This window comes from Nicotiana tomentosiformis, chromosome 6 (assembly GCF_000390325.3).
Source record: "Nicotiana tomentosiformis chromosome 6, ASM39032v3, whole genome shotgun sequence".
In the NCBI taxonomy this organism is placed as follows: domain Eukaryota; kingdom Viridiplantae; phylum Streptophyta; class Magnoliopsida; order Solanales; family Solanaceae; genus Nicotiana; species Nicotiana tomentosiformis.
This window is the reverse complement of record NC_090817.1, coordinates 102,464,258-102,535,658: the sequence shown is the minus strand read 5'-3', so window position 1 is coordinate 102,535,658 and position 71,401 is coordinate 102,464,258. Positions and strand designations below refer to the sequence as shown.

Genomic DNA, 71,401 nt, shown 5'->3' with positions numbered 1-71,401 from the left:
AGACTAGAGTAAGTTAGACAGGGTCGCATGTTTTTCATGTTAAGCAATATTGTCTATAGATATCAGCATGTGCTAGTTTATCTTCTACATTCAGTATGTTATGATATCACATGTTGATTCAACCAGCTAGTTGGTTCGCTTGGTCATATGTAGTCAGGCACCGCCGTGTTACGTCCAACCCAGGTTTGGGGCGTGACAAAGCTTGGTATCCGAGCACTAGGTTCAAGTGTCCTGGAGAGTCTATGAATCCGGGTCCAATGGACTTTCCTTTATATGTATGTGCCGACCATGCATATAAACGGTTAACTACCAAGACATTCAGGATTTTCTCATTTTTTTTCTATTCTAGAGCATGGCATGAAGCTTAGAGCAATAAGTAACCTTCTCTTCCTATCGAAATCCAGACGTATCAAATGCTTAAGCGACAGGCAGGAAAAACTCAAGGTCCTAGAGAGGATGATTGCCCATTGGGGTATAATTATGGAGTACAGGTTGGTAACAAAGGAGACTTAAAAGGATGTTAAAAGTGGGATGCAGTGGATAGTAGTACAGATTAGAGCATAACCTTATCAGAAAGTACAAAATTAGTTATCATGTTCTATGGTTATCAGTTTACCTCAGTTTCTAGTTATACAGTCTTCCAGTTAGCAGGTTTATTGTTATTCAGTATGCTAGTATTCAGTTATATGTTTACCAGATATTCAATTTTTAGTGTATCAAATATTCCGGTGACTTATGAGTACACAGTGATGCCTATGGGTGCTAATAGAAAATTCAAGTAACAGTGACTATATCGAAAGCTTTGCATGTTTTAGGTCTGTATTAAGACCCAAGACTCACCGGATGGTGAAGGAAGTGATTTATGAGATGATGGTACATTTTGAAGGAGAAGTTTGTGTATGGTAGTGTATCCTTATGTATTTTACCTCACAGAGCAATTTCATTTAATTCTAAGAAATGGAGCCACATGTTGGATGGTGATAGTGTAGATATCAGAGCCCACAGTATAACAAGTTAAGAATTTAATCGCAATGGGCATAGAATTGATCACTATAGTTTTGTACAGAAAAGAGCCTAAGGGAAAAATACGTAGGAGTCAGAAATATTTGTTATTACCAAGGACGTGTTTTTCAGACGACTCATGCATATGACTAAGAAGATATGATGTACGAAGTAAGAACCAAGAGCAGCCGATATTGAATTTCAGGGAATGATGTTAAGTTGTTCAAATTTATTCAAATCAGAAGTAGAAAGTACCACGTTAGTAAGTTACTAAAAGAAGCAACTATTGTGGTGAGATAAATGATACGACAGTTCCCCCTTAGGTTATGTGACTAAGTATTTACCCTGAATGTTCATAGTCTGATATGATTTTGAAGTGTATAGAAAGTTTGGGGTTAGATATTCCAATTTCGTTTAAGACATATGAACTTTCCCTAAGTGTAATACATGTACATAGTTAAAAAAAGATAGTATGCAACCGTAGAATAGGGTCGTATGATGAGGGAAGTTAGAAATAACATTATGCCTCACTTTAGTTATTCAAAGCAGAACAAGAAGGCAGATGGTTAGTAAAAGAATAGTAAGTAAGTTTTGAGTAAATGTAGTGAATTAGCAATTTCAGCAGAGCTAGTATAAGTACGATTTGATTTACTTAGCTAGGTTAACGCTAGTCAGTGGGAAACAATTTGAATTATTGAACGTGTGTTAGAACCCAAAGAGTTTAAGTTAAACATGAAGCATGGTGACAGTGAAAGGGAAAAAATCAGCTAGGCAGTAAAAGGGAAAACTACAGAAGAATAGCCTTTAAGAGTTACCCAAAAGGGGTTCCCCAAGATTGATAGTGTGAGCAGAGTTAAATCATTAAGATTGTGTTTGATAGTTGTGAATACATTAGCTTTCCATTTATGTAAGTAATTTATTTTTTCCCTAGTAAGGAAGCTTGCTCAGAAGTAACTCGGAAGATGAGTTGTCATTGACGTAAAGTGCAAAGAATTGCAGAAGATAAGGAAAGTTGTTCAGATAGCAATAAAAGAAAAGGATCCGCAAGTACAAGACCTTAACCTTTGGTCTAAGGGGAGATGTCAAAATCGTCAATAAGCCTAGTTGGAGACTTGAAACCCGCATAGTTATCATATGATATAAAAACTATAAAATCATGCCCAGATAATAACGAGGGTAATGTCATTGCACGAGACTCTAATTTCAGAGTACTGGTCAAAGAATTAGCTCACAACAATTACATAAGTGTTTTCAGGAAGTATCTTAAAACGATAATCAAGTATGGGAAGTACAACTCATGATTGAGGCAGACAATAGAACTATAGTGAAAGAAGTTTACCGCTTAGCCAATCTAGGAGTTCGACTTTAGGACACCGAAGATGGTGAAGTTATTGTCCAGAAAGGGACTTGGTCCTTCTTAGTAGCCAAAGTGAAGGAGAAACAGTTTGATGACCCTACTTGTTGAAGCTTAAATATGGGATACACAAGCATAAGATGATGGCTTTTGAACAAAGAGGAGATGATGGTACTTTGAGGTACCAAGACAGACTGTGTGTTTCAGACAAAGATGGACTTAGGGAGCAAGGTCATGTTAGAAGCCCATAATTCTAAGTATTCTATCCACCTAGGTTCCCCAAAGATGTATCATGCTCAAGGAGATTTATTGGTGGAGCGACATGAAATAGAACGTCGCAAATCTTTTGGCCAAGTGTCTGAATTGTCAGCAAGTGAAAGTCGAGCAGCAGAAAGGCCAGTGTTTTACCACAGAATACACATATTCTTTAGTGGAGATGATAAATATAGACTTTATAACAGGATTATCTAGCTCATTTTGAAAGCATGATTTGATAGGGTGTTTTTGCAAGTTTCACCTATGAAAAGCGTTATAAGATTTAGGAAGAAAGGAAAGCTCAGTCCTAGATACATCAGGCCATATAGGATCGTACGAAGGATCAGGCAAGTAGCTTATAAGTTAGAGTTGCCACCAATATTGGCGGTTGTACACCACTATTTCACGTGTCATGTTATAACATTCAAGTTTCCAGTATTCAGATATTCATATCAGTTCAGAACTCATATACTCATGTTCGTTCAGTAATTAGATACTCATGTTAGTACAGTACTCAAATATTCATGCCAACTTAGTACTAATATATTCATGTTAGTTCAGTACTCATAAATTCATGCCAATTTAGTATTTATATATCCATGTTAGTTTAGTATTCACGTATCCATGACAGACCATTATTAATGTATATGTTTCATGTTATGTGTATTATGATGCCCTGTGAGGCTTGTGCTATGCTCTGTTAGCTGGAAAGTGTTTTGGAGCAATGTTGAAGGTAACTAACCTTTTCATTTAGACCTTATATTATAATCACCATGTCTTTCAGTATTCAGTCAGCTCTGTAGTCATTCAGTTCAGTATCTCAGCAGTACATTAATCATGTATTTATTTAGTTTAGTATGTAAATGTTCATGAAAGTTCAGTGTTCACATGTTTCCACCAAACCCGTTTAAGGTCCAGAGTTAGTCCTAGTTACAGTCAGGACAATCATTCGAGGACAAATGATCCCAATGGGGAGATAATGTAACACTTCGTAAATTCGAATTAGGTGTGGACATGTTAAATGAGTATTAATGTGACATATTAGACATATGAAGTACTACCGGATGAGTGTGGGTGGAAATAGTTATTTTGGAATCAAGACGGAGAGTGAGGTGCATAAGATTCGAATAAAATTGACTAAGTTTATGGAAGGTCTGTCTTCTAGCAGGATTTTGTAAACCTATGTTGGGAATTTGGAAAGCATAAAACATCAAAGTTGTATCCCTTTAAAATACCTTTCCAACGATATATACTGGAGCCCAAACGGACCTCTGTGAAAAAGGTTATATATGTTTTACTGGACAATGCATAGTTTGCGCGCTTATGTGTGCACCCAACTGTTCTCGTGCGCGGCCGTGCACTTGTGGCAGTGCCACTACTTTTGATGTGCGTTCAAGTACACGGTTGGGCCTTCACATGTGTAGGGGCGCACTTGAGAAGTCGTTTTATAAGCCCTACTTCGTCCCCCATACCCCAAAATACAAAACTTTGCTCTAGAGGGAGTATTCATATCCTTACTTCCTTTGTTCAGTTCAGTTATCAGTTATCAATTCGATTTCAGTTTCAATATTTACAGTTCTTTCTTTCAATTGCTTTACATACCAGTGTAACTGACATCCCTTTTGCCCTAGGCCTACATCTCACGATGCAGGTAACGATTTACAAGTTGACGATTCAGAGCGCAAGGATTCTCGTACTAGCTATTTGGTGAGCCCCAGTTCTTTCGGGGGATTATCATTACTTTAGAATCTTTCAATATTTACAGACAGTAAGTGTTTTCAATACTTCATTAGATGCTTCATAGACTAGAGTCAGTTAGAAAGAGTCGCAGGCTTTACATGTTAAGTAATGTTGTCTATAGATATGTTTTAGACTCAAAGTAGTGTTTCCGCTTTTTGATTTATATTATTCAGACTTTTAGTATATAAGAATGTGCTAGTTTATCTTCCGCATTTAGTATGTTATGATATCACATGTTGATTTACCCATCCAGTGGGTTTGCTTGGTCATATGTAGTCAGGCACGGGGTGCCATGTTACGTCTAGGCCCTGGTTCGGGGCATGACACCTAAATTATGGAGAGATGTGGAAAAGTGTAATCTCCACATAAGTTGATCATCTTGTTAATTAGCAAGAGAATCCTCACATATTCTAATAAATAATAACTAATAAATGAAAATAATTGTTGCTTACCCGTAAAATACTACAGTTAAATTTGTAACGCGGTTTATGGACACATGAAATAATTTGACCCAGAAATATGAAATAAATAAGAATAGAAAGAAGATTATAAAATAAAATTAAAGAAAATACGAGCCTGGCTATGAATTTAGCTTTTCTGGTTGCAGAAACAAGAACAATAATTAAGAACAAAGTAAAAGAGCAGTATTATAGAATGAGAGCTGATTTTAGCGTTTGTATACAAAATGTTTCGTGTCCCACAATGGATACTAAGTCTCCTATTTATAGCTCTATTTAGGGAGACAAGATCCCCTAATCAAACTCCTCTTGAATGAGAATAAAACCACCGTTGATGGATGCATAACAATTGGTTATTAATACAGAGATTCTTTGTAAAGGTTGTTCATTGAATGTTGTCTTTTCCAACGGATGTCTTTATTTTAAATATTTATCTTTAGTTTCCATTCATTCGGAACTCACTCAAAATCGATCTCATGCTTGTATCCAGTGCCAACTATTTGCTGACTCTCATCCTATCTTTCTTTAGTTCCACGTGTCACCTTGTCATTCGTCCAACTGTCACTAACCAAGTTTACCTCATACAGATAGTCCCCCTACTTTCCGGTGACTCAACTTTGTATTATCGGGAAGTAGATAAGACCTCTTTTCTTGGCGGAAAAGTAAATAAAAACCTAGTAAGGTAAAAATTCTTTTGGTTTTAACTGATTATTTTACTAAATAGATTGAAGCATGTGCTTATCAAATGATCGGAGAACGAGAAGTGATTGATTTTATATGGGATCACATCGTCTATCGGTTTGGAATACTAAAAGAAATCGCTTGTGACAATGGGCCAAAGTTTCTGGAAGGATCGAAGATCAAACGAATCACATGTTCACCAAACCACCCAAGTTCTAACAGACAATCCGAATCACGAACAAGATAATAATTAAAAACCTTAAAAAGAAGTTAGAAGATGCTAAAAAAAATGGCCAGATGAGCTTCCGGGTATGTTGTGGGCATATCGAAGAACGGAAAAATTGAGCACGGGTGAAACACCCTTTCCACTTGTATATGGTGCGGAAACTTTGATCTTGGTGGAGGTTGGGGAACCGACCCTAAGGTATTTCCGAGCAAATGAGGAGACAAATAATAAAATATTATTGATTAAACTGGATTTGCTGGAAGAGCATCGAAATTTGGTATATGTGAGGATGGTGGCACAAAAGCAAATAATGAAAAGATATTACAACCGCAGAGCAAATCTTCCATATTTCAAAGTCGGGGATTTGGTTTTGAGAAAGGTAACTCAAAGTACTCGGGAGGTTAATATCGAGAAGTTGGGACCAACGTGGGAAGGACCTTACCGGATTTCAACTATAACCGGTAAAGGTTCATATCATTTGAAAGTATGTGCTGCATTATTTTTCTCTTTGTCCAATTTTTGTCCCAATTGGATTTTTCTGCCAAGGTTTTTAATGAGGCAGCAATGTAAAGCATGCTACGAAGAAAGGATCACCGGCAAAAACAAGACTTCATATGTTCGAATTCTCATACTTAGCATCTGAACACTTGGGGGGGGGGGGACTATTACATATTAAGGCACAATAAATGTCACGAAGATCAGGTACTGTTAGAACCAGGATCAATGTCTTATTAGGATCGAGGACTGCGTGATCAATCCCGTAGAAATAAGTTGTACAAGTTAGCCACATGTAGTAGCTTTATTTACTTAAGCAAATGAATGTTTATGTAAATGTACTATTAAAGATAGAAGGAATAAATCTAAATCCTTTTATTCTTATCTTATTTCTTGTCTGAATGATAAGTTAAGTTGTTTTTTCGTTTAAAAGTTAGTTAAAACTTCAAATGCTTGTGCCGGAATGAACAAGAGACGTCCACTTCAAGAGCACCATAAACATAAGGTCCCTATCATATGAAACCCTCATATTCAAAGGTAGATTCCGTAAGTGTGAATGCCCAGAATCAAAAGCTATTGGATGTGAAATGAATTCCCGAAGCTTTATCAGTTAAATGAAAAAGAGTATTTTTTACACAACACTTAAGCAAAAAATTTCTTTCATTAATTAAAATTCCAAACTAATAAAGAAGTTTTTGCATAGTTACAAAAGAAAATAAAAAAATATGCATCAGTTATTTTTGCTGCCAGTGCCCGAAGGGAGATAAGAGTCTTCGTTTTCCTTTTCAGGAAAAGGTTGTTACGCTTTCGGTTTGAGGCTTTCATCCTTGTTTTCTTCTTCTTCTTATTCTTCAGCTTTCTCTTAGGTTCGCGAATACGCGCATATAGATTTCGAAGAGTCAGAGGCAGCGCCGAGCAGGGAGGTTCTAGAGAGTAGTTGTGTCCAATTCATGAGCTTTGGTAATGCAGTCATCGATATTTGCAATGGCTTCTTTGGCCTCCCCAAGGTTTGCCTCTTTATGTGATAAATGACGTAGGTTTTCTCGAGGATGATAGAATCTTCCTGGTCTTGGAATTTAGCTCGGAGTTTCCCAGTTTTTGATTGGAGCTTATCATTTTCAGCTTTTACAATGTTGATCCTCGAATCAAGCTCAACATTGGTTGTTGCATGAAGTTGGTTTTTCTCCATGACCTTTTAGAGTATCTCTTCCATTTTGGATTTCTTCTCCTCGGCGGAATTAGCCTCTTATGTTTTCAAGCATAAGTTTGCTTCCAAGTTATTGATTTGCTCCATAAAAGCATACTCACGCTAGACCGCCGAAGTTACGGTATCATGCAGCTCAACGCATTTGCCCTTCTCCTCCTTAAGATCTTCATGTAATTGAATGGATTCTTGGTTGTAGGCCATTCTTTTTTTCTTGGATTTTTCTAATCAACCTTCGAGCTCACCCATTTGAGCATTTTTTTATTCCAGCACTGAGAGGTGCTCGGCAAACTGATTCTGTTTGGCCAAAAGTTGATCTCATTTGGAAGTAAATTCTTATTTGTCAAAAATCAACTTTTGCTGGCCCTCAGAAGCAAGAAGGTTGGCCTAAAAAAGTTAAAGATAAGGTTATTAATACAAATTATAATAAATTAAAAGATTATAGAAGAAAGTTAGATTGACACATGCGCCGAACGATGCATGCTATTGTTTAGTAGACACGCAACAGAAAGAGAGTCCATCTTTCTCCAATCTTTTTCCGTGGCTAGCGGCTTCAGATAGTTGGCAAGCTCTACCAACTTTGAAAGTATGTGAAACTCATTCGAGACCGTGAGGATGACACTTCGTTTTCCACTGAGGTTATCAGAAAAGTATTCCTTAGATTCTTATGATAAGATGACCATAGGGAGGGAACGTTTATTGTTTGTTCAGTTGGGGCTGATAGAGTGGTAGCAACTTATGTAAAAGGATATGCGGTTGTAGTTGGCTCAGAAGTTGATGGTGGAGGTACCACCGGGGTAGGATTCCTTTGAGTGGAAACGTCAACAGGATCCCGAAAGCAGGACTCAGTGTTTTCAGTGATTTCTATTTCCGTGAAGAGTTCTTGAACTTCTCCCGATTGTGGAGTTTGAAGCTCACCCGGCTGAGCATCTGGTTGAGTTGATAAAGATCATTTTCTTCTCTGAAGGGGAGCCGCTTCATCATCTGTTACTACATCATCAAGGACCACTGTGGCTGGTCCAGTTAGTGTTTCTTTCAAATTCTTCTCCTGAGTCCCAGCCGAAGAGGTACGTTTTCTCTTTGGTTTCTTATATTTGGGCTGGGGACTCCGGGAGGAGACGCCTTCACCGGAAGGAAGAGTAGATTCATGAGCTCTCCTCCGGTTCTAATGCCCGTTGAGCTTCCTCCTGGTCATCAAGAACTTCAAGGGCAGGGCAGACAACAAATCCTTTCAAAAGTCTTGTGTGTTGCAAAAAGAGAGTTAACAAATTGATTTTGAGTCATGCTAAAAGATGAAAGAAGGAAGAAAGAACCTTTACTTACCATGATTTTTGGCTTTCTACTTTAATCTGGGAGCCATTTATTTCCACCTTCGAGATTCCGGTGTAGAAATATCTAAAATTTTCTGTACCTATTGGGCCAAGTTCTGAACTCGTGGTGCTTACCAATAAGTTTGGAATAAGGAAAATGTAAAGTTAATGAAGAAGGAAGGACTATTTAAACATGGAAAGGAAAAGATATCACATGATATACGAAGAATATTCCACAATTCAAGAATAATAGGTGATGTTGTTGGGAGAATATCCCTAGTAGCGATGACAACGAACCGTTCTATGCAGTCACGATCATTGTCATCATCAACACTGGTAATAAGGGCATGATTTCCATGTTTGTTGAGCTTTATAACACCTCCATGGAAGATCTTCGGAGAGTAAAGGTTGATCATTTGTGCGAGAGTTAGGGTTTTCCCAGTCTCGGAGCACAATTTTCGGAGGCAGGCCACTGTACACCAAATTGATGGACCTAATTGGGCCAAGCATATTTGATACTGATGGAAGAATTCTAAAATTATAGGGTTGATTTCTTTAAAAAATCCTAGAGTGAAGGGGTATGTATAAACATACATGAACCCTAGTTTGGAAAAGGGTCAGTTTGGAAAAAGGTGACCCTTTTCCAATTCATTAGGGGAAATTATGGCGATGTCATTCCAATCACAATCCCTCTTCACAACACGAATGCTAGCAACACGTATGGAAGAAGGTTATATATGAACATGCCAGAATCTATCATTTTTAGGATTAATGGGTTCTTTTTGAACTTGAAGAACTAACTAGGAGTCAAATTGGAGAGGAATAGTGGTATTAGTAGTAGGAGGTTTGGATTCAACATCAACCTCCTTCATTTGTTTCTTCTTAGGGCCTCCACTGAAGAGAAGATCAGAGTTTTCGATGATAACGATGTTCGAAGATATGATGATGGTAATAAATTTGAGCAGTAAGATTATACTGAGAAAGAGGAATTTTGCAACAGGGTTCTAAGGAGATTCAAAGAAGAAGAAGGATTTGTAAAAATGAAGGGTAAAAGTGATGAGTAGTGAAGAGGTTTATAGACAGAAAAAATCATGGTCATGATTACCTAAAAACAAGCAAAAATATTTGCAGAATCATAGAATAACACGTGTTCAGGTCATTAAATGCGAGAAGATGTGTGTCCTTTCAAGTGTCAGAAACCGTTTGAGAACTTTTCCGCCAAGAAAAAAGGTCTTATCTACTTCCTGGTAACACGAAATTGAGTCACTCGAAAGTAGGGGGACTATCTGTATGTGGTAAAATTGATTAGTGACATTTGGACAAATAACAAGGTGACACGTGGAACTGAAGACAGGTAGGATGAGAGTTAGCAAATAGTTGGCACCGGATACAAGCATAAGATCGGTTCTGAGTGAGTTCCGAAGGCATGGGAACCAAAGACAAATATTTGAAATAAAGACATCGGTTGAAAAAGACAGCATTCAATGATCTATCGTTACAAAGAATCTTTGTATTAATAACCAACCATTATGCAGCCATCAACAACGATTTTATTCTCATTCAAGAGGAGCTTGATTTAGAGATCTTGTCTCTCTAAATAGAGCTATAAATAGGAAAATTAATATCCATTATGGGACACGAAATATTCTGTATACAAAAGCTAAAATCAACTCGTATTCTATAATACTACTTTTTTACTTTGTTCTTAATATTGTTCTTGTTTCTGCTACCAGAGAAACTAAATTCATAGCCATGCTCGTATTTCCTTTAAGTTTATTTTATAATATTATTTTTGTTCTTATTTATTTCATATTTATGAATCAAATTAATTCACGTGTCTATAAACCATATTACAAATTCAACTATACCGTTTTACCGGTAAACAAATATCATCACAAGCTTTCTTCATATATCCATTAGGAATTTTAATGAAGATTTAGGTACAGAGTCTATATAAATGGCTTAATCCAAGAAGACAAGCAATATACATATATCTTTCTCTATTGCCAAAAAACTCTTGCATAATTTTTCTTTCTTACAAATCTCCCTCGTAATTTAATTAATCAATTATTGTAACGACCTGATCGGTCGTTTTGAGCTATAGAGTGCCGTTCGGTAGTTTGATACCTTGAGTAGCTTTACTTCGGGTATTATAACTTGTACGTGTAGTCGAAATTGAATTTTGGGAAGTTCGGAATTGATTTGGAAAGAAAATTCTAATTTCGGAAGCTTTAAGTTATAAGAATTGACTAAAGTTGACTTTTGAGTAAATGACTTCCGAATCGGAATTGAAGGTTCTAACAGGTTCGTATGATGATTTTGGTCTTAGGAGAGTGTCCAGATGTCGATTTGGAGGTCCGTAGGTCATTTCAACGTCAATTAGCGAAAGTTGAAAACTGGATGATTTTGGAAAATTTGACCGGGAGTGGACTTTTTGATATCGGGGTAGGATTCCGATTCTGAAAGTGGGAGTAGATCCGTAATGTTAATTATGACTTGTGTGCAAAATTTGAGGTCAATCAGACTTGATTTGACAGGTTTCGGTGTCGAATGTAGAGATTTGAAGTTCTAAAGTTCATTAAGCTTGAATTGGGGTGCGATTTGTGATTTTAGTGTTATTTGATGTGATTTGAAGGCTCGACTAAGTTTGTATTTGTATTTTGGGAAGTGTTTTATATTTGGTTAAGGTTCTGAGGGCCTCGGGTGAATTCCGGATAGTTAACGGATTGATTTGTTTGGACTTAAGAAATGCTGAAGCTGGGCAGTAGCTGGTGTGATCGCTTATGCGATGTCTTGGTCGCAGAAAAGACATCGCAGAAGCGAGGTCGAGCTTGCATAAGAAAAATGGGAAGGGACAAGGCAGTGGTCGCAGGTGCAAAGATATTCTCGCACCTGCGGAATTGCATAAGTGAGAAATGAAGATGCAGAAGCGATTGGTCCGCAGATGCGCGATTGGCCATCATAGAAGCACCTGTGCAGAAGCGAAAATTCTTCCGCAGTGTGAGGACTCAGCTCGGCAGTGTACTCCACAGATGCGCATTTTGGCTCGCAAAAGCGAGGCCGCAGAAGCGAAACTCGCAGAACATAAGGGGATCGAACTTGGTCATTTCGTCATTTTTATTTGGGATTTTTGGAGCTTGGTTCTTGGACGATTTTGAGTTTTATCATGTAACACAAGGTAAGTAATTTCCCACTTGTTGTGAGCTTAATGAAAAGTTTATATGTCGATTTAAGGAGGAAACATTTAGGGAGTGGGATTTTGGTAGAAGGCCTAGAATTTACACTTTTGGATTTTGACCACGATTTTGGAAATTGAATTAAGAATAAATCACATATTTGAGTTAGTAATATATTGGTAAGGTTTATCTTCATCAACTTTCGGAATCTGGGCACGTGGGCCTGGGGATTGACTTTATCGACTTTTCGAGCGGAGTTGGAAATTGTTTGAATTGATTAATTATGGGTATTAGAGTACATTTTGATTGGTTTTCACCTTGTTTGACTAGCTTTGGATCAACATGCATCGTTTAAGGTGTCATAGAGGCTTTGGAGCTGGTTATGGAACTTCAGAGCGAGGTAAGTCTCTTGTCTAACCTTGTGAGGGGGAAATTACCCCTAGGTGATATTTATTGTTACGTGCAACTAGTAATGGGTGCTATGTATGCACGAGGTGACGAGAGTCTGTACGTAGTTAAATCATGTTTATGTCAGGGTAGACTTAGGATCTTATCATAAAATGTTTGAATTTCTTGAACTCACTCTGCTGGCTTAATTAATTGAAGTTATAACTGAAATCGATTTAGAAATAAATATACACACACTAGGCCAAGCCTTAACACTTTGATTTTTGGGCGAGTTATTTGAGAAATGGTAAAGATTATATTCATTTTATGCCCATGTGTTGTATTGTAAACACATGTCTCGTAATTCGGTAACTTCCTTCCTTTTCTTGTGGAGCGGGCCGAACGCCTCGGAAGTATATAGATGCATCTATGGTTCGTGCTGCATGACCCTCGACAGTGTACGCACTATCTTGGATCTGGCCGAACGACCTTGACTGATGCCCGGCATTTTATATGGTATTCCTTACTAATTTAATAATGACACTTGACATCTTTCCGAGTTGTTAAGGTAGAATTAAAGATTTAGAAATTTATGCTTTGAAAGAAGAAATTGGAAGCTTATGCAACTTACAGATTTACCCCATCATTGTCGTATGCCTCATATTTTATTATATTGCTTTATTGAACCTTTAGTAAGTGCCGATGTCGACCCCGCATCACTACTTCTCTGGAGTTAGGCTAGATACTTACTGAGTACGCATTGATTTACGTACTCATGCTGCACTTCTGCACTAAACATGCAGGATCTGACAGGTTCATTGATGATCACTTTGGCGCGTAGGCGCACCTGTTGAGGAGACTTCATGTGAGCTGCATTTCATGCTACGCATCGCAGTCCACCGAGCCTCCATTATACTGTTTAGTTTATTTTGTCTTATTACATTCAGGACAGGTGTTGTATTATTATTGTACTCCTTAGAAAATGCTCAGGCACATGTGACACCGGGCTTTGGGGGTTCCCACAGGTTGTTCGTTATTGTAGTTATTTAAATTCTAATTCATATGATTTAGTTAAGGAAAATTATGATTTCAAAATACAAGAATGGTTAATTAAGTTTATCAATCACCGTTGGCTTGTCTGACGGTGATGTTAGGCACCATCATGACCCTTAGTGGATTTTGGGTCGTGACAGCTTGGTATCAGAGCGTTGGGTTCACTTAGGTCTCACGAGTCATAAGCAAGTCTAGTAGAGTCTTTGGGATCGATACTGAGACGTTTGTACTTATCTTCGAGAGGCTACAGGGCTGTTAGGAACACTTCCCTTCTTGATTTCCTCATCGTGCAGTTTGATTCCATTGAGGCTTGTGCCTTTGTTTCATTCCTACTCAATCTTATGCGATGTGAAAAACTTTTTGTCAGTTGGATGTCGAGTAGTGGTATTGATACTACGGACGTGGTGTAGGATGTTTTTCCCTGCATGTTCGGGCAGAGTATTATCATCGCCTTGCGAAAGGGTGTTCTGTCGTTTCAATTCAGTTTCAATTCAGTATCGGTAGTTTCTATGATTTTGAGGCTATGCACAGATTGCTAGGATGTTCATGCGTTGTTATCTCACATTGTTGGTGTAATGGTAGGGTGCTTATTTATGTGTCAAGGCAGTGAATGACTTGCAAAGAGGATTTTTCAGTGCATGATTAGAGGTTCAACATTTAATTCCAGCAGAGGAAAGGAATTCGGACTATGGATGCTCAGGCTTTGGTTGATGGAGTAACTAGACTTGATATTTTTTAGCGTGGTGGAATTTTTGTTGTGATGCGGTGTCGTCTTCCTAGTTTGAACGCATTACGGATCGTCGGCGTTATGGTCTTCTTTGATTTTTCCTTCGGGCAGGGTGTTGTGAAATAGTACCTGAGAAGCGGTTGTCAGAGATAGTGGGGTGTAGCGGTTTCAGAATCGAAAGAGTGTTTCTAGTGTTGATGGCTCGAGAAAGATGATCTTCGAAGAGGCTTAGAGTCGGTAACAATTTATTGGTTCAGGTGCTACAGAGATGGATTTTTGATTTGATGCAACATTTGAGCAGCGAAGTATGAGGAAGGACATGGCGGGAAGTGTTTCACGGTGGTTGAAGTACTAGCAGGTCAAGTATGAAAAGCAAAGGTTGAGAAGTTTCTTAAAGGAGATGGTTAAACCAAAGTAAGAGTGACAGATTAGCATATGAATTCTATGGTAGGATAACTGCATGCCTTGAGAAGTGTAGAACGGTTTGGGAATCGTGATAGAAGGTGATCTGGTCTATGGTTTTTATTTGGAATGATGGTTACTGTACGAACAAAGATTGAATATGGCAGAAAGTAGTTGCTTGAAATGAAGAGGGTGAGAAGATTTGATTATCGTTTCTGATGCAATATGATTTGAATTTGAATCGTCAGGAAATGTGAGTATGGAATTCCAAAAGTGGGCTATCTCTTGTGGACAGGTCAGCGATTGTATGATTTGATGAAGTTTCTACGAAGAGCTCTACTTACTACGAAGCGGAAGGTCGAGTATACGATTGTGGCTGGTGATTCAGGATGTTCATGAAAACTTCAATAAGAAACTACAAGAAATTTGGTGGTTTAACGGTACGAGATTATGGTAATTGAGGAGGAGGAATCATTGTGAGCTCTACATTATGTGATGGTAGCTTAAAGCTAAGTGGGGGATCCCCACTGTCTATGATTGGATCGTGTGGTTGTCTGCTAGTGCGATTTCTTATTATCAATGCATTGGTGGATTAGTTATGGAAATGTCAGGAGTAATTCGAACAAGGAACTCGATGAATGTATGCTATACTTCGCCTTATCGATTGAGGTGCAAGATTTGGGAATACTTAGAGTTTATGCTTCTTGTGGATGTAATGTACAAGGAAAGAATCCAGTTGGTTGCTTCTTTTAGAGGGTGTCCATATGCTCACAGAGTGTTAGAGTTCGGTTATTTTTGGGATCAGGTCAGAGTGGGTGACTCTCAACAACATTCCTAGTGGGTTCAAGAATTAAAGTGCAGTGCCTAAGAATTTTGGGTTCGTTGTGTGGTTAAGGACCAATTTTTCGTAGTAGATTGCGAACGGAACTTGGAATGTTTAATGTCATCGTCGGGTATGCGGTGCAGTATTAGAGTAAAGGAAGAAATAGCTTCGGATTTGCGAAAGGTCTTGCAAAATAGGCGTACCAGTTGGAGATGTTATTGTGCACTTGAGAAGGGTATGGGATGGTTCATAGGTATTGAGACGATGTTGTGTCGCGATTCGGATCACTCAGGACGAGTGCAGATTGAGTTTGTTATGTTGTGAATGAAGCTATTATATTTCTAATTCAGGTCAAAGGTAAATTGAAAGAAGTTGAGTCGGTTAGTAATGGTTGAATCGGCATGATTGTGGCAATGATCAGTTCTTTCGGTGTGTGAAGTTATACATGTGGTTTGTGGTTGTACGTGCGGGCTTGACAGCCACCACATCTCGATTGATTTGGGGGGTATTTGATTCAAATGGCCTTGTGGTGTAAATGGATTTCGGAAGAGTCATAGCGGCTTAGATCACGACTTGAGGTTTGTATTTCCTGCGGTTTGGGAATTTAGTTGCATGGTGCATTGGTTCATCTGAAATAAGCTAAGTGAAAGGTTTCTAGCCAATGAAGTATTTATTCTACTGGTAATTCAGGGGTTATCATGAATTCTTGTATTCTCGCGTAGCGGCGTGATGGGTGCAGTGAGCGGCATGGGAATTGGAAGTTGAGGATCGAGGTTGTGGTTCGGTGTCGACAAGAATGTCACGAGCTCGAATGAGCAGGGGTGAATTCAGATGTTCAGAGTAAGCTGGCATTTTCTTTAATGTCACCTAAGAATGATGTTCTGTGGAAGAGACATTGATATTGATTTGCGGATTGTGATTTGCCTTACAGAATTAGTACGGTTGGTGGTATGGATGTGCGGACTTTGCTACCTGAGCGGAAGGTCGTGGGAGCGTACCCCGCGGGAAGATTTGTATAAGTATGGCATGTTAGTCATTTGATTGTTAAAGATTAAGACCAAGTATGGAGGTTATGGTAATATCGCAAATGCGAGAGTTTATGCCTGAGAGGCGTCCTATTCCTTGGGTTGTGGACCATGTGAGTTGTTTCAGATTTGACGGTTGTTCTTATGTGTAATGAATAGGGCCATTGTGGATCTTTGAAAGTTTATTGGCCCAGTATGGTATGATCAGAATCGGTGTGAGGTCCTTTGTGGGTCTAATGTATGTGTGTGCTCTACGTCAGGTCAGATGTGTTCGTTCCTCATAACATTATTTATGGAGGAGGAGTCGGGGATGGGATGTTATTCCCGTCGTCAGCTATTCCATGTAAATCTCTATTGTGCCATGTGGGTTGTGAGACGGCTTCATTATTCACACACGTGTTAAGGTCCCATGTAGTTTGTAGTGTTATGTGAGCAGGTGGATTTCGAGATACAAGTCATCATTGCACCTTAGTTGTACTCGGGTTTCGTAGCGTATGGCGCTATCAGTCTCCCCATGATGTGTATTATGCGCTTGCCGTGCTTGTGGTCGATATTTGGGCATTTCGTAAATATAAGCGTTACGACTTGATGTGTGTGTTTTCTTATTGATTGTTATGTACGGATCGGGTGGCACGCCGCCACAGGTATATTGTTTGGATGGGGTGTCACGCCACCACGAACATTGTCATGTTTGGATCGGGTTGCATGCCGTAACAATGTCATGTTGGATCGGCTTGCACACCGCAACAACGATATGTTGAGCACATCTCCTTACACTTATTTTGTGTGTCTTGTTTTTCATCCCTGAGGTAGGTTCACAACATATATTCGGCCATGTCATTCGTTACGCGGGATGGGTAGTCCTTCTCCAGAGATCGTTCTTCATTATGTATCACATTCGAGTTTGTAGCTTATTGGCGCGGTGTGGGCGTCATATAAGATTTTGGCAGTGTTTGAGGTGGCTCATTGCCGGAATAGTTTGTACTAGGTAAGACGAGATTATTGGACATAAAATTAGTGCAATCAGATTTATATAAGGTGCATTAAAGAGGAAATATCATTATTCAGTTCAGAATGAGGTAATGGTTCTTGTCAGGGGGATAGACTCCATGAATTATTGATTCGGCAGGTGGTTATGAGTTTCTACACGTCTTTTTTGTCTTGGCAGTATTGCGAGATTTGGAACAGGATTTATATGCGTTATGAGATGTATTACAAGCATTGAATTCGTGAAATTACAGTTATTGTGGTCGGAGGATGTTATTATGGGCAACCGACTTATGTGGTGCATGGTGTGATTTCAGCATAGGTGTATGATCATGTTTTGGTACAGTGTGCAGTGACTGGTACGGTGTTCGTATGTTAGAATCAGGTCTTGTAGAGAAATTTGGAAGTTTGAACTTGGTTCTAAAGCTTGTTAGCTAAGGTTATAGGGAGGATTTTCAGTCTGGCTCGAGATAATGTGTTCAACTGGAATGTGGTGGCATGGGTAGGTGCACGAGGTGTTAAACAGTGATTTTTGACAACTCCGGAGCAGTCCCTAGCACGTTCGAGAACGAACGTATGTTTAAGTGGGAGAGAATGTAATGACCCAATCGGTCGTTTTGAGCTCTAGCACGTAATTCGGCGGTTTGAGGCCTTGAGTAGCTTCACTTCGGGTATTATGACTTATACGTGTGGTCGGAATTGAATTTTGGGAAGTTCGGAGTTGATTTGGAAAGAAAATTCTAATTTCGGAAGCTTTAAGTTGGAAGAATTGACAAAGGTTGACTTTTGAGTAAACGACTTCGGAATCAAAATTGAAGGTTCCAACAGGTTTGTATGATGATTTTGGTCTTAGGAGCGTGTCCGAATGTCGATTTGGAGGCTCGTAGGTCATTTCGGTGTCAATTAGTGAAAGTTGGAAATTAGATGATTTTGGAAAGTGTGAACAAGAGTGGACTTTTTGATTCCGATTCTGGAAGTGGGAGTAGGTCCGTAATGTCAATTATGAGTTGTGTGCAAAATTTGAGGTCAATCGGACTTGATTTGATAGGTTTCAACGTCGAATGTAGAAGTTTGAAGTTCTAAAGTTCATTAAGCTTGAATTGGGGTGCGATTCATGGTTTTAGCATTGTTTGATGTGATTTGAAGACTCGACTAAGTTCGTATTGTATTTTGGGACGTGTTGGTATATTTGGTTAAGGTCCCGAGGGCCGAGGGTGAATTTCGGATGGTTAACGGATTGATTTTTTTGGACTTAAGAAATGCTGAAGTTAGGTAGCAGCTGGTGTGATCGCTTCTGAGATGTCTTGGTCGCAGAAGCGAGGTCGAGCTCGCAGAAGCGAAATGGGAAGGGACAAGGCAGTAGTCATAGGTGCGAAGATATTCTCGCACCTGCGGAATCCCAGAAGCGAGAAATGAAGACGCAGAAGCGGCTGGTCCGTAGATGCGCGATTAGCCATCGCAGAAGCACCTGCGCAGAAGCGAAAATGCTTCCGCAGATGCGAGGTCTCAGCTGGGCAATGTACTTCACATATTCACATTTTGGCTCGCAAAAGCGAGGGCGTAGATGCGCAAATAAGCCCGCAGAAGCGGAAACTGTGCAGAACAGAAGGTGATCGAACTTGGTCATTTTCATTTGGGATTTTTGGAGCTCGGTTCTTAGGCGATTTTGAGGAGTTTTCATCATGTAACACAAGGTAAGTAATTTTCCACTTGTTGTGAGCTTAATGTAAGGTTTATATGTGGATTTATGGAAGAAAAATTTAGGAAGTGGAATTTTGGTAGAAAACCTAGAATTTATATTTTTGGATTTTGACTACGATTTTGAAAATGGAATTAAGAATAAATTACATATTTGAGTTAGTAATGTTATGAGTAAGGTTTATCTTCAACAAAATTCAGAATCTGGGCACGTGGGCCCGAGGGTTGACTTTATCGACTTTTCGAGCGGAGTTGAGAATTGTTCAAATTGATTAATTATGGGTATTATAGTATATTTTGATTGGTTTGCACCTTGTTTGACTAGCTTTGGATCGATGTGCATCGGTTTGAGGTGGTAGAGAGGCTTTGGAGCCGGTTATGGAACTTCGGAGCGAGGTAAGTCTCATGTGTAACCTTGTGAGGGAAAACTACCCCTAGGTAATATGTATTGTTATGTGCAACTAGTTGTGGATGCTACGTACGCACGAGGTGACTAGAGTCCGTATGTATCTAAAGCATATTTATGTCCGGGTAGACTTAGGATCTTATCATGAAATGTTTGAATTTCTTGAACTCACTCTGTTGGCTTAATTAATTGAAGTTATAACTGAAATCGATTTAGAAATAAATATACACACATTAGGCCAAGCCTTAACACTTTGAGTTTGGGCGAGTTATTAGAGAAATGGTAAAGATTATATTCATTTTAAGCCCATGTGTTGCATTGTAAACACGTGTCTCGTAATTCGGTAACTTCCTTCATTTTCTCGTGGAGCGGGCCGGACGCCTCGACAGTATATAGATGCATCTATGATTCGTGTCGCACGACCCTCGGCAGTGTACACATTATTCCGGGTCGAGCCGAACGACCTCGGCAGAATCGTGCGTTATATCGCTAGTAGTTCGAATATTCACGAGCTAAACTTTTCACTAATGCCCGGCATTTTATATGGTATTCCTTACTTATTTGATAATGACACTTGACATTTTTCCGAGCTGTTAAGGTAGAATACAAGATTTAGAAATTTATGCTTTGAAAGAAGAAATTGGAAGCTTATGTAACTTAGAGATTTACCCCATCATTGTCGTATGCCTCATATTTGCTTATGTTTTATTATATTGCTTTATTGGACCTTTAGTAAGTGTCAATGTCGACCCCTCGTCATTACTTCTCCAGGGTTAGGCTAGATACCTACTGAGTACGCGTTGATTTACGCACTCATGCACTTCTACACTAATTGTGCAAGATATGACAGGTTCATTGATGATCACCTTGGCGCGTAGGCGCACCTGTTAAGGAGACTTCACGTGAGATTCATTTCAGGCTACGCATCGCAGCCCACCGAGTCTCCATTGTACTATTTATTTTATTCTGTCTTATTACATTCGGGACAGGTGTTGTATTATTATTGTACTCCTTAGAAAATTCACATGCCCTTGTGACACCGGATTTTGGTGGTTCCCACGAGTTGTTCGTTGTTGTAGTTGTGTAAATTCTAATTCATACGATATAATTAAGGAAAATTATGATTTCAAAATACAAGAATGGGTAATTAAGTTGATCAATCACTACAGTTGGCTTGTCTGACGGCGATGTTAGACGTCATCACGACCTTTAGTGGATTTTGGGTCCGCATAAAAATTCATCGTATTGTCGCTTTATATACTTAATTAATCATCGATATTTATAAAGCAGAAGGGAAACATGCAGATCAATAGGACAACGACATTATCTGTTCTCTTCATTTTGAAATGGTCCAATGAATATGTTAGCTTGATCAGATGAAGTTAATTTACAGATAAAGAAAGCTCAAGGTTAAGAGAACTCGTACGTACTACTACATATAGTACTACAGTTCTTTTTCTTTTAATAAGTTTATATCCACATAGTACAGTTGTTTGTAGCCATCGCATAGGCTCAACAACATGTGAATTCTTGTCTAGTAGACCACCAACATTTTCCAGTGGCTAATCAAGTTTGCTCTATCCCTGTTCTAATTGACGGGTCAATTGGTCTAGCCACAAATAAAAACTAGTGTTGTCATCTTGTGTCTCCATCTGCACTGTGCTGGAGTTCAACTTAATTATTACACGTACAGATGTTTGGCCAAGGGAAGAAACTAGTTCTTTGTTTATTCTTGTTCAAACACATTTTATTTTGTTTTGTTTTTAAACGAAATAGAACAAGTAACACATAAAATAAAATCTCTTACAATAATTCCAATAGCAATCCTCCCGAAACCAAAGCCCAAAATGAAAATTTTGCATTATCGTAATTTTACATGTATAATATGTTACTACTATTTATTTAAGGATGTTGATCAGTGCTATTAAATAAAGTTATTTGTAACTATTATTTACGTAACTTGATTATATAAATATTTGTTACACCCCAAGTGAAGAAAGTTAAAACTCAAATGAATCTTCAATTTGACATTATGATTGTTTTGTAGTACAATATCATTTCTTTTTCATTTTTGGGAAATAATAATGGGGGTTCATTTATAGGTATCTATAATTCCTCTGCAATGGAATTTAGCTCTAAATCCAGTTCGAGTATGCTTATATATTATTTGTTCCTCATTATATATCAATAAAGGAATGTTTGTCGGAACTTTAATCTGTGATTCCTCTTCTATTTAATGTTCTTCACATGGCATCCCTCATACTTTATCTTTGCAATTTCCTCCTGACCTTGGATTTTTGTGACCAACTGGCAACTGTTCTATTCAGCTCAATGGAGACAAAATCAGCAATTATGTGATTCCGTTATGACTTAAGCCCACAGATATATGAAGGTGAGTAATTCAAAAAGTTAGAGGTTTATAGAGACAAATACACATAAATCTTGTAAGCATTCACTTTTTACGATGATTAATATTTTCACGAGTGGGTTCTTTATACAAATATTTGCTCGCAAGAAACTCTCTTACTTTCGAGGATTTACATTTTGGATGCTATCATTCAATTCCAGCCACCAAACTAATATTCCATTATAACATTAGAACAAAACCATCTATCGGAATATATATAGTAATATAAGTGCAAAACATCTAATACCATCTATCAGAATATACTAATATAACACAATGCATACAGTTACTACTAAATAGCCCTGACTACATTATTGGCACAATAATTAAAACCGCATTGGTTATTATGCAGCATTATTCCCCCATCCATTATATTGTTATTTACATCCACTACTAATAATAGTACTAATCATTACACTTTTCAATAATGGCTAGTCAAAACTACACGAATGGAGGAAGAAAAATTAAGCACTTGTATTTTGTACGTAGTCGTTGATGATCAGATTAGTGAGTTCTAAATATTGCCAAATGATCGGAATCTTGGAATTGTTAGGTAACGTTATTGATTAGAACTGGTATAATCTATGAATTACTTCTTGAGGGCGGCCTTTTCCCGGATTATCTATACTTCTCTCCACTCAAAGAACTTTTAGGTATTGAAGTTGGTTTAATGATTAGATTGTCTAACACTGTTCCAACTTCCAACTTCCCGACATCCCATGTGACAGCTTTTGGAACAAAACAATGAAGAGTCTGAAGTGGCAATCTCGGATTAATTGTCCAAAAACTAACAAGTAGCAAGACAAGACCCCTATATTCGTATTTGGAAACAAAGCCTCAATTTTTCCTTTTTGTCTCAAGTGATTGACTTGAGATAGTAACTCATCTTTAGTCATTCAATATTAGCATTCCTAATTAAATGAGAGTCAGTTCACACTTCACACCTACTGTTATCCTGAAAAGCTGCGGTTAAGCAAGTTAAAACAATTAACCATGTCCGAGGCCATATGAGCAACTTCATGGTAAGCAAAGAAGGCAGGAATTTAAGACGATATCATCTCAATACCAGTATTCTCCTCTGAATCAGGTACATCTTGAGGAAGGAGGCGAAGTAGTGGTAAAGGCAACAGAGAGCTGAGGTTGCAGACAATTATTAGGAGAGCCAAGTTGTCAAATCTGTCCTTGGTGACTCCAAACATCTGAGTTAGACCTGCACCAAGTAGGCCCCCAAGGGTACTTCCCCCATTGGCTATGGACATAAGGGTTGCAAAGAAAGTTGCTTCCATTCCCAGTGGACATATTCTTGCAGCTAATACAAGAACAGGCATGAAAAAAGCCTGAAAAATGTATTAAGTTAGACAGTCGTGAAATAGTTGCCACTTGCCGTAATACCATAATTCTATAATCAAAAGAAGCATTATAAGACAGAGGATTACCTGACCAAGAACAGATAGGATCAACGAATCTCCAATTGAAAACCACTCATCACTAATGCCAAACTGCCGGTTCAATCCGGTTACCAGTAGAACCTATCAAGACACCAGTTACACTTGAGTCAGTCTAAAGCACCAGTAATTAGGGCCAACAGGGAAGACACAACATAGACCTGAAGCACAGAAGATATTTTGGGACAAGTACCTGAGTCATCCCAAGAGCTGAACCAATAATAGCCGTCACAAGGAATATTTTCCTTAAAGGAACTTTCTTTAAGAAACTGTTATACAGTGCAACACCAATCAGTGATGCAACTGAAGTAACCAGCTTAATGCGGCCTAAGAATTCTGGTGTGAAACCAAGTTTATTTGTTCTACAATCAACAAACTTCAGTTAAAAACTTGCATCTTGCATGTAATAGTTATTTGGAAAGCAAACATAAACCTGGATTTGAGCATACATGAAATAAAACATAGCAGAACCTGACTGTGGTGTTGCCTGAAATAGGAAAATAAATAGCGTGGGAAGAAGAACATTAGGCTGCTTAACAGCTCCCCATAACTGGAAAATGCTACTTTTTGAACTCTCAAAGAAGCCATTGCCTAAAGAAAGACCTCTTGCTGGGCCATGTACAGGCTCCTCTTTCACAAGTACAGATACTGCAGATGTTATCAACGGAAGTAATGCTGTTACACCAAAAACGGACCTGGAGTAACCAAAAGATAATTAACTATCAGACTCTTGACGTCGCTCAGACCAATACAGGCATACAATATCTCAAAAGACTGACTATCCTACCTCACACCATAAGAATCCACAAGGGAGCCACTGAAGTAAGAACTGACAATTCCCCCAAATGCTGAAGAACCCCAGCATAGTGACTGAAGAGATCCTGACATGCTTTGAGACTCACCACGTGCCCGCTCAACAACCATGGAGTCTACGACCTACATCATACCTCAATCTTATATTCTGCAGCAAGAGGAACACTTCAAGCAAAAGAAAGATAAGCTACATTCCATTTGCCAGCAAATATTTCATATAGGTATATGTAATAACTAAAACTCAAGCTCAAGAACTTCGTCCCCGGTATGTAAGAGTGAAAAGATATCAACACAAACATGGAATATTATGATAGAGGGGTCTGGCAATGAGTGGCGCAATAGCCTGTGATCCAGCTAACCCTTAAAATTGGTGATACAAAGATTATTTAGTTTATCCAGCTTACATCCTCGAAATTTGCACTGAAAATCCATGTGATGTATTATTCCATTTCAAACTGATAATAGCTCACTCTAAGCTATGCTGTAGAGCTATTATTTCCAGAATACAAGAAGCAGCAGCGTCATAGCCTTTTACTTCCTTATGGTTCTGAATTCTGATTTGGAAATTCATCATTCAACAACAAAGACTTACTATGTTTCTCAGGAGGAAAGAGTTCCTATTAATAGATGCCAACGACATTAGCAGTGAGAAAAATCACATGATTTAAAAAGATACAAGATTTGCTTGAGGTGTCAATAGTCCACAGAAATTCATAAAAGTAGAACAGGTAAGCTGGCAGGTTGGAAAAGTCATTTGTTATAAGTAGTTAGCTCTCTCTGACAAGGTTAACATTAAGGAAGCAACTTATAGGTTTAGGAAACCAAGATCAAGTCATTTGCCTACGTCAGTCAGCAATATCCCAAAAACTAAAATGGACAATGCATGTAAGTATGATCATTCTCTTGATTATCTTTCATACTTCTTTAGAGTGTAAATAATAACAACCCATAGATAGTGAGAGATACAACAACTTATAGGCATCTACACTTCATTTAGATAGTTTGTGTATGTTCCTATTGTAACTTGGACCAAACACTGCCTAAACCTTGTTCAGCACACCATAGGAGTCTTTTTTCTAAAAAAATAAGGATCACCATAGGAATTGACATAGTCTATTTGTAGAATACTGATTAAAGAAGCAATTTCACATTCGTATACATCCTTTCTTAAGACATACACAATTTTAAAAAGCGAGTGCTTTAAATGAGGCGATGACACAATTCAATATGGTACAGGAGAGGTCCCGGTTTCCAGTCTCACCGCCAACTTTATCAAAAACTTTCACGTGCTTGGTCCATAGAAAAGAACATTGACTGCACGTGAAAGGACGGAGCGTTAAAGGCATACATAAGTCAATAAAAATATACCCTCTCTAAAAGTTTAAATATTTGGATGAGGTGGTCGCACAATCCAATAATTGAGCTTTTGAACATTTATCAGAATATCTTTCTATTTCAACACAACTGTTTAATAGACATGCCTCAGATCGTCGTCTCTGTCCCTTTTTGCCAAAGATGCATCTGAGAGACTTCGTTCAAAATTTCAATAGGCAAAACATTTACTTTATCCAGGTCCAGCTTAGGCGTAATTAGCAAGAACTTGTGAATTTAATGAATTAGAATAATGCAGGACATTGACCCTAGGGCGCATAATTTTTATATAAGATGGTTTCTATTTCACAACCTCCTAACCCATATTGAAGGTCCAAAGCCCAAAAAGACTGCTGTCAATCTCTCGATCCAAGTCAAAAACAGTTAAGATAAACAATGCAGCGAACAGGGTTGCATCTCGTAACTTGGTAACAAACTCATCATGAGACTCAAATAACTGAAACCAACTAATAACAAAAAGGAACTTACAACATCTGAGAAAGCAACAGAAAGAGAACCAATAAGTATGCAGAAAGCAGCACCGTACTTGCTGTCAACAAAGGTGGCCATAAAAAACCATGAGAGTGCGCCAAGGAGTCCTGATAATACCAAGTACGATCTTCTTCGGTAACCAAAGAGTGGGAAGGAATCACTACAAGACCGAAATTCAAGTAATGAAGAATTAGTTGCTGGGAATAATTAGTAGATGAATAACGATGAAATGCAAATTGAATCCAACCTGACGAATCCATATAAGGGCTTGATAAGCCATGGAAATGATGAGAAACCAGATATCACAGCTGTCTAGTTAAACACAAAAGTGTCAGTCCTTGTACTCAAATCAAAGGAAGAAGGTGCTAATGACAAATACATATGACACCTCATCAGACAGTTCCCGTTTAACATGCGCTCTATCAAATGAAGACAGAAATGCTTAAGCAAAGGTTCACAAATTGGCAATGCCTCATACTCAATATCTTTATGGAAAAAACTATGAATTAATTTCAAAAATCCATGTCTAATTTCATGGTTAGAGGCCCTAGATGAGGATGAGTAATATGCCAATAGGTTGACATTACATTGTTCAATCAGCTCTATTTAGTGTTCAACCTGATAAGAAATAGATAAATGCTGTTAAATGACATAAGATAAGCATGGTATACGATGGGTGAAAGTTCTATAATAAAGAAGAGGAAGACGAGGATGATAGGATGTGGCTAAATTAACGTAAATAAGTTCACATATTTACATGACTATTAAAGATAAACAAAAGCAATGTTAACCAGACTACATCATGATGATATAATTGGCTGAAAGTAGACAGAAAAAGTACATAAACTAGTGTCATTTACACTGTATTAGTTGAAGTTAGAAAAATCTGAAATTCTGATGTAGTATGAAGTAGAAATTTAGAAAATTCTGTAAAATCTAATATGAGAACAACAACTATGCATCAGTCCCAAACAAGTTGAGCTGGCTATATGAATCCTAACTTACCATATTTCTCCAATTAAATTCATCTCAGGCCAACATAAAATATCCTTTGATTTTTGTTACACAAAGAGAGATACAGTGGGACAGGAGGAGAAGAAAGAACGGTACTTATGAGATGAACCAAGGAAAGTGGAGATTTCATTTCAATAAACTTGTATTTCGAAATAACATACTCAGAATGTACCCTAAATTCAAAGTCCATTGATCAATTCAAGCTATGTAATTAGTTTTCCAACTCGAATGTGCAATTTTGGATGAAATATGAAGATTTATCTGCTGAAAATTCTTTTATTATATTGTAGAAGCACAACCAACAATGTAACAAAGTATTCAAGGTGAGGATGACATACCTCTGCAGGGTCTAGATGCAGGTTGTCCTTCAAATAAAAGCTAACAGCAAGATCTGAAAGGCCTAAGATACCTTGAACAAAATATACCATGGCAATTGCAATGTTATCTGGGGTTAGGTCCACCCCAAAGCATCTGACTAAACTAATAGAATATTTGTTCCCATGAGGGCCAATTTTATTGGATGAACTAGAATCTTCCTCGACAGTGGTTGTCAGAAGATCCTCCTTTCCTGCACATTTATAGATAAGGAATTTGAATATGAGCTCCATAATACCACAAGTATTGGAACCAATGCCAGCTTTTAGGAACATGAATATTATTGAGATGTGTGACCATAGAGTACACTGTTAATTACTTAAATAGTACTACGTCTCAACACACCCCTTCAGATCCCTAGAACAAGTATCAATTAAATACACAGATCCTGAGTCTGCAGTTGGTTTTACAACCTACAAGAAATTCAGGTTGATAGAGCCATTTCAAGTTGTAGTTACGGTAATTTCATGATAAGGTGCATGTTACTGCTTAGCAATTAAACAGTAGCCAATACTAATTACTCCTACTAAACACTTTGAAAGAGTTAAAGATCGTTCTTCCAGTATCACTCTCTCCTCTACTTTGGAAAGATTTTCTCAATGGTCTCCTCAGCTTCATGCTTCAAAGCACAATGGAAAACTTCAAGATGTTTCCCTACCGGTAATGGACTTGATTGAATATCACATGAGCAAAAATGTTCTGCAAATCATTTTTAGCATCTAATTGTGTTGTCGTGATTAATGAATTGGTAGGACAAGCATGAGGTCTCCGATTCAAATCCTAGTGGAAGCCAAAAAATTAAAAAACACGAGGTGATTCCTGTAGTATGACAATATGGATTTACGTCGCAAACCATATTGATTAGGAACTCTATATTCACAAGCTGACAATTTCAGCTGCGATTATCAAACTTGAAATTGTAATAACGAATTAGCTAATAGGTTCCCACACTATTTAACTCAAGCCCTTTCCTTTCGTAGAAAATGAGCTAAGAAAATATAATAACTGTAGTAAATTAATCTCACATACAAAATTTGAAATAAAATTGCGTAATACAGACATATCCGTAATTATGTATGCGTAACTTACGATCTATAGAATCAAGCAACGGTTCGGCGTCGTTGTCTCGTTCGACGGTGGTTTCCGACATTTCGACTGCGACTGACATCTTAATGTCAGGTGGAGATGACGACAGAATGCCGTCTCCGGCGAATCCGAGCGAGGATCGGAGAGAGGAGGAGGAAGGTCAAAATTGGATTTATGGAGGGGAAGATTGAGATTAAGTTAAAAGTTAATGTAGCCATTTAAAAAATTAATGTTTCAATTCGTAGTTCGTACTACCTCAGATTTTTTGTTAATAAGAAAATGGAATTTTAAAATGACTGGCTGATCCAGACCGAATCCAAATGCAGAAGTTGGCCCTCCACTCATTGATTGCTATGAGCAGGAATTAAAAAAATTTAAGATCGGTGACTTGGAGTAAATTTGGGGAAGATGATCACGTGTTTCATTAAAAATTGGAGCGATATAATGGATTATACATATTCTTATGCTTTCCGGTCCACTTTAACTAATTTATTTTTCTCTTAATTTGTTTTATTAGAAATATGATACCGAAACCCTTTGAAAAAATAATTTAATGACTTGTTATCTTATAAAAATTAAAGTGGACCTGAAGAAGTACATGTATACAAACTTAAACTCAAAATCATTCAAACTTATGATTATCTTATAAAAAGTTACCCCGCTAAATTAGTTTTTATCACTTAAAATCACTAACTTATGGTTTGTTAATCAGACAATAAATCCTCAAAAAATCTACTAAATCTAACCGAAAAGCAAGTAGAGTCATATATTTACACACTTTATGTTTATCTTAAATGTATCCATGTAAGGAGGATTAATATTTGGCTCTGCCTGATAACGAAAAAAACATCTTAGCCTTTAGCTGATTTCTTGGAACATACAAGTAAAGCTACATATGATAGACTCTTTCGAACCCCGCGCATAGCATGACCTTATTGCACCGAAATGCCTTTTTAGTCATAGTTGAACATGCTAGCTCTCTCATCCCTATATCTCGGAGATTAGTACGTTCTAAAAATCACAGATCATAGCTCCATCTTGGTCAACTGCTTTTCTTGGAAATTCTATTTTTTACGCACATCTCTTGCCTTTCTCTCCAAGTATAGAATAGTCCAAAAAAGCACACCAAAATTGACCCTTTCACTCAAATTTTCATCATAAATTTCACCCATGCAATTTGCAAAGCCTCCATTCCAAAATTATCCACCAAACTGTGATACTTTTAGTTTTGATTGTTCTCACTTTTACATTAGAGTTCCTGGAGAAGAGCAATAAGAAAATGGATGAAACAACTAGCAAATCAGAAGGAAAAGAAAGCGAATATGAATTCACTGAACTGATCACTCTCAGGAAAATTGAACTGTCAGATGTGGATGATTTCATGGAGTGGGCAACAGATGAAAAAGTCAGCCATTTTTGCATCTGGGATACTTACGCTTCCAAAGATCAAGTTTTGGATTATATCAAGAATAGTGCTATTCCCCATCCATGGTTGAAAGTTATCTGCATAAGAAACAAGGCAATTGGGGCAATATCTATGACACCAAATTCTGGTTTTGATAGTTGTAGAGCTGAACTTGGATATGTCTTGGCTTACAAGTATTGGGGTAAAGGGATTGTCACAAGAGCAGTGAAAATGGTGGCAACTACCATATTTTCAGAGTGGTCAAATCTGGAGAGGATTGAGGCGTTGGTGGATATAGACAATAAAGGATCACAAATAGTGCTGGAAAAAGTTGGGTTCTTGTGAGAAGGTGTTCTAAGAAAGTTCATGAGTATAAAGGGGAATTCAAGAGACATAGTAATATTTAGCTTGCTATCTACAGATGTTGTTCAACACTAGTCCCCTCAAGTTTTTTCATGTATTCTCCTTTTCCTCTTGGAGATCAAAAGGAGGAGCCAAAGGATTAAGGATTTTATTGCAATCTGATACTAGTAGGTTTAGCTTCTTTTCCAACTTCAAAGCAAGTCTTGTGGAAATATTTTAACTGTCATTTATTGTTTGATTGCAATTCGGAAAGTAATCGTATTGAATCATTGCCTGAATTAGTATTGTATGAACTATTGAAAGACTTTATGAACACCAAGCATAGAGATCCAAATCATTGTGTGATGGGTTTAAAGTATCTTAGATTTATATTTTGATGATCTAACAAACTTATTGTCAAGAATCAGATAAAGGACCTGATGCACACTTGGTATATTTATCCATCAATGGACTTAAGCTAATGTGAGTTGTATGACTTCAGATAGAAAAGAACCAACTCATGGACCTGATCCCTTGGAGCTTCCCTGACAGCAGTACGAAGTCAACTCTATAGCTAGAAAGTGACTGCTTGCACTGTACATGCTGCAGTGCAGAAACAGTGCAGCAGTCACTTCCCATTGGGAAGGACTTTTTACCAACCAAGTGTTTACATCATCTAAGTGATGTCATTCAAAGGATATTAACAAGAAGTATTACAACAAAACATCACTTGAACACTTGTGATATTCAAACAAAAGCATTCAAGATCTGATTATCCAGCATTAAAGTCACAAGTGCATCAAGAACAAAGTGCAACACTACTACGGACCAGTTCCATAACAAGTCTTTTGTATGTCCTTAGTTGAGTTGTATCTTTGTATTGGTTATTTATTGTAATTCCTACTTTGCTTATCTAGAAGCTTAAATTAGGAACCTCAAAAATCACAAACCCGTATAGCTTGTGTCGTGACTAGAGTTAGACATGAGTTGAAGTATTTGTAATAGGTGTATTACAAAGTGGCTTGTAATAGGTGTATTGCAAGTTAGTGAGGGATTAAGAATTTAATTTCTAGGTTGCAATAGGTTATAATCTAAAGATTGCTCAGTAGTAAAGTTGACTACCAGTGTAGGTCGTGGTTTTTTTATCCCCTTGAGCAGGGATTTTTCCACGTAAAAATCTCTCATGTCATTTACTTACTGTTAGATTAGCTAGTTCTGTGGGAACTATTATAGGACCAGGTCTCTATACAGTTTGGTGGACTTATACATTCTATCAATTGGTATCAGAGCGGGTTCTTTTTAAAAGGTTAATACCTAGAGAGGATCCTCACCATGGCTGCTCCACCAAACTTCGAGGAAGGACAATCAACTTACAGGCCCCCAAGATTCAACGGCCAATACTATGGGTGGTGGAAGACTCGAATGCATGACTTCATAATGGCAGAAGACTCCGAGTTATGGGATGTTATTTGTGATGGTCCATATGCCCCAACAAAGAAGGTAGGAGAACCTGCTGTAATGGTGCTGAAAACCAGGAAGGAGTACAATGACGCTGACAAGAAAGCTGTAGAGAAGAACTTTCGCGCCAAAAAGATTTTGGTGTGTGGTATAGGACCTGATGAATATAACAGGATTTCAGCTTGTCAGTCTGCCAAGGAGATATGGGAAGCTTTACAAACGGCACATGAAGGAACTACTCAAGTAAAGCAGTCCAAGATCGATATGCTCACCACTGAGTATGAGCTCTTTAGAATGAATGATGATGAATCCATTCAAGACATGCATACTCGATTCACTTCCATTATAAATGAGCTACACTCTCTTGGAGAAATAATTCCTAGGAACAAGCTCGTGAGGAAAGTTCTTAGCGTTTTACCCAGCTTCTGGGAAAGCAAGATGAATGCTATCACTGAAACCAAGGATCTACAGACATTGATTACAGACGAGCTAGTTGGGAATCTAAAAACCTACGAGATGAAGAGAAAGAAGGACAGTGAAAGAAGAGAACCAAAGAAGGAGAAGAACCTGGTACTCAAAGCTGAAAATAATGGTTCGAGTGAGGAGGATAGTGACATGGCATACCTTACCAGAGGGTTTCAGAAAATGGTTCGAAGAAATGGAGGTATACCAAAGAAAGGCAGTTCCAGCAAACCAAAGAATTATGACCTCTGTCATAAGTGTGGAAAGTTAGGGCATTTCATCAAGGACTGTCCTCTTCTGAAGCAAGAGCATTTCAAGCACAACTTCTGATAAAGTAGCCAAGAGGAACCCGGTTCCTGACAAATGCTTCAAAAGGAAAAACGTAGCTGACAATGTTGTGAAGCAAGCTCTTACAGCATGGGGAGACTCCTCCGGTGAATTAGAAGAAGAAAATGATGCAGGTGATAGTTCCATGATGGCAGTTGAAAATGAAGCAAATGAATATGACCCAATATTTGCTTTGATGGCTCAGTCAGACGATGATGAAGATGATGACAATGATGAGGTAAACTTTAGGGATGTTCAGAGGAATCTGAAATCCTACTCTCCCAAGAAACTCATGTCATTAGCTAATATTTTGATTGATGCATATCATAGTCTTGTGAGTGATAAGGATGCCTTGACACAAAGAACTTTAGTAAAGAAAAGAATTCTTTAGTGGAGAAAACTGCCATTACTGAGCAAGAAAGAGATGATCTCTTAGTGGTAATCGTAGACCTAGAGGAAACAATTGAGGGACTTAAAGCAGAATGTAGGGCTGAAAATTCTGAAAAGGGGAAGGAAGTAGCTAGTGAGGCACATATTAAACTTAAAAATGAGCTGAATAATGTGAAAACTAGTTTGTGTGTTGAGCTTGAGAAAAATAGGCAGCTTCAAGCAGAATTGAAGAAAGTAAAAAATGATCTTGAGAAATCTCTTAAGTGGACCTGGTCCTCAGATGCTATTACTGCCATGTACTTTAATAATGGTGTGAACAGGAAGGAATAGGGTTCCAAAGGGAGAAAGTTCCCTATAACCCTCATAGCAAGTACGTCACTGTACCTGATAACTGGCTTTGTACCCACTGTGGGAACAATGGGCATTTCAAGGAAAATTGCCAAGCCAGAGTCCAGTCTGTTCAGAAAAATAAAGTTTTTACTGAAAAAGTAACTATTGGAATAGGACCAGGTGCCACTCACAAAAAATGCATGTTGCCTGCATGGACTAGAAGAGCTCTCGTTCATCTCTTATCTCATTACAAGGGACCCAAACTTGTTTGGGTTCCTAAATCTAACCCTTGATTTATCTGTGCAGGGAACAGTGAAAGGAAGCAGTCAACAATGGATTATGGACAGTGGATGCTCTAAGCATATGATTGGGAATACCATGGACTTCCTTTCACTAAAAGGCCTGCAATGAGGGAATGTATCCTTTGGAAATGGGAAAAAGGGTATATTCTTGGTGTTGGAAAAGTTGGAAAGCCTCTCTCACACTCAATTGAGAACGTGTACTATGTAAATAGTCTGAAGTATAGTCTCTTGAGTGTTTCTCAAATCTGTGATAAAGGAAACAAGGTGGAGTTTTTGTCAAATGTGTGCACAGTTACTAATCTGGTAACTGGTGAAGTGGTACTAGTGGCCAAAAGATACAAGAACATCTACGTTGCTGATTTTGAGTTCCTACAAAGTGGTGATATGAGCAGTTGATGATGATGCAGAGTTATGGCACAGAAGGCTGGGACATGCAAGCTTCTCTCTTCTAAACAAGCTGATACAGAAGGACCTGGTTCGTGGATTGCCAAATTCAAAATTCAAGGAGCACGGAGTGTGTGATGCATGTGCTATAGGAAAGCATGTGAAATCCTCATTCAAGCCAAAGAAGGATGTCAGCACATCAAAGCCACTTGAACTCTTTCATATGGATCTATGTGGCCCTATGAGAGTGCCAAGCAAAGGAGGAAAAAGATATATTTTTGTGATAGTAGATGACTACTCAAGATTCACTTGGACATTGTTTCCCATAACCAAGGATGAAACCTTCGAAGTGTTTGCAGCCTTTGTCAAGAAAATCCAAGTGAAGATGGAATCAAAAGTGGCTTGCATCAGATCCGATCACGGAACAGAATTTGACAATGCCAAGTTTGATGAATTATGCAGTGAAAATGGCATCACCCACAACTTCTCAGCTCCAAGAACTCTACAGCAAAATGGAGTTGTAGAAAGGAAGAACGGAACCCTTGAAGATATGGCTAGAACAATGCTTATTGATAGTGGGATAGCAAAAACAACTTCTGGGCAGAAGCCATAAATACAGTCTGCTACTTGGTGAACAGGTGCATGATCAGATCCTTCCTGAACAAAACTCCCTATGAACTGCTCAATTGAAGGAAGCCAAAGCTGACTCACCTAAGAACGTTTGGGTGCAAATGCTATGTTCTCAACAATGGAAAGGATCGGCTTGGAAAATTTGACGCCAAAAGTGATGAAGGATTTTTTTCTGGGGTATTCCTCTCAAAGCAAAGCTTACAAGGTTTACAATAAAAGGACTCAGTGTGTGGAAGAAAGTGTTCATGTATTCTTCAATGAGACATTTCCATCTGGTGAGAAGAGCAACAAGGATGATCAAGACAGTGAGCCACTGTTGGTTCCAGGAGAGATCACCGAGATGGCAAATGGAAAGGCAGATATGATGAGTCAAATGAAGGAGACAAATGAAGACAATGCAACCTCTTCCTCTCCAACTCAAGAGGAACCAGATACACACATCACAACCACTGAAGTTGAAGAAAGAGTAGCTGATGCAGTTCAAAGTACCCCACAGACAGCAGAAAGAGGAATTCAAGGGAACCATTCAGGATTACCTAGTTCCTCCACTAATGAGATTCAAGTTCCAAATTGGAAACACAAAAGCTCTCATCCTCTCGACAATATAATAACCCCCCTTGATTCTGGAGTCCAAACTGGATCAAAAGCCAGAAATTCACTTGCCTTCTCTTCCTCTCCTAAATAGAACCCAAAAATATTAAGGAAGCCTTAAAGGATGCAGACTGGATCACAGCTATGCAGGAGAAGCTGCATCAATTTGAAAAGAATAAAGTATGGCACCTGGTACCTAGACCCTCAGATAGAACCATCATAGGAACCAGGTGGGTATTCGGGAACAAGCTTGATGAGCATGGAAACACTACAAGGAACAAAGCAAGGCTAGTTGTCCAAGGTTACAATCAGGAGGAAGGGATTGATTATGATGAGACTTTCGCTCCAGTTGCTCGTATGGAAGCCATCAGAATTCTCATCGCCTTTGCATCACATATGGAATTCACCTTGTTCCAAATGGATGTCAAAAGTGCATTTCTGAATGGTTTTCTAAAGGAAAAAGTCTATGTTAAGCAACCTCCAGGTTTTGAATGTCATAAACATCCTGAATATATGTTCAAATTGGACAAGGCACTGTATGGTTTGAAGCAGGCTGCTCGAGCTTGGTATGAAAGGTTGTCAAAGTTTCTCTTAGAAAATGGCTTTACAAGAGGAAAAATTGACAACACTCTGTTTCTGAAGAAACGAGGAAGGAACATGCTCATTGTTCAGGTATATGTTGATGATATTATCTTCGAGGCAACAGCTGACTCACTTTGTGAGGAATTTGCAAAACTCATGGAAAGTGAGTTTGAGATGAGCATGATGGGGGAGCTGTACTTTTTCTTGGGTCTTCAAGTGAAGCAGTCCATGAAGGGAACTTGTATTAGTCAGTAGAAATATATCAAGGAGATTTTGAAGAGGTTTGATATGGAAGCATCAAAGGTGATTGACACCCCCATTGCCATTGCCGCTAAGCTAGACATGGATGAATCTGGCTCTCCTGTAAATTAAATAATGTATCGAGGCATTATTGGATCACTTCTCTACCTCACTGCCAGCAGGCCAGATATTGTATTCAGTATAGGTTTATGTGCAAGGTTTCAATCAAATCCCAAGGAATCTCATCTAAAAGCTGCTAAAAGGATTCTGAGATATCTTAAGGGAACACATGACCTGGTTCTGTATTACCCTTCAGGTGACAACTTTAATCTTGTTGGTTATGCTGACGCTGACTATGCAGGTTACCTTGTGGACATGAAGAACACATCTAGAATGGCTCATTTCCTAGGATCTTGTCTGATTTCATGGGGTACAAGGAAGCAAAATTCAGTAGCTCTCTCAACAGCTGAAGCAGAATATGTTGCTGCAGCGTCCTGCTGTGCTCATCTCTTATGGATCAAACAATAATTGAAGGATTTTTGGGTATACACTGACTGTGTACCTCTGTTATATGACAACACGAGTGCACTCAACATGGAAAAGAACTCGGTCCAACACAAGAGAACCAAGCACATTGATGTGAGACATCATCTTCTCAGAGACAACGTGGAGAAGGGGCTTATTTGCATGAAGTTCTGTAGTACAGAAGACCAAATTGCAGATATCTTCACCAAAACTCTAAGCATGGAACATTTTGAGAGAAACAGGATGGCACTGGGGTTGATCAAGCCAAATTGAGAACCCAATTCCCTTCCCTATGGCTATGAAAATTACATTCATGTAAATCTAGCTAAAGTGTTTTCTGGCCAAGCTTAACTCACTTCTATACCGTTGTAGGTAGACACGCATGATGATTATAGAAGCTGAAGGAACAATGCATGAGCAGCAAAAGAGAGTTTAAAATCTTTTTAAAAAGACCGGTCAGAAACCTAGTTCTTGTACCACAGGTTAGTAGTCTTGTGTTTTTCTCATGCGTATCTCAAAAGAAACAAAATTAACTGCCACATCATCAACCTTTTCAGACCTTGTATATCACGTTTTTCTTTCAAATCTTTTCACTTCCCTCTGCAATGGTGCATCTTCCCACAAACCTACCGCCGTTTCAGAACCTGTTTCTCTCTTCCCTCATCATTATCCTTTTCCTCCTTAAAACCCCTTCATTCCTAACCTTGAGCGATCATCCCCCTCTCTCTCTCCATCCTTCCAGAATCTTCAATCTAACTATCTACCATGGCTGAAGAGCAAGCTACCTTACCCACCTTGGAAGGTAATATCTTCGACTCATCTGCCACCTTCGAAACACCACCAAAAATTCCCTCTTCTACCATTACTGACACCGATATATCCAAACCTGATTCCCTTTCACCTCTTATCTCTCTCACCACTCCATCTGACCCTATTCCTTCGTTAAGTATTGAGGACTCAGAAGCCTGAAAAGTCGACATTGTTTCTTCTCTGTTGCCTGATACTCTCAAAAACCAGAACAATGATGAAAAAAAGGGTGAAACTCAACAAGAAAAAGGGGGTTTTGAGGAAGATATTGATCAGTACATAAGTTCTCCAGAATTGGACATTGTTGCTCCCATATAATCTCAGGAAAAGGAGGCCGTTGAAAATATATTGGCTATTGCTGCTGAGGGACTGGTGAATGAAGGACCTTCTACCATGCCTGAGTCTTAGGGGGAAGGGACTTGGGTCTTAGGAGAAAAAGGAACAATGGTGCTCTTTGAACCAGCTGCACCTGAAGAAGCTACTGGGAACCTGCTGATGAACTTGATCCCCTCCCTAAGGAAACAGGTCAGGAATCATCTTCCTAGGTAAGCTTTGACCCTGCTCCTTCTCCTCACTTTGAGGCTGAGTCGTTGGAGTCTATCCCTCCTGTTGTGAGACCTAGTGATGAGGATGATCAGGATGATGTGGTTCTCAGTGCTCTCTTCAAGATTAGAAAGCCTGTGGTCACTCCTGAGTCCCCTTCTAAGAGACCTACCACAAGGTTGCAAAAGAAGGAGGCTTTTGAGTCTGTCCTGAAGAAAACAGAAGGAGTAGCAAGAAGAAGAAGAAGAGGCTGATGAAGGAAGGGGAAATTGTGTGTGACAAAAATATTCCAATAGTAGAAAAATATTCCCTGGTTGAGAGATCTCAAAAAAAGAAACAATCTGTTGAGAGTGCTTCAAAGGAAGTTGTTGAAAAACCAAGTAAAAAGTCCGTGAAAGGTAGTGTCAAGTCTAAGCAAGTTGTGGAGGAAGAATCTGTGTCTGATGGTGATATTCTGGTAAAATCAAGTGGTAAGGGCAAGTCTATTGGCAGGTCTGGCAAAAGGAAGTTGGAAACTATTGGAGAATCCGGTTCTACAAAAAAGGTGAAAAGTATAAGTGTACTAGGGCAAGAAAGGTTGAGACATCAAAAGGTACTGTGGGGTCGCACTTTTGACCCAGAGATTTCTGAAATGGCGGGTATGAGACAAATTCTTGAGATGGTGGAATTTCAGCAGTGGGGCCATCTGTTCAAAGAGGATGTGGCCAAAGTATATGAGGATGAGGTCAAAAGCTTCTATGCCGACCTCTTCACTGTTGAAAATGACCATATCTGTGTTTTAGTGAATAGAGTGGATATGATATTGGATGCTACTGTGTTAGGGGACATTCTCAAGGTTCCATCTGAAAGGTTGTCATCTGTGAGAGGTGCTTGTGGCTCTAATTTTAGGCGCGTCATTGTGAAATAAAAAGTTGTCCAGCATGGGGAACGGGTACACAAGAAGGCTCTGCTTTCTGTGTACCAACTATTGTTCGAGTTGGTTAACAAAGTTTTGTTCCCTCGTGCTGAAAGAAGGTTCATTACTGCCAAGTCTGATCTATACTTAATGGAAGCACTAGATGAGTTTCGTTCTATCAACTTGCCTGCCATTATGATTGAACATATACAGAAAATGGCAGCTTTCAAAGATGGGAACCATGGACTTCTGTATGGCTTTCTTCTCACGCGTGTCTTCAAATTCTTTGATGTACTCTTAGGAAATCCCAAGATGGGGACCAGGAAACAAACCTTCTCGAAAACTACACTGGAGGAATGTGAATGTATTGAAAAAGGTTGGAGGAATGGGAAGCACTACGACGATCTCACAGCTAATCAATGCCCAGAATAGTGCCATAGAGGAGATCAGGAAGTTAAAGGCAAGGAACGTCATTCTTGAGACTCAGCTTAGTCAGGCTATAGCAGCACCAGGACCCTCCAGTTCATCAAGTGAAGAAGTTGCTCGTCTGTCTAAAGAAAATGATGAGCTCAGGCAACAGGTGGAGAATCTGAGAGAGAAACTGCTCGCAGAGCAAATGTCCGCAAATGCTCGGATTGACCTTGTTCTCAACACTCTTGTTGCCTTCTCCAAGCCTTCCTCCTCTAGTGCCCCTCTAAGAAAATCTTCCAGTGACCAGTGTCAAGTTTCTATCTTTTATTTTGATGACTTGTGGTAGTTGTTTTTGTCTTTTTTGTGATGTGGATGGATTTCACCTGTACTGCTCCCGCTTTCAACAGTCCAAACTTGCCTTTGTTGTAATAGCAAAGGCTTATGTTTTATACAAATCAATGAAGGCTCTCTTTTGCTGTTAAATGCTTGTCTTTTTCTGCTTCTCTTTTCTATCATGTTGTGTGCACACATATGGCATGAGTTAGCTAGGCTAGACTTCTTTATGTTGATTGCTTGCTTGTGTATTTATAATGATTCCAAAAGAGGGAAGATAAATTGAAGGATAAATTGAAGCACGAGGGTCTGATTAAGGGGGAAGCGTTAGAGTCCGGGGGAACTTGTGAAGTTCCTGGTACTTTATCTGGTTTATTGTGCTCTGCAAATGGTTGTGAATTTTTAAAGTTTGTCATCATCAAAAAGGGAAAATTGATGGGTTTAAAGTATCTTAGATTTATGTTTTGATGATCTAACAAACTTATTGTCAAGAACCAGATAAAGGACCCGATGCACACTTGGTATATTATTCATCAATGGACTTAAGCTAATGTGAGCTGTATGATTTCGTATAGAAAAGAACCAACTCAGGGACCTAATCCCTTGGAGCTTCCCTGACAGCAGTACGAAGTCAACTCTATAGTTAGAAAGTGACTGCCTGCACTGTACATACTGCAGTGCAGAAATAGTGCAGCAGTCATTTCCCATTAGGAAGGGCTTTTTACCAACCAAGTGTTTACATCATCTAAGTGATGTCATTCAAAGGATATTAACAAGAAGCATTACAACAAAACATCACTTGAACACTTGTGATATTCAAACAAAAGCATTCAAGATCTGATTATCCAGCATTGAAGTCACAAGTGCATCAAGAACAAAGTGCAACACTATTACGGACCAGTTCCATAACAAGTCTTTTGTATGTCCTTAGTTGAGCTGTATATTTATATTGGTTATTTATTATAATTCCTACTTTGCTTATCTAGAAGCTTAAATTAGGAACCTCAAAAACCACAAACCCGTAGAGCTTGTGTCATGACTAGAGTTAGTCATGAGTTGAAGTCTTTGTAATAGGTGTATTGCAAAGTGGCTTATAATAGGTGTATTTCAAGTAAGTGAGGGATTAAGAGTTTAATTTCTAGGTTGCAATAGGTTGTAATCTAAAGATTGCTCAGTAGTGAAGTTGACTACCAGTGTAGGTCGTGGTTTTTCTATCCCCTTGAGCAAGGATTTTTCCACGTAAAAATCTCTCATGTCATTTACTTACTGTTAGATTAGCTAGTTCTGTGGGAACTGTTATAGGACCAGGTCTCTATACAGTTTGGTGGACTCATACATTCTATCATTGTGAGTGTTGTTTATGTCTGTCGAATTTATAGAGCATTTTGTTCTCAATAAATTTTCGTAGTTCGAAAAATAAACTGCAACAAAAATAATATGAAGAAAAAGAGATTTTATTGATAAATATTTGTGAGTAAAATTCTATGTATCCCTTGATTCTCCTCTCTAAAATTCTCCGTGAATCGAGGGCTTGAGAAGCATCTTTCTCAAATGTAGGATGATGCATACCTCATTGTGATGTATTTATTCGCCAAGAACGTCGAGCAGCACTTTGTTGTTATGGGTTGATCTCCGGGAATAACTCCGTTGATCACTCTTTTATTGAAGAACTATGCACTCGATGATTGATCTCTCTGTTTGTGGATGCCTTCACCAATTGTAGAGTGTTCTTCTCCAAATCTGAATCTCTTGAGAGTTATGTAACCCCTCTACTTATAGTTGTAGAGGATGGACAGTCCAGCTACGTATGAACTCTCTTGCTTGATTCTGATGGGCCCATATCATTTTAGCCACTTGGCGACCTGTGGTTGGTTCTTGCTTTTTGACTTGGATTGCCACATCATTTAACACGTGGCGTCTTTTTTTTTGGCTTGCAGTTTGACTAGATATGCCATGTCACTAGACACATGGCATGAGTCTGGGCTTTAAGATGAAATGAACCTTGGGCTTGAAAATAATAAAAAGGACTAATTTAACATGAAAAGCCCAAATTAATTATTTAACCCAATTGAATTTAATCCAAATTTTGATGTATGTTCTTTGTCGCGGATCCTCAGGTAACTTTCCATGTTCTAGGTACTCTATCACTAGTTGCCTCCAATCTTCTTCTTCAATCACTCGAACAGATGTATGATAACTTTCGTTGATTTGAAGAGCAAGAAGTCTTGGAATAACCCATCGATGACACACATATACCTTTGTTGACTCATTCTCTCCCAGTGCCATTGTCGTGGCCAAGTTAGCCAAAGCATTAGCCTTACGATTTTCTTCTCTTGGGACGTGGTTTAAGAACACTTGGTCGAATCTTTCAAGTAAACCAAAAGCATATTGATGGTATGGCAAGATATGTTCGTTCTTTACCTCGTAACTCCCCAACAGTTGGTTGATGATCAGCTTAGAGTCGTCGTAGATCTCCAACTGTAGAATCTTCATGTCTAATGCCATTTCGAGATCAACGATCAAAGCTTGGTACTCTGCAGCATTGTTGGAGCATGTTTCACCTAAAACAAAGGAGAATGGCAAGACTTGTCTTTCTGGAGAGATCAACACAATACCTTCCCCGACTCCATTACGACGTGCAAATCCATCAAAGAACATGGTCCATGGTGGCAATTCTTCAATGAACAAAACGTCTTCATCTGGAAACTCATCAGAAAGATCCTATTCCGCTGGAAGAGGGTGATCAGCTAGAAAATTGGTTAGTGTTTGTCCTTTCACAGCCTTTTGAGGTGTGTATGTGATCTCATATTGGTTAAACAATATGGACCATCTTGCTAGGCATCCAGAAAGAACAGGTCGATTCATCACGAACTTCAGGGGATCTGCTCGAGAGATGAGCTTGATAGTGTATGCTTTAAAATAATGCCTTAGCTTCTTTATCTCATAAAGTAACGCTAAGCATATTTTCTCAACAGGCGTATAGTTCAACTCAGCTCCTATTAGAGTTCGACTGAGGTAGTACAAGGCTTGTTCCTTTCCTTCCTCATTCTCTTGAGCAAGTAGTGTTCCAAGTGAACATTCTTATGCCGCGATGTAGAGTATCAATGGCTTCCCAAGCATTGGAACCCCTAACACAGGTGGATTCAGCAAGTATCTCTTGATGCTTTCAAAAGCCTTTTGACATGACTGGTCCCAATGAAAAGGGATATCCTTCCTCAATATATGATTGAAGGGCTGACATCGTCCGGTCATATTAGAGATGAACCTCCGGATGAATGCTAAGTTTCCTTGGAGACTTCGAAGCTCCCTCAAGTTCTTTAGCTTGGGCATTTTCTGAATGGCGTCAATCTTTGCGGGATCAACTTCAATTCCACGATGACGCACAATAAAGCCAAGAAAATTTCCTGAGGTAACTCCAAATGCACACTTTAGTGGATTTATCTTCAGGTCGAATTTTCTTAACCTTTCAAAAACAATTCGAAGGTCTTCAAGGTGGTAACGCCTACTCTTTGTCTTCACCACCAAATCATCGACGTAGCATTCAATGCTCTTATGAAGCATGTCGTCAAAGATGTTTTGTATCGCGCATTGGTAGGTGGAACCAGCATTTTTTAGACCGAAGGGCATCACTTTGTAGTAGTATATTGTAGCACCCCGGAAAATTTCGAAGTACTTAAGCGCTATTAAGAAAATTGATGTGCGCTAATTATATTATTTTGTGCGTAGACGATGACTGTTAATTTGATGGATATCAATTGGATATGATAATAATTGTACGAGGTATATTATAAGTGATGTGGGGTATAAGGAGAGCCATAGGTCTAAGTCAAGTTGAAAATTACATGATAGACTAAAGTTCCAAATAAATACGCACAAGACCAAAGTTTGGATGAGTATATCTACATATCACCAAATTTTCAAGTCTAGTTTCTAACGCTTCAAGCTGTTTGTCATTTGGACATTCCTACAAGAAGTTATGACCAAATTACCAAAGGCTGGCGGAGGAGCCTGCGGATGCGAACCATCTGAGGCCGCGTCCGAAAGAGAGGCTGGCATAGAAGTGCTACCATAGCGTCCAGGTCCGCATTCGAACTTCAAAGAGGAGTGAAGTAGGGATGCAAAGCATCCATGTCCGCATCCGAAACCCAGAAATCTCGACCTATAAATACAAGGTCGGGGGAGGGGAGTATTTTGTGTATTTGGGGGTTAGGGTTCTTAAAGTGAATGGGAGATTTTGAGCTCAAATCAAGTCCAATCAACCAAGGTAAGTTGTTAATGATGTTTTGGGTTGATTATTACTCAATATACATGAGTTCTAACATCATTCTTACATCCAAATACTAGATTTCTTCATCAAATCCTCAAGAACACAAAAATCACCAAAGTTGTGATTTTTCAAGATTGATCTACTAGAGGTAATTCCAATGCTTCAAACTCGTTTATTATGAGTAGTTAGAAGTATTTGAAGCATTTTTTATAAGTTTTAATGGTTGAAAGATTGGATTATAAAACCCTAGTTCATGGCATGAATAATACTTTTGAGAAAATAAGGGAGAAGATGAATGGTAATCTTGACGATAAAATTTACGAATACAATGAACCTATGGAATTATTTGTTAGCAAAAGATGGAAGTGATCAACTAAGTAATCACCCAAATTGTATATTTTGCAAGTGTTGATTATGGAAGACGATGAATAGTAACTTGGTGGCAATGGACAATTGATGTAGTATCATTAATGACTTCGAATGGGTATTAAAACATAAGAATGAAGTTGAATGGTCTAGCATGTAAAACTATTTGGCGATTTGAGTTGTTGGAAGCTTGTAGCCAACTTGTTAGCCATATATGGATGTTGATCAATATCTTAGGTTATATTTTGATGTAATTAGGATATCTAATTGTAGATATCAACTTGTTGGTGATGTTGAGAATTTTAATCAACATTGGAATGATGGAGGACGATTGAAAGCTTATGAATGTTAATAAAGCGAAAGCGAGGTAAGTTGATTAAAACTTACTCTTCTTGAGGGACTTTCTCTAAAAGCATATTTCGAGTTAATACTTAAGTTGTTTGCAAATGTGCTTTCGTGCTTGTGGGGACAAACAAGTACGGATGTTATTACGTTAGATATGTAGTGTCATGACGTTTTAGAAAATTTTATTTTAAATCTTGTTGGCAAAGTGACACTCAAGGCAAATGTTATAAGTTTTTATCAAAACTTATGTATTGACAAGAGTATACATATTTGAGTGCTAAAGATAAGTTTTCATGGAAAATATTTCTTTTGGAAATTGACAAACATAATAGCATTTGTGGTATCTTTTAAAGATTGATGTTAAATTGCTAAAGTCTTTAACATGTAAAAGATTATTTATTTAAATTTTGTTCAAAGGATTTATATTTTCTATAAATGCTATGATTTGATAATAATAGATCATTTGAGGCTATTATGCTATGAATCTATTTGAAGTATCAAATGTTTTGGGAGTTACTCGCGTTCACCGAAATTGACTTCGGATATATCGTATTCGTTGTCAAGAAACTACACGTGCCGGTGTAGGCGTAGATGGCCACTTTGTGGTATAGACTACGGCAGAGTGCTCTCCCTCGAGAGAGTACTATTTTGTGCTATTATTAGCATGGATGAGTCGATTCGTACGATACTACGATGAGACGACCTGAGCAAGTAGGGTATATGATACTTGCCGCTAGGTACATAACCTAGTTGACCTTCTTGTGTCGGTGATGGTATAGTACTCCCACTGAAAGGTAAGGATGATTTCCTTATGTTTAGGCCTAAGGAGCCGAAAGTGATTTCGATAACTTAAAATAAATGGAATAATTTTGTAGGATTTTATCCAAAATCTTGGATTGATGTAAATATTTTAAAAGTATATATGGTGGGTTATATCTCACTTGGTTGTTATTTAAAATAGCAAGGGTCGTGAATTGATAAAATTTCTTATCATTTTATATCAAATATTGGTGCATTGGTTTTATAACGTTTGTCCCAAGAACTTAAGTAGAGAGAGTTTCAGACACTTATTGAGTACCGATGTGGTGTACTCAGCCCTTAGCCCTCCTCCCCTCCTCCAGGGCCCCCCATTGGTGCATTGGTTTTATAACGTTTGTCCCAAGAACTTAAGTAGAGAGAGTTTCAGACACTTATTGAGTACCGATGTGGTGTACTCAGCCCTTAGCCCTCCTCCCCTCCTCCAGGGCCCTGCTTACTTTACATATTTTAGGATGATGTATGATACGTGGCATGTGGTCAGGCCAGGATGACTCTCTTTTCGAGGTATTATGAAGCACCACTTTTATTTCGTGGTAGCTATCATGCTCTTCCTTATTTTATTTTGTTGGAACTACTCCAACCGTTGGTTCTATTCTTTGGTATATAGGCTCCATAGATAGTTGTGAAAGGTTGTAATTGTGATGACCCAAAATATCATCTTTAAATTTAATAAGTAATTCTATATTTTAAGACCTCGAAAAGCACCATTTATTATTTCTCGACTTACGTGCGCAGTCCGTAAAATTTTTCGGAAAGTTTTTATGTGAAAAATGGATTAAAATGTGAAATAGAGCTTTAAAAACTCAACTGAGTTGACTTTAGTCAATATTTTGAACTAACGGACCCGGATCAGTATTTTGATAATTTTGTTAGCTCTGTATCGTGATTTGGGACTTGGGCGTATGCCCGGAATCAAATTCCGAGGTCCCTAGCTCGAGATATGGAATTTTGAAGAAAAATTAAAAGCTTGAAAGCTTAATGATTTTTAAGAAATTACTCATATTTGATTTATTGACCTCAGGTCCGTATTTTAGTTTTGGAGCCCGGTATAGCTCCATTATAATATTTATGACTTGTCTGCCGAATTTGGTGAGAAACATAGTTAATTTGACGTGATTCGGACGTCCGGTTGTAAAAATATAAGATTTAAAGTTTTCTTGAAAATTTCCTTTGAATTGTTGTCTGATTCATAGTTCTAGGTGTTATTTTGGCAAGTTGATGGCGCGAGCAAGTTCGTATGATGTTTTAAGACTTGTGTGCATGTTTGGTTTGGAGCCCCGAGGGCTCGGGTGAGTTTCGGATAGGATAGGGGATGATTTTCAACTTAGAAAATCTGGGTTTTTTGCAACTTTATGCTTCTGGTATTTCCTTCATCGCGTTCGCGAATGTACTCTCGCGAACGCGAAGAGCAAAATGGGCTGGCTGAATTTTCCTTCTTCACGAACACGAAGATTGGGTCGCGAACGCGAAGCTATGGGGAATTTACCCTTCGCGAACGCGAACAGCTCAATGCGAACGCGAAGCTTTAGAGGCCTGGGGGAGGGGTCAGTTGTCCTTCTACGCGAACGCAAGCACTGGCACACGAACGCGAAGGCCAGGGGGAAAATGCCTTCGCGAACACGAAGGAGGACTCTCGAATGCAAAAGCCACGGGCTGCTATTCATCGCGAATGTGACAGGCCCTTCGCGAACACGAAGAAGGCCTGATGCATGTGACTTAAAACAGAACCAAAACGAGATTTGTTTTCCCATTTTTCACAAACTCTCAATTATAACTCGGCTTAGGGGCGATTTCTAAAGAGTTTTTCACGATTTCGAACTGGGTAAGTGTTCTTTATCATATAGTGATTGTATTTCATAAATCTAAGTCTATATTCATCATTTATTTCGGTTTTAGACGGAAGAAATTGGAATTTTTGTAAAACTTTCCAAAAATTGAAAAATTTAGATTTGAAGGTCCATTTGACATCGGAATTGGATAATTTTTGTATGGTTGGAATCATCTCGGAATGGGTTTTCGGATTTCGTAAGTTTTTCCGAGATTTGAGACATGGGTCCCACTATCGAATATTTAAATGAATTTCGGATTTTTATCCGGAAAATTTATAAATTCATATGGAATTAATTCCTATGATTAGTATTGAATATATCGAATTGTTTATGAATGGATTTGAAGGTTTCTGAGTCAAATTTAAAAGGAAAAGTTGTGGTTGAGTAATTGGTTGGAATTTGTAAAGTGAGGTAAGTGTCGTGATTAACCTTGACTTGAGGGAATAGAACCCTTAATTTAATTGTTATGTGAATTGCATGTGAACGACGTATAGGCGAGGTGACGAGTGTCTATACGTCGTCAAATTAATTGTTTGCCTGCTTACTTGAAAAATCATAAATTAATTATTATAATAACTGTTTCTCTCCTATTTTTGTCAAATATTAATTCTTGAATTCCTGCATTAATTGTTACATGCTATTTGAATTATGTGTTTTAATTGTTATTTGACATTTAGCATATTAAATATTAAACTGCCTATTTTCTCCCTGATTTCCATAATAATCTGATATTTGTCATTGTTTGTTTCATAATTAAATTATAATTATTGTATGCTTGTTGTCTTATAATTTTATATTAATTGTTGCATTTATTGGGAAAATTTCTTCTATAAGAATTAGTAAATGAATATGTTGGAGGAGCGGGTTGCACGCCGCAACAGAATTAATTATAATGAATATATTGGAGGATCGGGTTGCACGCCGCAACAGACTTATGAAAAGTCCATATTGGAGGATCAGGTTGCACGCCGCAACAGACTTATTAAGAAGTCGACATACATATATATATATTGGGGGATCGGGTTGCACGCCGCAACAGATTTGATTAAAGGAATATATTATGAGAACGGGTTGCACGCTGTAACAGAATTGAATGTGAATATATTGTGAGAGCGGGTTGCACGCTGCAACAGAATTGATGGAAATGATAATTGGTTATGACTGCTGGGTTGACTTCAATTATTGAACCGCCTTAGCCTCGTCACTACTTCGTCGAGGTTAGGCTCAGCACTTACCAGTACATGGGTCGGTTGTACTGATACTATACTCTGCACTTCTTGTGCACATTTTGGAGTTGGTCCCAGCTGCGTACCATAGACTTGCTCAGATTTCAGCTATTCAGAGGAGACTTGAGGTATAACTACATGGCGTCCGTAGTTCTGAAGTCCCCGTCTATTTTACTTTAGCTGTGTGTTTATTTCCAGATAGTTTTATTTTATTCAGACCTTTATTTGTATTATTCTAGAAGCTCGTGCACTTGTGACACCAATTCTGGGATGTTATTTAGACACTGTTGTTTTTATTGATCATTTCCCTATATTTCAAAATTTGCTTCCGCTTTTGGTTCCTTGATTATTAATACTGTAAAGAATGTTTAAAAATTGGTTAACATTATTCTAACGTTGGCTTGCCTAGCAAGTGAAATGTTAGGCGCCATCACGGTCCGAAGGTAGGAATTTCGGGTCGTGGCAGCAATAATGGGGTTATACATGACATACATGAAAGTATATTTATTTTACTTAGTGTCATTGATATTATCATGAAAGACATCATGTGTGATTTTGAATTGGAAAATATTTTATCATTTAACTTGAAAATGTATATGATTTTCAAGGAGCTTCCGCAGTTAAATTGGTTTTCATGCATATGATTTGGGTGCATCACATGGTTTGGTTCGCTCGGGTCGGGTAGTGTGTCGAGTGCCAGTCACGTGGATTTTGGGTCGTGACAAACTTGGTATCAGAGCACTAGGTTCTAAGTCGAGTTCTAGGAGGTCTATGGAGTTGTGTCAAGTACAGTCCCTCTTATCAGTCGTGACATATATCCCTTTTGGAGTTCGGAAAGCAGTACACTCTTCATCTTTTGGAGACAATATGATTTGATTTTATCCGGAGGACCCATCCATGAATGACATAGCTTCATGCCATGTTGTAGCATCAACCATGAGTTTAATAATTGGTAGTAGAAAGTCATCTTTCAAACATGCCTTGTTTAGGTCTCGACAGTCAACACAAACACGTATTTGAGCATTCTTCTTCTTGACAGGTACAATATTCGATATCCATGATGGGTACTTCACCTCTCGAATAAATCCCGCCTCGATGAGCTTGTTGACTTCGACTTCAATTTGTGGTACTAGCTCGGGTCGAAACATGCGTTGTGACTACTTCATAGGGCTTGCTCCAATTTTGATCCCTAAATGATGAACGGCTACCTTAGGACTAAGACCAGGAATTTCTTTATACGACCAAGCGAAGACATCTTTGTACTCGATTAATAACTTGGAGTATTCCTCCTCCTCCTGAGGCGTAAGAAGCGCACTAATGAAGGTGGGGCGTGGATCTTCTGGAGTGCCTAAATTGAGTTCCTTAAGCTTATCTACAGTCGATTGTCCTCCATCTTCTAGTTGAGGGGGATTCTCGTGTACTTCATCATCATTGTCAAGGCATGGGCTATCTTCCACAGTTATGTGATAGGATGTTTCCACAAAGTCTGGCTTTTCTGTTTGACTTCCTTGGATAGTCGACATGGCTTCTTTCTCTTTCTCTACTTCTTTACGAGGCTGGCAAGTGTAAACAATGGTTCTCCTTTGAAGGTTCAGTGGACCATCCGTGGATATTGAAAAAATAGACTTCCTCTTCATACTTGATGGGAAAGCACTACAGATTTCTTTGTCAGTAACAACTTCAAAATGACCCCGCTCCTCATGGCCTTGTTCCTTAGGTTTTGACAATATCTTTCTAGATGATGACTTCCTTGTGGTTCCCAGGAGACAAAAAGACGGAGGTCTTTGAGGTAGTGGAAACTTCCTTTAGATGTTTGGAAGATACATATTCACCTTTGTGACTTAGCCTTTCAAATACCGAGACCAGAGGGGTTGAGCCTCCAATGCGATCAAACACTGAAGCCCGTTGTTTTATTTTCTTGCCCTTAACTTCCTTCATTCCTCTACCGAGGTATGCTGTGATGAAGCTATCTCTTTTCTTCTCTTAGATGAAATTCAAAGAGGCTCTACCAAACTGAATCCCAACCCAAATTTTGGAGTGGCAACGTAGTGCCCTTGCTTTTTCAACTTCATTTGGGACTCATTGAGCCCATGTATCTTTTCACCAGTGACTTCGTCTTTGAGTTCTCCTAGTCTTGATGGATTGGAGAAGTCATAACTAGACTTTTCAAGCAGTATGAAGGCCTTAGGATCATAGTGCCCTTTTATTTTATCAGCTTGGAGATTGCCTTTAGTAGACTCACAAGTCACGTATGGGATTTGTGCAACTGGGACAGTCATATGCTCCTTCAAATGTTAGATATCTTTGTGACTCATTTGCTTCTTTGGAGTACATTCCTGTAGCAAAGGTTACCCTTTCTTTCAACGCTCACGTGGAACATAGAGAAAAACTAGATGCTCCTTATCAGTCTTTGTTTGTATGTCACCTTCAGATGATGATAGCTTAATGGAGACTTCTTCAGTTCTCTTCTTAGGAAACTTGGTGGTAGTCCATTGAGCCTCATTTTTTTCTTCTGAATTGACATCAGCTTCATCGACTGATGATGATTTCTCCACACTCGGTTCACAAGAATCTAGGTAGAATTTTGCATCTGCAAAGTATGACTCCGTCTTAGTGAAAGGATTGATGTCTGCATCAATTTTGACTATCTCTCCATCCCTTATGTACTTCAGACATTGATGCAAAGTAGACGATACCACTCCATTATCATGAATCCAAGGACGTCCGAACAGTAGGTTATATGATGTTTTAGCATCTATGACGTGAATTTGGGTGTTTGACTTCATCTCACTAATGGATAAGTCCACGCGGATCATACTTATGGCTCGTTATCCTCCTTGGTTGAAACCTTGGATTGTTAGGTTACTTTTGGATAGCTCATCGATAGAGATCCCAAGCTTTTTTAGCACCATCGTTGGCATGATGTTGACAGCTGAACCATTATCAACAAGTATGCGATTGAGATGTTGTTCCTGAATGGCCCCTACAATGAACAGAGGTTTATTATGTGGCCTAGACCCCAGCAGCAAGTCATCATCTGTGAAGGAAATTGTTGCACAACATGTGACAACTTTTCGGTTATCATGATGTTCTTGTGTTTTCATTAGAGCGAGCTCATATTTGCTTTCCTTTGTTTCGTCAATACTAGAAACTACATGAGTTGCACCAACGTGACTTCCATGAAGGAATTTTTCAGGAAAGAATTCATGCAATGTGATGGGCTTTCGGAACTTCGACGATAAAGCACCATTAATCTTCTTGCTAATAGAAGATTTGATAATTCTTGGTGGTTGTAGCTTATCCACATCGCTTATTTTTGCTCTTGGCTTAGGAAGTGGTAGCCTCAAAACTTATTGATGTCTTCATTTCTTATGAGTGACTAGAGTCCAACCCTCGTCGTCTTTGTCTTTGGACTGAGTGTCCAGCTCTAGTGAACCTTCAAGAGTTTTCCCTAGATGATCAACTTCAACGGGCTCGAAACTTCCAAATTGTAATAAGGCGGTGCTTGACGCATTCTGCAACCTTGAACACTTCTTTTCCTTGAGCACGATACTTGCATGATTTGCTTATGCCGTTTCATCCATGTGTATGATGATTTTTCCTTCACTTACAAGAGCCATGATTTTCTCCTTTAGGATAAAGAATTTCTCTATAGGGTGGCTAATGACTCGATGAAACTTGCAATATTCTGGATCGCCAAATTTACCAATTTCCTCAGGCCTTTTTGATTCAAGGAGATCGATGACTTTCTTGGTCAGTAATTCATCGAGGATCGTGGGTACGTCTGAATCTGGAAACGGATAAACCTTTGCCTCCAATTCCTTCAAGGCTGGACGAAGTTTCTCCTCTTTGGGATATTGACTCAGGGTTTTATCCTCCTTGACCTTTTGCTTAGTAGTGACTTTCACATAAGTTATTTTCACCGCCATAGATTCTTTGGTTTGGTTCTTTGATGCAACATTTTTCTTGAACTCCTTCTGATCAGCGAATGGAGATGTCTTCCCATGGCTTGCGATGCTTAACTCCATGTCGTGAGCTCGCGTTGCAAGTTCTTCGAAAGTTCGCGGTTTGATCCATTGTAGGATGTACAAAATTCCCCAGTGCATTCCCTGAATGCACATCTCCACAGAAGATATTTTTGAAAGGTGATCCTTTCAGTCCAAACTTAATGCCCTCCGACGATTGATGTAATCCACCACGGGCTCATCCTTCCTTTGCTTGGTTCCTGTCAACTCTATCATGATTATAGTTCTTCGGGTACTATAACAACGATTGAGAAATTCCTTCTCAAGTTGCTACCAACCATCAATAGACTCGGGCTCTAAGTTAATATACCAGTCAAATGCGTTCCCTTTCATCGAAAGAACAAACTGCTTTACCAAAAGGTCACCATGCATTCCAGCATTGCTACAAGTCTCGACAAAGTGGGCAATATATTGCCTTGGGTTTCCTTTGCAATCAAATTGATGCAGCTTTGGTGGTTGATAATTGGTTGGCATAGTTAGACAATCAATCCTCTTAGTATAAGGCTTAGAGTAGTACAATGAACTTTGTGATTGTAACATACCAAAAAATTTCGAAGTACTTAAGCACTATTAAGAAAGTTGATATGCGCTAATTATATTATTTTGTATGTAAACAAGGACTATTATAGGAATGATATAAATTTATCATGATAATATATGTATTATGTGCATTAAGAATGTTTTATGGTCTAAGAAGAGCCCCAAGGCTAAGTCAAGTTGAAACTTTTATGATGGGATAAAGTTTCAAGTGAGTTCACATAAGGTCCTAATTCAAACGCATGCTTCTACCAAACTATAACTATTTAAGATATGATCTACATATAAAATGAAATCCCTTTGAGTCTAGTTTCCAACACTACAAACCGTTCGTCATTTGGAGACACCTACAAGAAGTTATGGCCAAATTACCAAAGACTGAAAAAATGAGATTTTGCGACCAATTCTGCGATCGCAGAATAATTATGTGATCGCGAAAGTGCTTCTGTGACCGCAAACTGGTCGCATAATGGACCAGTACAGCCCAGTTTTTGGCACCGATTTTTTGGTGTACTTTGCGACCCGCATAGCCATTCTGCGGTCCATTATGCATCCGTAGACCTCATTTCGGAGGGTTAATTTTTTTATTTTCATAACCCGACCCCATTTTGAAAAATAGGCTTTGGGGCTTATTTTGGGGAAATCATCTGAGGTTTTTTAGAGAGAAGTGAGAGTGTACTAGAGAGAGAAAGTAGATGAAGTGTTTTGTTCATCAAGATCTTGCCCAAGCTTTGAAACCCAACAAGGAAATCTTACAAGATCTTCACCTAAGAGGTAAGATTCAACCCCCTAGTCTTCAATTTCGGGTTTGGGGTAAAAGATGGGTGATTGGGAGTATGATTCTTGAGTGTAAGAGTATTATTTATACATGCTTATACTAATAAGGTTTCTGGAAAGATTATTGATCTCTCAAATAAGCAAAGATTGGGTTGTGGAGTGAAGGAAATCTTGTAGAAGAACCTTGTAGTTAATTTTGCACACCTAGTGTTTGATAAAATGCTCAAATGAGCTGAGACCATGAATATCTTCCTAATTATGGTTCAATTTTGTTATGTCTCAAAATAGATTGGGATTGCTAGAATTTCCGTAATATTGTAGTAATTTAAGGAAAGCTCAAAGCAAGGTATGTTGGCTAAACTACTCTCTTAGAATTGAATTCAATGATGTTCTCATAAGTTTTAAGTATGGTTGCCTCAAGTTTCTTATTCTATGTTCCGAGTTGTTCCCAATAAATTCGATTGTCCCGAATAAGCAAAGTGTCGAGAATTAAATATTCAAAACATGTTCCGAATGTTCCTAACACATTATGTTATCCTTTGGGAATATGTATTCAAGAATGATATGTATATTAAAATGCTATGTCTTTGAGTTATGTTTCAAATGAAGGTTATGATTCCAAATTGTGTGAGAAAACTCAATATGCTTAAGACTCTTAATTTCTCATATGTGTACCTAAAGTCTTGATTGGAAATGTCTTACTGTTGATAACCTATAAAGATGGTTGGAAGTGAAATAAGTGAATTGGGATATAAAGTGTGTTCAATGTGCAAGAGTGAAAGTTATACTTGTAACCAATGGTGCCAATTGAATTAAAAGATGTGAAAGAAGTTGTGATGATTGATATAAGTTAAAGTTATACTTGTGGCCAGTGGTGCCAATGAAATGAAATAATATGAGAAAGGTTATGAAATGAATCTTAATTCAACTACTCCGAATTGACTTCACAAATAGAATTGCCTAAAAGCTTATGAACTCAAGTCATGCCCGTATGTGGCTGTTTTAACAAATGTTATGCTTTGTGAGTATTTTCAATGTGTTTTGCGCTCTTACATATTCATGAGTGGAAATTGTGTATTTCCCTTTTTGGGGAAAAGTACTTCAAGAATAAATAGTGTGTTACTTGTTGATGATTTTAACTTGCGCATCAATTGCCAATTATTTTACTCCATTTCTCGGAAAGAAATCTATTGTACTTAAATTGTTCATTTCTAATGAATTCAAAGTTGTGATTTCCGGAATATTATATATATGTTGATATTTATGACGATGATACATGAGAGGGAAGAAATGAAAGTGTGGAATATCAAATATGGCCACCGTGCCTTGAATAAAGAATCTTGTAAATGGCCAAAGGAGCCATAGAAATATTGTTGCTGTTATTGGTTGAAAATTCTAGTGAAGATTTATACAATGTGAAAGATGATGAGGTAAATACATTTGCACCTATGTTATTTTTATGAATTATTCACCTTATTTGGGATGAGATTGATGTGATAAAGTTATTCCTCTTAATTGGGATGAGATTGATTGATATAAAAAGGTTGATGTCTCGAATAAGACAGCCTAGACGATCGGGTCGTGATCGGACACTATGCCGCAAAAATGGTAGTGATTGTGCTGGAAATTATAATTGAAATTGTGATATTGATTGATGTCTTCAAATAAGACAGCCTAGTCGATCGGGTCGTGATCGGACTCCGTGCTACATTCACCGTGGTATATTTGCACAGAGATTGTGATTGTGGTTGATGTCTTCAAATAAGATGGCCCAGCCGATCGGGTCGTGATCGGACTCCGTGCTAAAAGTATGGTGGTATTGGTATTGATAGCGATTGTGGTTGATGTCTCTCATGAGATAGCCTAGCCGGTCGGGTCGTGATCGGACTCCGTACTAAAAGTACGATGGTATTTCTATTGTGAATATTGGTACTGTGAACGATGGTATTGGTATTATGAATATTGGTATTATAAAAGGTGAAATTGTGAACAGTGATATATCGGTGCTAAATATCTCTCAACAAAAAATAATATTATCATTATATTTTGATTATCACTTTACAACCTTATCTTCATATTTTGAAAATTATTATGTTTTAACTTGGCATTTAAATATCATTAATTGTGACTTGTTGTTTCTATGGATTTCCCTTTCTTACATTGGCATTTTATTTTGAAAGAGGACAGTTAGCTTTACATACTAGTACTATTCCATATGTACTGACGTCCCTTTTGCCGGGGGCGCTGCATTTTCAATGAATGCAGGTGATTCAGCATCGCGCAACTTTGGTCCTCGTTAGCAGTTACTCCTTATTCAGCAGGTTTTGGTGAGCCCTACTCTATTCCGGGCCCGATGTCACTTGATGTTACACTTTGTGTCTTGAGGTATAGCTGGGGCCTTGTTGCCTGCACTTCCATACTATTCGCCTGTCATATTTAGAGGCTCCGTAGACAGGTTGTGGGTGGTGAATGATGTTGGAAATTGAACTAGAAATGTTGTTATTTGGCAAACATGTTATTCATTATACCTATAAACTTGTAATACTTTGTAAATTGTGAACGAAGTTGCTAATGGAATGAATAGGAGTTGTTAATAAAATATTTTCAGTGTTTGATTAATGGAGTGCATCTCCTCTTTATTCATGAATGAGTTTGGGTATAAGGAAATCTAATAGGCTTGCTCGGTTGGGTTCACTCGGTTGAGCGCCGGTCGCGCTCCCCTAGTTTGGGGCATGACAAACTTGGTATTAGAGCCTAAGGTTTTAAAGTGTCCTAGGATATCTCGGAGTCGTGTCTAGTAGAGTCCTTCTTATCGGTGTATTGTCGACCACATCTCTAATGAGGAGGCTACATGGACATTTAGGAATTTCACACTTCTTTGATACTCCAGATCGTGCGATAGAGCTCAAGATAAGAAGCTAAATTCCTCGTCATATCTCATTTTCCAAATGAGTAACCCACGGGTTTCAGGCATCGAGGAGGGAATGAAAGAACCAATTGCTAGGGAACGTGTTCAATGTAACCACGCCACCAAATTATGTAGTGAGAGCACCTAAGAAATGAAAGAGGATTATTGGCATCAATAAGCCGGAATGTTTGATATAAAAGAATAGTCACTCGGGTTTAGCCACTCGGGTTTATGTTGGATGATTCTTGAAATATATTATGGTTGTGGAAAGAGGGGGCACAAGAAGAACAAATGCCCTTAGGTTGGATACACCTATTCCGATATGCCCGATATGCGGGACAAAATAATTTGCATCATTTTGTGAGTATGCTCAGAAGCGTGTTAGGGGTGGTAGATTTGGACAATTCCAAAAGTCCATACAACGAGCTGTTGCAGAGATTGTTACTCCCACCATGAAGGCTTGTAGAAAGACTAAAGGGAATGCTTATGATGCATGCAAAAAGTGTAAATATCGGATAAGTGGGGCGAATCAGTTTAGCGGACCCCATCCTCATTGTGTGAAGTGTATGATATGTCATTCGGGGGTATATCACTATGGTACTAATGTATGTTTTGGATGTGGAGTAGAAATGGAATCAATTAAGGGACTGCCCTGTCAATCTAAAGTCATCAAGTAAGTCACTCCTTAGTACCTCATTATGAACACCGCATTATTTTCCTTGTTGTATATGTACATCCATATCAAAGAGGCCTACATAAATATGGTCTTAACTAAAACGTTGAATCACAAAACATTGCATGTATCTACTCTTTGAACGAGACACATTATTCGTGAATCCACTCTATCACAAATTCTCATATTTACAACCTCTTGTGGAATTGAGCTCTATAATTATGTCCTTGAATTGAGTTATAACTTTAGGATTAATACTTCCTACTTGCTTTCCTAAATTCTCAATAAGGGACTATACCTGATGAATTTCGTACAGAGTCTTTTGATTCAAATGGATAACATCTGGTCATTTGTACCTATGCATGCACCACTATAATATTTACCTATGTGGTATCAAATCTAATGTAAAGCAGTCTAGTGTTGAGATCCTTCTTGAGTCACTTTTTCTCTCTCCAGTGTATGTGGCTCCTATGGTTTGAACAATCACTTTGTTCCTTTGTGTATATTATCATGAATCCTTTTCACCGTCTGGTAATAAGAGATCATATTGATTTGAAAGACAAGTTTGTAGTATCTCTAGTCCTCTCATATAAGATCAACTATTGGCAAAGGTTAAGTTGTGAGAATGATAATAATCTCACAAGTGTTCAACTTCCTTTTTATCCCCATGGGCTTGTGACATAGATTCCTTGTGTCAGTTAATGTTAAGAATGTAATGTAATTTCATGCATTTTGAAACCCATATCACATTCGGGGTGCTAGAATAATTTCATTTCAAGTTAAACTGATTTTTCCTACACTCTAGGAGACGATTGGTGTCACGTACTTGGCTATTTCTCTTTGAGGCCTACTATTGCCAAACAAGGCACATATGGAATAAAACAATTGTTGTTGTCCTTTTCATGAATAATAGTCTTCCAAGAATAACTGGTGCTAATGTCTTTATCCTTTCGATTATGCCTCCCATATGTCACATGTCAAAGAAGAAGTGTCATCCCGTGATCAAATATATTGGATAGAAAATTTTATGGTCATATTCAAGCTAGCACATCTTAGACTAACTGTTGGAGATCGCCAAAGGTTTAGTTTGGGTGTTCGGTGTAGAGATTTAGAGTTGAAGAAAGTGAACAGGTTATTCTCAATATTTTCTCCATGAAGATGCTATGTGAATTGTTAATAAAGGTAAAGTATGTGTAATCACATTAGGACTTATGAAATATTAAAGGAAATAGGCATAACTATGAGTATGATGTTTTCCTATTATTGTTCTTCATGTACCTGGTGTTTCATGTGTCTATGTCCAAGAAGGTGAAGTGAATGGATAATTGGATTATGAGGAGCAACTAATGCTATCCTTGTTAGATAAGTCCGGAAGTTAAGATTGCCTCCGTCAAGTGCTATGGCTAAGTCTGTGAGTCGAGGAGATCACCTCGTAGGCCGAAAGTGTTGAGGAAAGGAAACATTCTCACTTGTTTGTTGAGCCAAATGGTTGTGGTTCAAAAACGTACCTTCTACACATTATGGTTTAAATGTGTACATTTCATGTCAAGATACCACTTTTGTTAATGTAATGCCCTAATATTGAGATATGTGGTGTTGATATATATTGTGATGCGTTGTTGAGTAATGGATATATTGTTAGGATTGATTTCTGAGATTCTCCAACAGGTGGATAGGCCCAGTTACAGGGGAAACTCTGTCGAAATTTTTAAGAATTTGTAAAGATAGTCAAATTTTAAGGGTCCTAAGTAAGTTGAGATTTTGGATAGGAAGTATAAAACCCATGTAGTCATAAGTGCCTATGCATAATGGTTTGAGGTAAAAGGATGGTAACTCTATTATTAGAGGTGACTTTTAAAATATTCGAGGACGAATGTTCTTAAGTGGGGGAGAATGTAACACCCCGAAAAATTTTGAAGTACTTAAGCGCTATTAAGAAAGTTGATGTGCGCTAATTATACTATTTTATATGTAGACAAGAACTATTATATGAATGATATAAATTTATCATGATAATACATGTATGATGTGCATTAAGAATGGTTTATGGTCTAAGAAGAGCCCCAAGGCTAAGTCAAGTTGAAACTTTTATGATGGGATAAAGTTTCAAGTGAGTTCGCACAAGATCCTACTTCAAATACATGCTTCTTCCAAACTAAAACTACTTAAGAGATGATCTACCTATCCCCTTTGAGTCTAGTTTCTAACGCTTCAAATCGTTCATCATTTGGATACTCCTACAAGAAGTTATGACCAAATTACCAAAGACTGGAAAAATGAGATTCTGCGATCGTAGAATAATTATGTGATCGCGAAAGTGCTTCTGCGACAGCAAACTGGTCGCAGAATGGACCAGTACAACTTAGTTTTTGGAACCGATTTTGCGCTGCATTTTGCGACCCGCATAGCCATTTTGCGGTCCATTATGAGACCGCAGACCTGATTTCGGAGGGTTAATTTTTCTATTTTCATAACTCGACCCCATTTTGATAAATAGGCTTTGGGGCTTATTTTGGGGCAATCATCTGAGGTTTTTTAGAGAGAAGTGAGAGTGTTCTAGAGAGATAAAGTATATGAAGTGTTTTGTTCATCAAGATCTTGCCCAAGCTTTGAAATCCAACAAGGAAATCTCACAAGATCTTCATCTAAGAGATAAGATTCAAACCGCTAGTCTTCAATTTCGAGTTTGGGGTAAAGGATGGGTAACTGGGAGTATGATTCTTGGGTGTAAGAGTATTATTTATACATGCTTGTACTAATAAGGTTTGTGGGAAGATTGTTGATCTCAAATAAGTAAAGATTGGGTTGTGGAGTGAATGAAATCTTGTAGAAGAACCTTGAAGTTAAATTTGAACACCTAGTGTATGATAAAATGTTCAAATGAGTTGAGACCATGAATATCTTCCTAATTATGGTTCAATTATGTTATATCTCAAAATAGATTGGGATTGTTAGAATTTCCGGAATGTTGTAGTAATTTAAGGAAAGCTCAAAGCAAGGTATGTTGGCTAAACTACTCTCTTAGAATTGAATTCAATGATGTTATCATAAGTTTCAAGTATGGTTGTCTCAAGTTCCTTATTCTATGTTCCGAGTTGTTCCCAATAAATTCGATTGTCCCGAATAAACAAAGTGTCGAGAATTAAGTATTCAAAACGTGTTTCGAATGTTCCTAACATATTATGTTATCCTTTGGGAATGTGTTCAAGAATGATATGTGTATTAAAATGCTATGTCTTTGAGTTGTGTTTCAAATGAAGGTTATGATTCCAAATTGTGTGAGAAAACTCAATATGCTTAAGACTCTTAATTTCTTATATGTGTACCTAAAGTCTTGATTGGAAATGTCTTACTGTTGATAACCTATAAAGATGGTTGGAAGTGAAATAAGTGAATTGGGATATAACGTGTGGCCAATGTGCAAGCGTGAAAGTTATACTTGTGACCAATGGTGCCAATGGAATTAAAAGATGTGAAAGAAGTATGAAATGCGATGATTGATATAAGTGAAAGTTATACTTGTGGCCAATGGTGCCAATGAAATGAAATGATATGAGAAAGGTTATGAAATGAGCCTTGATTCAACTATTCCGAATTGACTTCGCAAATAGAATTGCCTAAAAGCTTATGAACTCAAGTCATGCCCGTATGTGGCTGTTTTAACAAATGCTATGCTTTGTGAGTATTTTCAATGTGTTTTGCGCTCTTACATATTCATGAGTGAAAATTATGTATTTTCTTTTTTGGGGAAAAGTATTTCAAGAATAAATAGTGTGTTACTTGTTGATGATTTTAACTTGCGCATCAATTGCCAATTATTTTACTCCATTTCTCAGAAAGAAATCTATTGTGCTTAAATTGTTCATTTCTAATGAACTTAAAGTTGTGATTTTCGGAATATTATATGTATGTTGATATTTATGACGATGATACATGAGAGGGAAGAAATGAAAGTGTGGAATATCAAATATGGCCACAGTGCCTTGAATAAAGAATCTTGTGAATGGCCAAAAGAGCCAAGGAAATATTATTGTGGAGATTTATACAATGTGAAAGATGATGAGGTAAATACATTTGCACCTATGTTATTTTTGTGAATTATTCCCCTTATTTGGGATGATATTGATGTGATAAAATTATTCCTCTTAATTGGGATGAGATTGATTGATATAAAAAGGTTGATGACTCGAATAAGACTGCCTAGACGATCGGGTCGTGATCGGACACCATCCCGCACAAATGGTGGTGATTGTGCTGGAAATTATAATTGAAATTGTGATATTAGTTGATGTCTTCAAATAAGACAACCTAGTCGATCGGGTCGTGATCGAACTCCGTGCTAGATTCACGGTGGTATATTTGCACAGAGATTGTGATTGTGGTTGATGTCTTCAAATAAGATGGCCTAGCCGATCGGGTCGTGATCGGACTCCGTGCTAAAAGTATGGTGGTATTGGTATTGATAGCGATTGTGGTTGATGTCTCTAATGAGATAGCCTAGCCGATTGGGTCGTGATCGGACTCCGTGCTAAAAGTACGGTGGTATTTCTATTGTGAATATTGGTACTGTGAACGGTGGTATTATTATTGTGAATATTGGTATTGTAAAACGTGAAATTGTGAACAGTGATATATCGGTGCTAAAGATCCCTCAACCAAAAATATTATTATCATCATATTTTGATTATCACTTCACAGTGTTATGTTCATATTTTAGAAATTATTATGTTTTAACTTGGCATTTAAATATCATTGATTGTGACTTGTTGTTTCTATGGATTTCCCTTTCTTACATTGGCATTTTATTTTGAAAGAGGACTGTTAGCTTTATATACTAGTACTATTCCATATGTACTGACGTCCCTTTTGCCGGGGGCGCTGTATCTTCAATGGATGCAGGTGATTCAGCAGCACGCAACTTTGGTCCTCGTTAGCAGTTACTCCCTATTCAGCATGTTTTGGTGAGCCCTACTCTATTCCGGGCCTGATGTCACTTGATGTTACACTTTGTGTCTTGAGGTACAACCGGAGCCTTATTGCCGGCACTTCCATACTATTCGTCTTTCATATTTAGAGGCTCCGTAGACAGGTTGTGGGTGGTGTATGATATTGGGAATTGAACTAGAAATGTTGCTATTTGGCAAACATATTTTTCATTATACCTATAAACTTGTAATACTTTGGAAATTGTGAAGGAAGTTGCTAATGGAATGAATGAGAGTTGTTAGTAAAATATTTCCAGTGTTTGATTAATGGAGTGCATCTCCTCTTTATTCATGAATGAGTTTGGGTAGAAGAAAATCTAATAGGCTTGCTCGGCCGGGTTCACTTGGTTGAGCGTCGGTCGCGCTCCCCGAGTTTGGGGCGTGACAGTGATGGTTCGCCGTATTGAGCTCGGATGGTGTTTCTTATCATGTCTTGCAATTTTTGGACAGATAACACCGCAACCGAAGAGGATTGTTGTTCCCTCTGAATGCTGAACTTGGCAAGCAATTCCTCAACAGCCGTTTTTTGCAAGGTGAAGACAGGTGAACGAGGAGGGACGTGGCTTGACTCTCCAGGTTCATAGGCCTCCAATTTGTTCATGAGTTGAGCGATTTGAAGGTTTTTGTCTTCAACATATTTCTTCAAGACTTCTATAGTCTGTTTCATCATGGCAAACTTTTCATCCAAGTTAGTTGCGTCAATCATTAAGGCATTGACTCTCGTTGAAACCGAACAATCCACCAGATTCTCAAGTTCACCAAGGTTGGAGGCTGTTTGAGAAAGTTCGTCAAATAGCGAGAATAGGGTGTTGCTCCCAAAGATTGTGGTTGCAGACATCATGTGAGACCTGCTCTTCTTTGCCATCTCCAAGGAGGCGAAGTATTCGGATCCATCCAACCCACTAGCTTTGAACTTGCTTCGAGTGATTGGGCTAACATGACTGAGCTCAGCGGATACGGCAATAATAGTATCTTTGCATGAAACATCACACTTGCAGAAGGCCATTGTAGCAGTAGATCTGAAGTTCGTAGTTTTCAACTTGCAAGAAGGAGAGATGAAGGACAGAATGGGTCTCACTGGGCATGCCAAAATTTGTTCGCAACAAATTTTTGTAGTCCGAAAAATAAACTGCAACAAAAATAATATGGAAAAAAAAGAGATTTTATTGATAAATATTTGTGAGTACAATTTTATGTATCCCTTGATTCTCTTTTCTAAAATTCTCCGTGATTCGAGGTCTTGAGAAGCATCTTTCTCGAATGTAGGACGATGCAGACCTCCTTGTGATGTATTTAATCGCCAAGAACGTCGAGCAACACTTTGTTGTTACGGGTTGATCTTCGGGAAGAACTCCGTTGATCACTCCTTTGTTGAAGAATTATGCACTTGATGATTGATCTTTCTGTTTGTGGATGCCTTCACCAATTGCGGAGTGTTCTACTCCAACTCTGAATCTCTTGAGAGTTATGTAACCCCTCTATTTATAATTGTAGAGGATGGACAGTCCAGCGACATATGAACTCTCTTGCTTGATTCTGATTGGCCCATGTCATTTTAGCTATTTGGCGACCTGTGGTTGGTTCTTTTTTTTGACTTGGATTGCCACATCATTTAACACGCGGCGTCATCTTTTTGGCTTGCAGTTTGACTAGATATGTCATGTCACTTGACACATGGCATGGGTCTGGGTTTTAAGATAAAATGAACCTTGGGCTTGAAAATAATAAAATAGACTAATTTAATATGTAAAGCCCAAATTAATTATTTAACCCAATTGAATTTAATCCAAATTTTGTATGGATTAAACCCAATAAATTTTATATGTCTACACTTTTATCTTGTTTCTTTTTTACATAAGATACTTGTATTAATATTAAAGTACTAGAATGTCATTACAAGCGGGGGCGGAGCTAGGTGGCCGGAAGGTCACCAAAAATTATATAAGGGGGTTATTTTTTTTTTTCACGAAAATATATTAGGTGTCACGTATTTACCTTTTTTTTTTTTGAATCCCTTTGATGAAAATTCTTCTTCCACTACTTGCTACAAGCATACCAAGTTTTGCCAAATTATTACAAACACTAGCTGATATGGCTTTCTCAAAACTAGTTCCTATTTTATCTTCTAAGATAGCTGCATTAACAAACAATGGTGGAACTGGAACAAGGTGCCAAGTTTTGCTTGCTTGGATCTTCGCTTGCCACTTTATTTCCCTCGCGAAAGGTATGACTGATTATTGAAGCTATTCTAACATATCAAAAAGGCTGTATCTATCTAATGCAGTGGCGGAACAAGAATTTTAGTTAAGGGGTATCAAAATATATAAAAGTAAATATACCAGAATATTAAGGGAAATCGATACATAGTATATATATATATAATTTATTTTTTTACCTATCTACACAGTGTATTTTTTTCGCGAAGGGTTGTCATTTGACATCTCTTCCTATAAGGTGGCTCTGCCACTGGTCTAATGTACAGTTTTCTACACTACAATACACTAAGAGGGTGTTTGGCTAAGCTTATAAGCTGGTCAAACTGGCTTATAAACATCTTTTGGCTTATCTACGCGTTTGGTAAACACTCAAAGTGTTTATAAGCCAAAATCAACCATAAGTCATAAGCTGGTCACCCCCAACTTATGGCTTTTTAGCTTATAAGCATTTTTAGTTTGACCAACACTTTTACTAGTTTATCCTTAATAATATTTTCTAATTTACAAAATACTTTTTCCAAAATAAATTTCTTGACTTTCTCTTCATTCCATATTTGTTATTAATTCTTTTCTTTACAAAGAAATTTTTAATTTATAATCTTTTGAAAAAAATTCAAGGGTATTTTAGTCATTTTAACAAAAGAATAGTTTATCAGCACTTTTTAATCAAACACATTAACTGCTTATTATCACTTTCAGCACTTCTATCCAAACACGTAAATGCTTATTTTAAAAATCAGTTTCAACACTTAAAATTTTTTTTTCCCAGCATTACAAGCTTATCAACTATTTACAATCAGCTAATCCAAACGGACTCTAAAGACACTCATGCTATAGGTAATAGGTATGGTATACTAAAAATCTCCCCCACCTATATAGAACCTGAATTTTAAAAGTTAGAGTTAGCAGTTACAGGAGCACTATCAGTTAGTTCGGATTATGTTTTAGTCATGTGAGTAAATTTCTAGTGCTCTTTTATTTGTATTTTTACTTTAAATTTATACATTATTGTAAATGAAACGATCTGAAAAGTGATACAAATTCATACAGCATCCCAGTTAAAGCGTAGTGTAACCTAATTGAGGTAAATTATTTTCATGTCCGTCTCCTCCAAACTTAAACTCTTTATTAAGTTGCTTTAACCATATAACCTTGCATATGGCTAAAGCCATTGGCTCCATACTCTACTTATGCATTTGATCACCATATCCAAAATATTTGTGCTTTTTGAAGACCGATATTAAATTTCATTGAATTAATACTACTATTTCGAGGTTAATTTTTTGGGAAAAATTTCTTGTCATGTTCGCATTAGAATACTCAACAATATGTAATTGTCCTCTGTCCTCGTATAACATATCTTGCCTGAAGAACCCTTGATATATCTTAATGCTAACTACTTCATTCTATTAATATCACAAGTAGTTTTGAAGAAATTGACTAACTAGCAGCAGATTAGATGTCTTTGTGCGATAGTTGAGCTTGCCAACCAACCTTTCCACATCGGCATGGGCTAGTTACTATTCCCTCCGTTCACTTTTAAATAGATTTTTACTTTTACTTATCACTTTTAGCATATCAAGAGAAGACTAATTTTTTTTCCTGTTATATTCACTGTATTAATTACTCATTTCAAATAATTTTCTCAAATCCATTAAAGATATGCATCACTTAATATGAATATCATAATAAATTATTTACTTCATTTATTATTTTTTAAGGGGTGTACAAAGTTCATACTGGACAAGCAAAAATGAATGGAAGGATTTCCCTTGTCCTGCAACAAGACAAGAGTATCAATGTGTCTACATTCAAATAATATACAGTATCCATTTTTGCAGATATTTCAAAAGTGGAGTACTTCAGTGAAATGATAAAAAACCGCTCGAAGATTTAGTGACCTTAATTTTACCCATATTGTCATGTGGAAGTAACTAGTGTAGTTCAGAAAGTCAAACTCCCAAACCTACATTTTATTTTTTCGTCAACTCAAACCTAGTTAAAAAGAGAAAAAATTCTCTAATTAGGCCACAAGTTCTTAGCTAGTCAGCTATGAACAACAGAACAAGTTGAACAGTGAAAACACATTAATAAGTTCAGTCCAAAAACTTTCCACCTTTCAGACAATCACTCCAATGGATCCCCTCACCCTCCTCCGGGAGTACACCATCCGAAACGAGCTCCACAAAATCGTCCGCATCGGCGACGATTACCGTTTCGGCAACGACTACTCTTTCCCCTGCACCATTGAAACCGCTTACCGCTCTAAGCACGTGCAAGCCAATCGCTACACTCTTGAAACCCTAATCAACTTCATCACCAATCACCACCTCAAACACACCGATTACATCCAGCAATCACGCTCCCTTCGTATCCCCGCCGTCACTCTCCCTGATCGTAAACCTCTCCTCGATTATCTCACCGGAAAAACTGCCTCGTCTGACTCCATTGAATTCCTCAAATTCCCTCAGCCCAATGAAACTACGGCTCCTATTTCTGTTTCTGTTTCTGCTGCTGGTGTTGGTAACGATGAGAATTTTTTAACGGACGTTAGGGTTTTGGAAAATCGAAACCCGATTGAGCTGATTAGAGCTGTAGAGAAGCCTTTGAAGGATAGGGAGTCGATTTTGATGTGTAAGAACCGGGATTTTTACAGTGTTTTTACAGCGGCGTTGCGTAGAGATGAGGACCGGCAGCGGGCAGAGTCTTTCCAGAGGAAAGACGGTTTGGTAGCGAAGAATCGGATAGAGAGAGGGGGGTTTGGCGGTGGTGATGAATTAGGGTATGATGGTGGGCCGAAGGCGAAAATGCATTTGAAGGGAAGCAAGATAGGGGAGGGTGTTCCGATTATTTTGGTTCCCAGTGCTTTTTCGACTTTGATTACTATTTATAATGTGAAGGAGTTTTTGGAGGATGGGGTCTTTATACCAACTGATGTGAAATTGAAGCAGATGAAGGGGATGAAACCCGATTGTATAACAGTGCAGAAGAAGTTTAGTAGGGATAGGGTAGTTACAGCCTATGAGGTGAGGGATAAGCCTTCTGCATTGAAGGCGGAGGATTGGGATCGTGTGGTGGCGGTTTTCGTGTTGGGGAAAGAATGGCAGTTCAAAGATTGGCCCTTTAAGAATCATGTTGAGATCTTTAACAAGAGTAAGTTTTGAATGATTATGTGCAGCTGAATTATTGCCAAATTGTTTGCGAAATGATGAATAACTTCTTGCAACAGTAGTTCTGAAACGGATCAGAGTAATCTTGTTTATCCTAAGACAAAAAAGTAGTGATTGTTTGAATCTGAAGTTAGATTTTATACTTAATGCAATATCCATTTCCTGGCCTTTGTTGCAGTTGTAGGATTTTTCTTGCGTTTTGAGGATGATAGCGTGGAGTCAGCGAAGACTGCAAAGCAATGGAATGTTAAGATTATTTCGGTTAGCACATTATGATTGTTCATTTAGTCCTTATCCTTAAAATTGTCAATTATATGCTATGACGACAATTTGCATTTTATTTTGTATGGTTGTTATGTCTTACCAATATTGCCAATTGAATTTGCAGATAAGTAAAAACAAACGCCACCAGGATAGAGCTGCAGCACTTGAGGTGTGGGAGAAGCTTGAAGAATTTATGAGGTCTCGCTCGCATTGATGCATGTTGAGGCTCTAGGTAGACAACTTGCTATATGCTGTTTTCCCTTTTATGACTCTCTTTTTATTATTGCAACAATAACTTGGTTAACCTAACTTTTTCAAATTTGAGAAGCTAAATGGTTGGTATTTTGCTTCCTTTGACTATTGCGGTTATATTTATCTGATGATGGTTTGAGTCTAAGGAGGTTTTGATGCTCTAAAATGTTAGTATTAAACTTTTTCAAATAGTTATGCTAGTTTTGGATAGCTGACTGTGTTTTATTAGTATCTTTAAACTAAAGGTGTTTGGAACTTTGTATTTTTTTCTCAGAGTCATTACCATACAGTAGGAAATTAACTATCTGATTTATGGTAAGCCATATTTACCTTGTGCCATGTGCTGATTTCAGTCAGGTCCAAATGTATCATTGGCCTCTTTGTCATCTGAGATGATTCTTGTTTCCTAATCAACGGAGATAAATATAAGAGTTACTTTTAAATGGAGCTAGAGGATTCCTGTAGACAGACGCTTACTAGTTTGGGATTGAGAATTGGTCGTAGTAGTTTCCGGCATGTAAAAGTGTGGTCTCACTGGGACATCATTTTTATTTTATTGGTACATCGCATTCTAGGACTTTAGTGAGTGAGATTTTGATTGAGGATTTATTACAATTTGGCACCACCGAGAGGGAACATGCTGCTAATGAGGCCTTAGCCTAGATCTTAAGGTTGAAGCCGCGAGAATAATAAATATTATGTCAGAGCCAGTGCAGTGTTGTGAAGAGCGTGAATCGAGGAAAAGCGACAAGCCCTTTTTCGCTTAAAGCGAGAAGCGAAGCGCTCGTTTTTTTGAAGTGAAGCGGAATTTAAAAAAAATAAATTAAAATAAATACTGCATAGACAACACATGTAAGCAAATGTTCAATACTTCAATGTAAAAACTAAAGAGTAGCATCAATTTAAGCACAAAATGAGCATCCTATTCTTCTACAGAATTGTCAAATTCTTGTATTCCACTATCATTATTATATTGCTCGTCATCTCTTCAACTTCTTCTTCTTCATCAACTAGGGACAAAGTAGCTGCTTCTTTTCCCTTCCTCTGTGAGCTTGAAGTTGAGGTACTACCCTCAAATCATAAATCCTCTCCCCAATTCCACGCGCCTCCGCAACATCACCCCGAGTGAAATCAAAAGTTTCCTCAAATACTTCTTCATCTGCATGATCTTTTGGGACTCCAGTTAGCCATTCATTAGCATCATCGATGTTGTCCAATCTAATTGGATCAAGTACATTGCGAGCGTTGTAACGACGCTTCAATGTTTTATTGTACTTAATGAAGACTAGATCATTGAGACACTTCAAGGTTAGTTTGTTCCTCTTTTTGGTATGAATATGCAAATAATAAGTAATTAGAAAGATTAGGACCATTGAGATATAATTTAATTATCTCAATATACTAAATCTTTCTTCTTAGTTCTTACATGTTCAAACACGCTCCAATTCCTTTCACACCCGGATGAGCTACATGTTAGACTTTGAACCTTGATGGCAAACTTTTGTAATTCTGGAGTGGAATGACCATATTGCTTCCACCATTCAACTGTAGAAGTAGAACAAATATTCAAAACATAATATTTATAAAGAAATAACCTATTAACTATAAAGCAACATATAAGCACTCGCTCACCTGGTGACTTCATCTTTCTTTGTCTAATAGCCATGTTTTTTCCCAAAAGTTGCTCAGCATTCCTATAAGTACTAAATTGCTCTGTTATTTTATCTTGCACGGATTCTTCAGGTATCAACTTCTCAATACATTCAATGTATCCACTCCACAATTCTTCATCTCCTATAATCCTCTCTTCATTGTCATAAAACAGTTCCGGGTTCAAAACAAGTCTAGCTGCATGCAAAGGTCGATGAATCTGACCGCTCCACCTTTTATCTATGATCTCAAAGACTCTTTTATATTCTTTTTATCACTAAAAGAGTCTCGAATAGCCTTCGTTGCCCTATCCATTGCTTCGTAAAGGTAGCCCATTGGTGGTCTTTGCTCCCCATCCACCAAACGAAGCACTTTAACTAAAGGACCACCAATTTTCAAATGCATGAACCACATTGTTCCATAATGTAGTAGAAAGCATAATATCTGCAGATTCTCTCCCTCGAACTTCCCTTCCATAGGCACTGTTAGTGTAAACAAACAACTTCTTCAAATTGCTTTTTTGCTCATACATCCTATGCAAAGTCAAGAAAGCGGTAGCAAATCTTGTCTTTGCAGGTTTCATCAAGCTTCTTTGTTTAGTGAATCTCTTCATCATATTCAATAACAAAGGCCTTTGAACGATATAGGAATGCACTCTAATTGCCTGATTAAAAACCTTTTCTTGAAAATGTCAGGAAGATCAAATTAATGCAATGTGTTGCATACGGAGTCCAATAAATATGTGGGTACCCTACAGACATCAAATCACCGGCTTTAACATTTTCACTGGCGTTGTCCGTGACAACTTGAACAACATTTTCTGCTCCAATAGAGTTTATTGTACTCTTGAACAAGGAGTACATTTTGGTTGAATCAGCAGAAGAGTTGCTTGCATCAACGGACTCAAGAAACAAGCTTCCGTTAGGAGAATTCACCAAGATATTGATGATCATTTTTCCACTTCTTGCCGTCCACTTATCCATCATAATGGAACAACCAAACTTGTTCCATTCTACTTTGTGCTCCTCCACGATTTTGTTAGTCTCTTCCACCTCTTTTTTTAGATATGGACCTCTAACTTCATGATAAGTTGGAGGCTTCATTCCTGGACCATATTGGCCTATAGCCTCAATAAAAGCAGAAAAAAGTGTCAGTATAATTAACACAATTAAAAGGAAGACCTGCATCATACATCCACCGCGCAAACATTGCAACTGCACGATCCCTCAAAATCGCTTTGGCATCAATTTGAGGATTACCATTTTTCCCTCCCATATCTCCTGGTTTTTGCGAGAAATAGCAATCCATAGGACCTTTAGTCTTACCAGTAGATCCACAACTAGAAGACATTGTTTGTATCCTTCCCCGCTTTTGTGATTTTAATGGAAGCAACGAACTATCGTCACCTTCTTCTATTTCATCATCGTCATCATCAAGATTATGCAATTCTTGTTCATGAAGCATTTGAGTCTTTAACTCCTTTTTTTTAAAGGTATGCTTTCAATTCTTCCTTCACATGCGGCGGAACTCTAGGACAAGATGCGACGCTTAGATCACCACCGATTAGATACACTTTTTGACGATAGATTCCCCCATTCGAAATCTTGTCACAAAAAAGACATCTAATTGCCATTTTATTGGTCTCGCTAACTCTTGCAGAATAAACCCAAGCCGGGTCTTTCCTATCTTCTTTTGGTGCCATTAAAAGAACAACTACATAACA

At 38.1% G+C, this 71,401-nt stretch overlaps 7 protein-coding genes across 17 annotated transcripts in view; 4 read left to right on the top strand and 3 right to left on the bottom strand.

Annotated features, from left to right (window-relative positions):
* Nucleotides 1-22,561: 22,561 nt before the first annotated feature.
* On the bottom strand, nucleotides 22,562-28,830 carry LOC104087293 (folate-biopterin transporter 1, chloroplastic-like). Its single transcript, XM_009591712.4, has 9 exons — nucleotides 28,416-28,830; nucleotides 27,290-27,519; nucleotides 26,185-26,249; nucleotides 25,935-26,097; nucleotides 24,049-24,197; nucleotides 23,711-23,956; nucleotides 23,455-23,623; nucleotides 23,253-23,345; nucleotides 22,562-23,153 (listed from the first exon to the last, which is right to left on the bottom strand). Exons 1-9 carry the CDS (start codon nucleotides 28,492-28,494, stop codon nucleotides 22,860-22,862), a joined length of 1,488 nt encoding a protein of 495 aa, XP_009590007.1. The 5' UTR covers nucleotides 28,495-28,830; the 3' UTR covers nucleotides 22,562-22,859.
* Nucleotides 28,831-29,397: 567 nt separating this feature from the next.
* On the top strand, nucleotides 29,398-30,499 carry LOC104087305 (uncharacterized). The gene has a single exon (XM_018767715.3). The coding sequence runs from the start codon at nucleotides 29,692-29,694 to the stop codon at nucleotides 30,160-30,162; it is 471 nt and encodes a 156-aa protein (XP_018623231.1). The 5' UTR covers nucleotides 29,398-29,691; the 3' UTR covers nucleotides 30,163-30,499.
* Nucleotides 30,500-31,491: 992 nt separating this feature from the next.
* LOC138894506 (uncharacterized) lies at nucleotides 31,492-33,537 on the top strand. The gene is made up of 5 exons (XM_070179207.1): nucleotides 31,492-32,281; nucleotides 32,418-32,644; nucleotides 32,770-33,030; nucleotides 33,117-33,284; nucleotides 33,433-33,537. Exons 1-5 carry the CDS (start codon nucleotides 31,492-31,494, stop codon nucleotides 33,535-33,537), a joined length of 1,551 nt encoding a protein of 516 aa, XP_070035308.1.
* Nucleotides 33,538-35,990: 2,453 nt separating this feature from the next.
* Nucleotides 35,991-36,383, top strand: LOC138894505 (secreted RxLR effector protein 161-like). The gene has a single exon (XM_070179206.1). The coding sequence runs from the start codon at nucleotides 35,991-35,993 to the stop codon at nucleotides 36,381-36,383; it is 393 nt and encodes a 130-aa protein (XP_070035307.1).
* Nucleotides 36,384-66,376: 29,993 nt separating this feature from the next.
* Nucleotides 66,377-71,401, top strand: part of LOC104110412 (protein CDC73 homolog) — a 10,296-nt gene continuing 5,271 nt past the window's right edge. For all 11 annotated transcript variants that reach the window (XR_004510556.2, XR_004510552.2, XR_011408772.1 and 8 more), the window contains exons 1-3: nucleotides 66,377-67,495; nucleotides 67,691-67,773; nucleotides 67,901-68,008. Coding sequence is in view for 2 of the 11 variants with exons in the window: in XM_009619899.4 (XP_009618194.1) it covers nucleotides 66,478-67,495; nucleotides 67,691-67,773; nucleotides 67,901-67,990 (1,191 nt within the window). In the remaining 9 variants the exon portion in view is untranslated. The remainder of the gene's footprint in view (nucleotides 67,496-67,690; nucleotides 67,774-67,900; nucleotides 68,009-71,401) is intronic.
* LOC138894504 (uncharacterized) lies at nucleotides 69,039-71,142 on the bottom strand. Its single transcript, XM_070179205.1, has 6 exons — nucleotides 70,860-71,142; nucleotides 70,448-70,798; nucleotides 70,088-70,359; nucleotides 69,661-69,898; nucleotides 69,455-69,573; nucleotides 69,039-69,350 (listed from the first exon to the last, which is right to left on the bottom strand). The coding sequence occupies exons 1-6, from the start codon at nucleotides 71,140-71,142 to the stop codon at nucleotides 69,039-69,041; spliced, it is 1,575 nt and encodes a 524-aa protein (XP_070035306.1).
* The window catches only part of LOC104110410 (non-specific lipid transfer protein GPI-anchored 5-like), a 3,061-nt gene continuing 2,824 nt past the window's right edge, over nucleotides 71,165-71,401 (bottom strand). The window contains exon 2 of the mRNA XM_070179204.1: nucleotides 71,165-71,391. Coding sequence (XP_070035305.1) covers nucleotides 71,165-71,391 — 227 coding nt within the window. The remainder of the gene's footprint in view (nucleotides 71,392-71,401) is intronic.

Bases quoted from the DNA above. Each gene is read 5' to 3' on its own strand.
- LOC104087293 (XM_009591712.4), bottom strand. From the start codon at position 28,494: ATGTCAGTCGCAGTCGAAATGTCGGAAACCACCGTCGAACGAGACAAC. The intron at 26,098-26,184 runs GTTGGATTCAAT...TCGGTCTTGTAG, and splicing joins CCCTTATATGGATTCGTCAG to TGATTCCTTCCCACTCTTTG. The intron at 23,346-23,454 runs GTACTTGTCCCA...GTGTCTTGATAG, and splicing joins CAGCTCTTGGGATGACTCAG to GTTCTACTGGTAACCGGATT.
- LOC138894504 (XM_070179205.1), bottom strand. From the start codon at position 71,142: ATGCTTCATGAACAAGAATTGCATAATCTTGATGATGACGATGATGAA. The intron at 69,899-70,087 runs GTTCATGCATTT...TGGAGCGGTCAG, and splicing joins CTACATTATGGAACAATGTG to ATTCATCGACCTTTGCATGC. The intron at 69,351-69,454 runs GTAAGAACTAAG...CATACCAAAAAG, and splicing joins ATTGGAGCGTGTTTGAACAT to AGGAACAAACTAACCTTGAA.
- LOC138894506 (XM_070179207.1), top strand. From the start codon at position 31,492: ATGGCTGCTCCACCAAACTTCGAGGAAGGACAATCAACTTACAGGCCC. The intron at 33,031-33,116 runs GTAAAAAATGAT...TGGTGTGAACAG, and splicing joins TTCAAGCAGAATTGAAGAAA to GAAGGAATAGGGTTCCAAAG. The intron at 33,285-33,432 runs GTAACTATTGGA...TTATCTGTGCAG, and splicing joins ATAAAGTTTTTACTGAAAAA to GGAACAGTGAAAGGAAGCAG.
- LOC138894505 (XM_070179206.1), top strand. From the start codon at position 35,991: ATGTATCGAGGCATTATTGGATCACTTCTCTACCTCACTGCCAGCAGG.
- LOC104087305 (XM_018767715.3), top strand. From the start codon at position 29,692: ATGGATGAAACAACTAGCAAATCAGAAGGAAAAGAAAGCGAATATGAA.